The 72,089-nt window shown below is 35.5% G+C and overlaps 4 protein-coding genes and 1 long non-coding RNA gene across 8 annotated transcripts; all 5 read right to left on the minus strand.

Annotated features, from left to right (window-relative positions):
• Positions 1–12,138: 12,138 nt before the first annotated feature.
• LOC133881216 (ethylene-responsive transcription factor SHINE 2-like) lies at positions 12,139–14,712 on the minus strand. The gene is made up of 3 exons (XM_062320154.1): positions 14,642–14,712; positions 12,925–13,052; positions 12,139–12,818 (listed from the first exon to the last, which is right to left on the minus strand). The coding sequence occupies exons 1-3, from the start codon at positions 14,710–14,712 to the stop codon at positions 12,139–12,141; spliced, it is 879 nt and encodes a 292-aa protein (XP_062176138.1).
• Positions 14,713–26,449: 11,737 nt separating this feature from the next.
• On the minus strand, positions 26,450–27,064 carry LOC133881217 (dehydration-responsive element-binding protein 2A-like). The gene is made up of 2 exons (XM_062320156.1): positions 27,039–27,064; positions 26,450–26,867 (listed from the first exon to the last, which is right to left on the minus strand). The coding sequence occupies exons 1-2, from the start codon at positions 27,062–27,064 to the stop codon at positions 26,450–26,452; spliced, it is 444 nt and encodes a 147-aa protein (XP_062176140.1).
• Positions 27,065–27,416: 352 nt separating this feature from the next.
• Positions 27,417–30,554, minus strand: LOC133881713 (uncharacterized). The gene is made up of 3 exons (XR_009902582.1): positions 30,542–30,554; positions 27,664–27,796; positions 27,417–27,456 (listed from the first exon to the last, which is right to left on the minus strand). It is a non-coding gene; the product is annotated as an uncharacterized LOC133881713 (long non-coding RNA).
• A 2-nt stretch (positions 30,555–30,556) lies between these two features.
• LOC133881218 (putative dehydration-responsive element-binding protein 2H) lies at positions 30,557–31,247 on the minus strand. Its single transcript, XM_062320157.1, has 2 exons — positions 30,623–31,247; positions 30,557–30,564 (listed from the first exon to the last, which is right to left on the minus strand). Exons 1-2 carry the CDS (start codon positions 31,245–31,247, stop codon positions 30,557–30,559), a joined length of 633 nt encoding a protein of 210 aa, XP_062176141.1.
• Positions 31,248–37,023: 5,776 nt separating this feature from the next.
• LOC133882444 (probable sphingolipid transporter spinster homolog 2) lies at positions 37,024–56,795 on the minus strand. 4 transcript variants are annotated; one of them, XM_062321631.1, is made up of 17 exons: positions 56,544–56,656; positions 55,560–55,621; positions 55,189–55,320; positions 54,622–54,723; positions 50,059–50,163; positions 49,784–49,859; positions 47,000–47,074; positions 46,664–46,766; positions 46,531–46,590; positions 45,677–45,758; positions 45,440–45,537; positions 45,154–45,230; positions 44,856–44,969; positions 43,637–43,756; positions 40,486–40,614; positions 39,238–39,316; positions 37,024–37,414 (listed from the first exon to the last, which is right to left on the minus strand). In XM_062321631.1, the coding sequence occupies exons 4-17, from the start codon at positions 54,669–54,671 to the stop codon at positions 37,281–37,283; spliced, it is 1,302 nt and encodes a 433-aa protein (XP_062177615.1). In that variant the 5' UTR covers positions 54,672–54,723; positions 55,189–55,320; positions 55,560–55,621; positions 56,544–56,656; the 3' UTR covers positions 37,024–37,280. The 4 variants fall into 4 exon arrangements, with proteins under 4 accessions (XP_062177615.1, XP_062177613.1, XP_062177612.1 ...); XM_062321629.1 differs by lacking the exon at positions 55,560–55,621 and having other exon boundaries at positions 39,238–39,329; positions 56,544–56,795; XM_062321628.1 differs by lacking the exon at positions 55,560–55,621 and having other exon boundaries at positions 45,677–45,752; positions 56,544–56,791.
• Between the last annotated feature and the right edge of the window lie 15,294 nt (positions 56,796–72,089).

Consider the following 72,089-nt stretch of genomic DNA (forward strand, 5'->3'; position numbering starts at 1 on the left):
TGTGTCACATATAGAAATCACTCTAAACCAATATAGCAAAGAAACAGTGGACTATTAATATAGGAATGTCTCACATTGAACAAACAAAAATACCAGAAAACTTTTTTCCTTTTTCCCACTCCAAATGACAAGAACAGCTACAATTTTAAGCATATAGAAACTAAATCAAGAGAGTGCAAGTTGTAATAAATTAGCCCACACAAATCTAATGCTAAAACTTCCTCACATGGATCTAATGCCTAAGTTCATTGAGATTGTTAAACTTCAACACTGAAAACATGAACAATGTAGGAAGAGAAGAGAGAAATAGATCATTCTTGAACAAAGTATGTAGTATACAGGACCAACAATTAGTAAAATATGCAACTAAAACTTTATTTATTATCCATACCCGTAACCTATAAAGTATCACTTACAAAGAAAGAAAGAAAAAGTCAAATTCTTCCTTCTAAAACCTATAAAGAATCACTTACAAAAGAATAAAGAAAAATCCTACAAAGAATGCAAATATGCATATCCAACAAATTTTTTATACCCTCAAATAAAAAATAAGATAATCCCAAATCAATTATCCACCCATCAGTCTCTTATTCTCCATTATTAATTATGTCCGGAAGCTTCCAGCATTGGTCGACATCAAGAAACCCCAATTGACCAACATCAAAATTCCAATCAAATTGTGATTCGATGTTGCTAAAGAAATCATCGTTGAAAAGCTCTGGAAATTCATCCGAATGCAATATTTCATCCATAAAATTACCTGTCAAATGCTCCTCTACCATCCTATTAGGCATGTTAGTTTCAGCAACCGCAACATGCTGAGCATCGGTTCTCAATTCGCCTTCTCCATCCTCATTCTCCAAATTGGGAGAAACAAATGTGATGTCCTCAGCAGCAAATAACTCATATTGGTTTGATGTAGTTGTGGATTCAAACCTCATTGGAGTTGCAGCAAGCACAGAATGCTGAGTATCAGTTCTCAATTCACTTCTCCCATCCTCATTCATCACATTGGGAGAAAAATGTGTGGTGTCCTTAGTTGCAAAGACCTCAGAGTTGTTTGATGTAGTCGTTGAATCAAACCCTGGTGGAGTTTCTATTGGAGAAATGCAGGATGAAGTTGTAGGTGTAGAAGAATCTGGAAAGTTGAGGCGAGCACGAGAAGCGTACATAGTCCTTGCAGCTTTATCGTAAGCAAGGGCAGCTTCTAGTGCGTTTGGAAAAGTACCAAGCCACATCCTCTTTCCCCCATTTGGCTGCCGAATTTCTGCAACCCACTTACCCCAGGTCCTCTGTCTAGCTCCTCTGTATTTGCATTTTGAGTTCTCAGGCCCTCCCTTTCCTTTCATGCATCCTTTCTTGGACCCAATACCTTGAACTTTACGAATGGGTTTAGTGTCAACATTAGAAGAGTCAAGCTGTGTCTGATTCTCTTTCCACTTGGCAAGAGTCTCAACCACGGACATAGATCCCTCAGCTCTACCACGTGACTTCCTCTTCCTGAAAAAAAACAAAAGTTAGCCATCTTTGAAAAATTCTATACGTAGATACTGTTCAATAGTAGTAAAATCATTATCAACAAAAATTATTTATTTCTTCAACATAATTAGTCAGTTTGCCGGAAAATCAACATCAAATTAAAATTTGAAAAGACTATTCATTTACGGAAAACAAACAAGTAAGAATTGATTCAGAAGATCAAAATTTTAAATTTTTATTTGATACACTTAGAACTGATCCTAGGGATAAAACAATTATAAAAAAAAAATATTGGAATAAAAGAAATAAATAAAAAAGGCAAGAATCAATCAATAAGGTGTTATTCCTAATATTGGGAAAATGAAGAACGAAACCCATTAAAACTTGGTGAGAAAAAGTTACACACACACACACACACACATACACATATATTGGTTGACTATTTCAAATGTACCCATCCTACTTGATAATAAATGATGTGGTAACCAAAGGTAACAATGTTCCTGTCACTCATGTTCATTTGATGCCACTCTTTAAAGTGGCAGTAATGGCATCTGATGATATCTCCCTATTGTTTTAAAGAAAGTTTAATCTGCTTGGAGGTTATGGATTATTCTTTTGTTATTTACGTGGAACAATCACTAATGTTGAAGGTAATAAAGAGTATATAATGCTGTATTGAACATTTCCTTATTACATAATTGTAGTCTCATCTCTGTGGGCTTTCTTACAGAGCTGATCACTAATTTAACTATTTGGTTAACATCCAGAAACTCCAAGTCTGAAGGTTCTTTCCTATGTACCCTTTTTCTTCTGGTTGCTAATTAACAAAATAGAAATATGTGAAACATGAGATAGGGATTCAGTGATTCAAACGCAATAATGTCTTATTTGGTTGGATCTCATGAGTTGCCCAATGGGCCTAACCTAAAGTGAACGCAGATAAGATTCCACCGGCCCAAGGAATCTTGATGGTCATTCATCAAAAAAAAAAAGAAGATCATGACCATTAATATGCCTACTTTTGAGTCATGCTATATCTTCAGGTATGGGAAGAACGAAACCCATTAAAGCTTGGTGAGAAAAAGTTACACAGATATATATATATATATAACTTGAAAGAGCCGTATTTATATAATATATGTCATTTCCCAGACACCCATTAAAAAGAACACAATAAAAAACCCAGACAAACAAGAAAATAATTCAAAGAAAAGATACCTCGTAGTCGTAGTGGTGGTCTGTGAAGACATGGCAGTGAAAGACAAGGTTTGTTGGGCGAGAGCAGAGAATGAGATTGTGAAATTCAGAGAGCGGTGATTTGGGACAACGTTTGTTTCTTAGGGACCAAGAAACAGAGTAGCGGTGATCAGAAAAGGAAACAGAGAGAGGGAGAGGAGAGAGGGGGAGAGAGCGAGTTGCTTTATAACAGTGTTTAATGAGGTGGCGAGTGTTTATTGGCCATGTGCCCTTTGATGTGGAACCCTACTTACGACAAAGTGCCTAGGGCAAAATGGGCGCGGTAGTATTTCAATTGTAAATGACTATTTTGTCCTGAGTTTTGCTGATATCTTCGTTTATGCCACTGAACACAAAATTGGTTGTTTTGGCCTGTGTCCCTCGACAGTAAATAAATAGCGTTTTGAGGAACAATTTAGTAGTACTGAAGAGTGAAGAGATACGGAATGGGATCGAAACCAATAGCAGTTGGAGTTGGATAATAATAAGACCAACCAAGAAAGCCCTTTTTCTTTTTTTCTTTTTTTCTTTTTTTCTTTTTTAATTTTTTTTTAAAAAAATAAATTAATTAAATTTCATGTAGGAAAGGAAACATAACAATATTTGTCTCTAAAAATAAAATGCCTCCTTATCAAAAAAATAAAATAAAATAAAATAAAATAAAATGGCTCCAGCAAACAAATGATACAAGTAAAAAAAAATGCAAAATGTGATGACTGACCTTCATTTCACCATTCGAGCTTGCAGTTTCCTTGATAGCTCTTCCTCTCTCTTTTTGAACATTCATGGCTTCCATTCCATGCCAGCTAGGGACAGTCTAGACTCAACAACTTAGTTTTTTTCTTCTGCAACTCCTCCGGCGGCCAACCTCCGTGCTTGACGCACGTCTCCATGGCCACTTGGATCAGTTTTCTCTTCTCTAACTCAAATACTCAATCATGGATACTGAGGAAGAAGAAGTTCAAAGAAAGAGCTAGCATTTGTCAAACATCTGGAAGGCACCTACCTAATAAGCTTGCGTTTTGTTTTTGTTTTTGTTTTTTCTTTCTTTCTTTTTCTCTGTGAAGAGAAGAGTCTCCCCTTTCTTTTTTGATATTTCAATGGGAAATGCTAGGAATTACAACAAATGTGTTCCTGCTGATGTACGTGTGGGCTTTGGGAATACAAAAAAAATGCACGTCTCCTTCACGTCAGATCAGGTCAGGTCAGGTCAGGTCAGGTCAAAGATGGGTGAAAAGGAACGAGCTGATAGAGCTCTATTTTGCTCTCTGGCAATGAACCAGCTTAAAGATAATTATAGACATAAGTTTGTTTTTAATAATAATTAAATATCTGAGTTTGTATAATATAATATATTCTTAACACTTATCAATTTCTATAATTTGGAATGTCAACAAGCGATCTATAAAATACTATTTATTTGACAATATTGTTTTAAACTATTAAAAATTTGTTTTATGTCTCGCCTAAAGATAAAAATACTCTTAATAACAATTATTTTAAAATATTAAAAATATTTAGAAAAGAAAAATTTGTTGTCGGCCACCCCCTTTGGTCAAATGGGGGTGAGCTGAGTGGCCGAACCACTCCCGAATGATAAAAAAATAAAATCAAACTAATAGGTGCTTAAACCATTCTTAATGGTTATGGGATAGTTCAGCCACTCTCAGAAATAGCTAAAAGTACTGGCGGGTAGCCGAACTCTCGCAGAGACATTTTGCTCCGTTTAAAAATAATTTCTTTTAAATATTTTAAATAAATTCTTACTAAATGTGTGGCTGCCATATATATATATATATATATATATTTTCGCTCTTATTGTCATGATCAACACGCAGGCCAATATTGATTCACGCCTTGACTGGTTGTTTAACTTCATCTACTTAAATATTGCCATTTTTTTTTGTTTTTTTTGAGCAATGTTGTCAATTCGTTAGCACTCGTTTAAGTGTGCAAATTTTTTAAAAAATATTCAATATTTTGGATAGCGAGAGAATTTAATTTTTTAAAAGTATGTTTAGATGGTTTAAAAAATGTTGAATAAAATCTTACTATAATTTGAATTTTAAAAAATAGTACGTATTTAAAAAATAAAAATCACCTAAACATGCTCTTAACTTTTTTTCATTCCCCATGTTGTATTTCCAACTGTTAATGGTTTTGAGAGAAAAACCTTGCCTTTAAGTTCTTGAAATTTAGCGCTTTAAAGGAGTTTGAAGACACTATAATTACCACAAATCCGTTTAGTATCCGCTTAAATTAAGGAAAAATTTTACTTACTCCCAAATTATTAAAATTGACAATATTTGATACGACTCAAGAACGCGATATGAACTCAACACGGAATTAAAGGATCGGTGTTAAAAAGTCTGACTCATTTAATAAAATTGATCGGATTATGGTTGATCTGTATAGTTTTATATCTATACTTCGACACGACCCGAATTCGACATTTGACATAATAACAAGTAATTTTTGACATTACCCTAAAACTCGATATAGACTCAATGCAAAACTAGAAGGTTATGGTTGATGGATTTGATCCGTTTAATTAAATTGGTCGGGTTATAGTTGACTTATATAGTCTTATATCCGTACTTCAACACGACCCAAACTCCATCCGTGAATACAAATTGCAACTTCTACAAACTACCAATCTAACTGCAATGTCTCTTCTCAAACTTTTAATTTTTACAATGTGTTCTACAAAACTATCAAAGGGGTTGCAAATATTCTAATCTTAATTAATAAAAATGACAAAAATACTACGTGCATAAGATTAAAAGATATTAGGGGTAAAGTTCATACATCCTTCAAAATATTATGTAATTGACAATGTCCCCTCAAAACTTTCAATTTAGACAATGTCCCACCATCCTACAAAATATTGTCAATGTTCCCACAATGACGAAAAAGTCCTTATTAAAAATACTAATATTTTTTTTTAATAAAAACAAAAAAAAAAAAAGAAAAAGAAATACATAAAAACCAAAGATGGCCAAATTGAAAAACTAAAAAAAAAAGTTCTTTTTTAAATTTAATATTTTTTTATAAAAATTTATTGAGGTAGTTTTGTTTTACTGAAAAATTTGTAAGGTCACTTTTATTCTTTTTCTAGCCTTGTGGGACATTAACAGTATTTTGGTAGTTTGAAAAAAATATTGTCCTAATTAAAAGTTTATGAAAGACATTTTCAATTGAGTGATAAGTTAAGAAGGTTACGTAGACTTTTCCCAAAAAAATTAATGGCTTATAGAGTAAATTGAATTACAATTATAATTTTACAATTTTATTTGTTGATTTGTTTCACGTAAAAAAAAAAAAAAAAAAGACAAAAAAAGAAGAAGGAAAGTACCACATATAAGAAGAAAACCAAAAAAAAAAAAAAAGTGCAAAATCAAATATCCTGAATCAACAAATAAGTCTTTAAGTAAAAGTCTTCGTGAATGGATGAACTACGTCGTTTTCTTTAAGTCGATCAGAATAGTTCCAAAATCTCACTCACATTGATTTACCATATTTACCCTTTTCTGGATAATTGATCATTTAACCTAAAAATTGAAGCTGATAATAAAAAATTAAATTCAATCTCTTAATTAATACTTTAACGTTCTCTCTCACTTTTGCGATCAAACTTTATTTTAATGGGTGAGATCCAAATACGTAAAATATTTAATTGAACGATAGGTAAATTAACAGAGACATAGTTTGATCTCAGGACTAATATCAAGTTAAATCATTATTTATCCTAAAAACTTAAATCGATATGAATGAGTAATTTAATCAATACTTTAACATTAGTAACTAGAGAATAGTGTTAAAGTATTGATTAAGTGATTAAATTTACCTATTCCTATTTGTTTAAACTTTTAGTACAAGTGATAATTCAAAATTTCTCACGTTGATTAAAATCATAATTTCAATGAATTCACTAAAATAGCTCTCCGCATATATTAAACAAAACAAAACAATCAATTTAGTTCTATCATGCAAAAATATTTCCAAAACGTGGATTACACAAAAACCGAGTTAACTGGCTCTGATAATACTTTTACAACGAGCCCAAATTAATAGAACTAACAAGAAACAAAAAGTACATAACCAAAAGGGTGAAAAAAAAAAAAAAAGAAAAAAAAAAGAAAAACACGAACATCAACAAAGATCCAGCCAATGAAGACCAACACCATGAAAGGATTTTTTAATTTTTATTTTTTTTATTCGAAATGGGGAGAAGGAAAATGGGAAAATATAACATTAAAGGAACACAGAGTAAGAAAAATATGTATATACATATTAAAAAGAAAAATGTTTTTGAAATGTTGTATTTTTATTGTAAATGACACGTGTCACTATATGAGATTTGCTAACGTGGTACGCTAACGAATTCTGTCAACTTTTCTAACTACATGAACTTGTTTGTTTTTTTGCTTATACCATAGAATGTCTAATATTTTACATTTAATCTGCAAAGCAATTGAATATGATTAGGCTTCTTCCATCCCCCATGAGCTTGCGGGGAGGTGTTAATCAACTTCAGACAACAGCAACAACTTCTATGACCATTCACTAAGAACGTACGTAAGAGAGAAAAGGCATCAAAATTCATATTAAAAAAAGAAGCCCTATTCATAATATAGAGCAACTTCATAATATCTCTGAATCTAGTTTATTTATCACCATTCCACTCTTATTACCATTCACTATAGTAGAACAAATCAAAGTAGAGGTTGAAATTCATAAATTAGTCTTTGGTTATGAGACAAGTAATAGGTCATTCCAGCAGGGGAGGTCAGAAATAAGGTGACATATAAAGCAAATCTTCTATATAATATAATTAACTAGAAGTAAGATAAACATATTTCAGGGTCGTGGAAGAAGAACATATTTCAGTGCCTTCAAAGTTGCTCCAAGGCGACTAACAGAAGAGTCGTCTTTCCAGTGCTTGGAGAAGAACCCAACATAAATTTCAATCTATAAATGTGTAGAAGTGTAACTATTTAAAATATGTATTTTTTTTTTCTTTTTTATTCTCATTAAGAAGTTTCAGGGAAAAAGATGAATACATTCTATTATATAGTTCATCAACCTAATAAACTTGTAATAGACAAAACAAAAACAAAAAAAAAAAAAAAATCCAAATGCCAATAACTACAACTCTTTTATAAGAATTACTATAGTACCTAGTCATGAATAGATTTTAGATTCCAACATCAAAATCCAATTCAAAAGCAATGTTGCTAAAGAAATCATCGTTGAAAAGCTCTAGAAATTCACCCAAATCAAAAATATTTCATCTATGAAATGACCTGTCAAATGCTCCCGTATCATACTATTAGGCATGTTAGTTTCAGCAACTACTATTGAGTATATAAGTGTGAGTGTAAAAGGATAAAATCCCACATTGAAAAGATATAAGAAGTGTGAGTAGCTAATATAGCATTGTTGTGCCCAAAACCCATAGGCTTAAGCTTTTGGATTGTATAGTGTCTCAACATGCTATATTATAAGGTTACTAAAAGACTCACCAAGTATCAATCTCCCTAACAACTACAGCATGCTGAGCATCGATTCTCAATTCACCCTCCCCATCCTCATTCTCCAAATTGGGAGAAACACACGTGATGTCCTCAGCTGCAAAGAACTCAGTGGCTTGAAACATGTGTGGTGTCCTCAGCTGCAAAGACCTCAGAGTTGTTTGATGTAGTCCTCGAATCAAACCTCGCTGGAGTTTGCATTTTGTGTTCTCAGGCCCTCCCTTTCCTTTCATGCATCCTTTCTTCGACCCAATAGCTTGAACTTTACGAATTGGTTTAGTGTCAACATTACAAGAGTCGAGCGTCTCAGCCATAGACATAGATCCCTCAACTCTACTCCGTGATTTCCTCTTCCTGAAAAAACAAAAGAACAGATTTATATTAGCTCACAAGTAGCCATCTTTGAAAAATGAAATCTCCCAGACACCCAGAAAAACAACACAATCACCACTCCTCCGCAAAACCCCAGAAAAACCAACCTAGAACACAACAAAAATTTTAAAAGAAAAGACATAGAAAAGATACCTCGTTGTCATCGTCTCTGAAGACATGGCAGTGAAAGATAAATTTTGTTGGTGAAATTCAGAGCAGTGAGTTTGGAGAACGCTTCTTGGAAAGCGAGAGAATATCTCATGTCTATGAATACATTGGAGTTCCATTTCTGAATATTGTATGTCTATAAAGCGGGAGAACAAATTCCTGTTTTATGAAACATCATAACATTAGCATGCTCGTAAGCATTTAGACACTTGTGCTATATATAATGTAAAGAATCAAATATCTGAAACACACATACAGGCTAAATTCTAAAACAGAAGTTGTGAATTGTTCTGAGCATTAATTGCCTCACCTAAGCCATTGGGCAGCAACATAGTCTGATGCAGGAAATGATTGAAAAAGTTCCAAACTCGTACAAGTATCATATGTCATTCTCAGACCTTTCCTACATAGAAAAAAGACGGGAGAGCATATTCAGTTTAAATATATTTCTATTCTTAGTTTTTTCTTCTTTTGTGAGGCAATGTCATCCTTAGATAAAAATAACAATCATTTTGAACAATTCCTATAACTCTTGAAAAATTCTGTTCTAGTTTGGGTATACAATAAACCTACTCATAAATGTGCCGTCCAAGACAACAAAGAAACATACCCATCCTCACAATCGAGATTTATGGAGGACAACGTTTCAGATCCGATTGAAACAAGATGAGCCTTACGCATCTCATGGAGCTCAGGTAAAATAACCTCCACTATCTTGTTTTTGTTTTTGTTCTTTGACAAGTCGCCATCTTGAAAAATAATAAGTGAAATATGAAGTATCTCATCATAGTATAACTGTAAAAGCATGTTAATTCGTAATTTCAAAAGTAGTATCTCAAAAAAAAATAAGCATGTCAATTTTAAGGCTGAATAACATGGATGTACTTTACAACCATGAGTTTTGCACAACAGAGCTAGAACATCTTCGCACTTATCAGAGATTTCAATCGAAATTAAATTATTATACCATTGCCGTGGAATAAGCATATATTCCTAAAATTATACATGATATCTAGAGCAGATTACAGCTGTATAAATTCCCAGTCGCAATGATCCAAAGGCATTTAAACAATCATTTGATGACAGTAAGTCACAGTATGACCCAACAAGGTACGGACTATAAATCAGAGTAAAAAAGTTAATTAAAATGTAAGATGATAATAATAATAATAAATATTCATATTTATCAATAGTTTAAACTTTAGAGTAATAAGAGTTAGCAAAAAGTATCTCAGGCATGCATATACAGAGCTCATACATAATTAATCTTTTTTTTTTTTTTTTTTTTTTATAAGTAGAACTCATACATAACTAATGCTACTAACCAAAGAAAATATAAATAATTTCAACTAGATGCACATAACAATTGATAGAAATGAAAAAGGACCACATAACTCAACTAAACTTTGAATCCCAACTACATTGGGGAAACATAAAAAGGCTGAACGAGAGATTGAAATTTTAGGTACGAATAAATTGACGTAAACAATTAGATGACCAATCTCACAAATAAACATGGTAGAAACACTAAAAAGCAACCTTGGTAATCAACACTAATGCATGACTAGCGACTATGAATTCCGAATAATAATAAAATATCTATATATATATATATATATATATATATATATATATATATTTCTTATTTTTTATAAGTAATAACAATAATAAAAAGATTCATTGAAACTAACTAGGCATGTACATTTGTTTGTATGCTATGATTCCCTTCATCCCATATTAATAGTCCTCTATTTCATTTTGGATGTCCTAAAGTATTTTCTACTTTGAAAAGTCAATGGACACAATTTCAGTAACTTTCCTAACTTACCATTAGTTTTATTTGAAAACTCAACACCCATTTAATAGCCAAACAATTGACATTGTAATTTGGAAGAAGACTTAAATTATTCATGAGCTATGCAATGGATAGAAAGTGACAACTTAACAACAATAGTAAGTGGTAATGAAATAATTGATCTGCAGATTAATGTGCTTTTTTTTCATCCAAAAAAAAAAAAAAAATTGGAGAGTTTCTTGTTTTATTTATATTTTTTTTTAAATCACAAACCATTCCGTTAGAAGATAGAACTAAACATAACCCAAACAAACATAACCATAGATGAAAGCAGAGTCAGCTACTAGGTGAAACCCAATACAATATGATTTTCATTTGTTTCTAAAAGTGCTAACCCCATGCCAAAAGAACCCAATGAGTGCAACTTATATATTCCATCATTATTTAAACATAAATTTTCATCTACAAAGGGTCCAAACACAATTTTTCTGATTAATATCGCTCAAATGGCCGCAAGTTCGCTTACCTTCTATGAACATGAGAATTTTACATTTTGTGGTCAGCCACATGAAAGTTACAATTGAAATGCTTCATATACTGCCCAAAGGTAGTATAACATTCAGTTATGTTTGAAATTCGGGAGTTTTGAGGTAAATTATGTCTAGCATGATGTATGACAGATGTGCATTATCATGTATTACAGACATGCAGTAATTCTAAACATACTTGTTCAAACCGAAACAAATCAGCATAAAATCACAAATCAATGAACTTGCATCACAATTTGCACTAAAGTCACTAACATAAAGTACAAACTATGTGTACATGTAGTAGGTTATGTGACACTTAGGTTCTTTCTTGTGGAATGATTGCTGTGGCTGCAAATCAGTGATTTTGGTGAAGGGACATTAAAGAATCTATACAGGTAGAAAAGAAACAGAAGTACATTTAAGCATGTGTCATATAGAAATCACTCTAAACCAAGAGATAGCAAAGAAATAGTGGACTATTAATATAGGTATGTCTCACATTGAACAAACAAAAATACCAGAAAACTTTTTCCTTTTTCCCATGTCAGATAACAAGATCGAACATCTACAATTTTAAGCATATAGAAACTAAATCAAGAGAGTGCAAGTTGTAATAAATTAGCCCACACAAATCTAATGCTTAAACTTCCTCACATGGATCTAATGCCTAAGTTCATAGAGATTGTTAAACTTCAAAACCGTAAACATGAACAATGTAGGAAGAGAATAGAGAAATGCATCATTCTTGAATAAAGTATGTAGTATACAAGACCAACAATAAGTAAAATATGCAACTAAAACTTTGTTTATTATCCCTACCCGTAACCTATAAAGTATCACTTACAAAGAAAGAAAAAAAAAGTTAAATTCCTCATTCTAAAACCTATAAAGAATCACTTACAAAAGAAAGGAAAAAAAAAAAAACCTACAAAGAATGCAAACCTGTACATCCAACAAATTTTTATACCCTCAAATAAAAAAAAAATGATAATCCCAAATCAATTATCCACCCATCCTTCTCTTATTCTCCATTATTAACTATGTCTGGAAGCTTCCCGCATTGGTCGACATCAAGAAACCCCAATTGACCAACATCAAAATTCCAATCAAATTGCAATTCGATGTTGCTAAAGAAATCATCGTTGAAAAGCTCTGAAAATTCATCTGAATGAAATATTTCATCCATAAAATTACCTGTCAAATGCTTCTCTACCATCCTATTAGGCATGTTGGTTTCAGCAATCGCAACATGCTGAGCATCGGTTCTCAATTCGCCTTCTCCATCCTCATTCTCCAAATTGGGAGAAACAAATGTGATGTCCTCAGCAGCAAATAACTCATATTGGTTTGATGTAGTTGTGGATTCAAACCTCATTGGAGTTGCAGCAAGCACAGAATGCTGAGTATCAGTTCTCAATTCACTTCTCCCATCCTCATTCATCACATTAGGAGAAAAATGTGTGGTGTCCTTAGTTGCAAAGACCTCATAGTTGTTTGATGTAGTCGTTGAATCAAACCCTGGTGGAGTTTCTATTGGAGAAATGCAGGATGAAGTTGTAGGTGTAGAAGAATCTGGAAAGTTAAGGCGAGCATGAGAAGCGTACATGGTCCTTGCAGCTTTATCATAAGCAAGGGCAGCTTCTAGTGCGTTTGCAAAAGTACCAAGCCACATCCTCTTTCCCCCATTTGGCTGCCGAATTTCTGCAACCCACTTACCCCAGGTCCTCTGTCTAGCTCCTCTGTATTTGCATTTTGAGTTCTCAGGCCCTTCCTTTTTCTTTCATGCATCCTTTCTTGGACCCAATACCTTGAACTTTACGAATGGGTTTAGTGTCAACATTACAAGAGTCAAGCTGTGTCTGATTCTCTTTCCACTTGGCAAGAGTCTCAACCACGGACATAGATCCCTCAGCTCTACCACATGACTTCCTCTTCCTGAAAAAAAACAAAAGTTAGCCATCTTTGAAAAATTCTATACGTAGATACTGTTCAATAGTAGTAAAATCATTATCAACCAAAATTATTTATTTCTTCAACATAATTAGTCAATTTGCCGGAAAATCAACATCAAATTAAAATTTGAAAAGACTTTATTCATTTATGGAAAACAAACAAGTAAGAATTGATTCAGAAGATCAAAATTTTAAATTTTTATTTGATACACTTAGAACTGATCCTAGGGATAAAACAATTATAAAAAAAAAAAATGGAATAAAAGAAATAAATAAAAAATGAACAGAAAAAGGCAAGAATCAATCAATAAGGTGTTACTCCTAATATTGGGAAAATGAAGAACGAAACCCATTAAAACTTGGTGAGAAAAAGTTACACACACACACACATATATATTGGTTGACTATTTCAAATGTACCCATTTTACTTGATAATAAATGATGTTGTAACCAAAGGTAACGATGTTCCTGTCAGTCATGTTCATTTGATGCCACTCTTTAAAGTGGCAGTAATGGCATCTGATGATATCTCCCTATTGTTTTAAAGAAAGTATAATCTGCTTGGAGGTTATGGATTATTCTTTTGTTATTTACGTGGAACAATGACTAATGTTGAAGGTGATAAAGAGTATATAATGCTGTCTTTAACATTTCATTATTGCATAATTGTAGTCTAATCTCTATGGGGTTTCTTACAGAGCTGATCACTAATGAACGCAGAGAAGATTCCACCGGCCCAAGGAATCTTGATGGTCATTCATCAGAAAAAAAAAAAAAAAAAGAAAAAAAAAAAAAAAAAAACATGACCATTAATATGCCTACTTTTGAGTCATGCTATATCTTCAGGTATGGGAAGAACGAAACCCATTAAAACTATATATATATATATAACTTGAAAGAGCCGTATATATTAAATCTATGTCATTTTCCAGGCACCCATTAAAAGAACACAATAAAAAACCCAGAAAAACAAGAAAAGAATTCAAAGAAAAGATACCTCGTAGTGGTAGTGGTGGTCTGTGAAGACATGGCAGTGAAAGACAAGGTTTGTTGGGCGAGAGCAGAGAATGAGATTGTGAAACTCAGAGAGCGGTGATTTGGGACAACGTTTGTTTCTTAGAGACCAAGAAACAGAGTAGCGGTGATCAGAAAAGGAAACAGAGAGAGTAAGTGGAGAGAGGGAGAGAGAGAGAAAGAGTTGCTTTATAACAGTGTTTAATGACGTGGCCAGTGTTTATTGGCCATGTGCCCTTTGATGTGGAACCCTAATTACGACAAAGTGCCTAGGGCAAATGTGCGCGGTAGTATTTCAATTGTAAATGACTATTTTGTCCTGAGTTCTGCTGATATCTTCGTTTATGCCACTATTTGTCTCTAAAAATAAAAAAAAAATAAAAATTGTAAATAAAAAAAAAAAATTATGCTGATATATCACAATTGTAAATAAAAAGATAAATTAAATTTGATGTAGAAAAGGAAACATAACAATATTAATTTGTCTCTAAAAATAAAATGCCTCCAGCAAACAAATGATACGAGTAAAAAATATACAAAATGTGATGATTGACCTACAATTCACCATTCGAGCTTGCAGTTTCCTTGATGGCTCTTCCTCTCTCTTTCTGAACATTCATGGCTTCCATGCTAGCTAGAGAGAGTCTTGTTAGGGATAAAATTAACCCTAAAGACACGTGGATTCAGAAACATCTCGGAGTTATGCCTCGGACATTTATTTCGGCCAGCAAAGAAAAGATTGCCTAGGTATAAATATATCTCGGAGGTATAACGACGTCTCGGTGCAAATACATCTCGGAGGCATAACGACGTCTCGGTCTTAACACTCCAGGTTACGGTATGTAGAACATCCCGAGATCTCCTAGTCTGAATGGAGCGAACATATCTCGGGTATTTGGGTCTCGGAGTAACATCGCCTCGGAGGTGACATCAAGTCAGTATAATAACGTCTCGGCCTTTCACAACCCTGTTATGGTGCGGCGATATCCCGAGATCTCAAAGGCGGAGCGAACATATCTCGGATATCATCACCTCGGAGTTTGGTTGAAAGTTTGCCGCGGATGTCTCAGAATACGATAAGGATAGAATTCCATAAGATCAGGGAAAAAAAACCGCAATTCCATGATTAATGGGATAAAGTAGTTATTTATCTGAAATCAAATTTAAAGAGATACAAGCGCAGAGATACAAGCGCAATCAAATTGCGGATTCTACAATCTCATTCAAATTCTCTAAAGATAAGATTCAACTAAGCTAGGATTCAAACTCCTAATCCAACTAAGCGTCAAGAATTCTAGTAAGGTAGCAAGTCTGGTGAGACCACGAGCCCAGCCTATAAATAAAGACCATTGCACCAGGTATGAGATCACGCATTCTCTGAGTTCTTGAGATTGAGATATTCATCAGAAAATTGATTTGAACTGACTTAGGCATCGGAGTGGGCGTAGTCGGCACCCCCGACGAGTTGTTTGTTATTTTTGCAGGATTGGAGTAGTTGATCAGGATCCAGTAGCGAATCACCAGGCGACATGTCACCATACCGGAAACTGTATCAACAAGTCTAGACCCAACAACTTTGTGTAACGGTAAGAAATGAAGAAAGAGGAAAGGAAGGGTAGCAGAAGGGTGGAGGAGTTCTTAGTTGAAAAGTAACATTGTGATGTGTGAGCTGGAGGAGACAGAAGTGACGTAAAGTGATAAGAGTGGTTGGCTGATAGAAGGATCTGGACTATTGCGAGACAACTCAAAGTGCAGCGTTTTGGTGTAGGTTAATGAATTCAAAGTGCACCGTTTTATCTTGTAACTGCATGTGGTATAATTGTAGAAATCGCATAGTCCAGTTGTTGGGCTTGTGGTTACGCGTTTTATGGGCTTCTGTTAGTACGTTTTATGGGTTTCTGTTAGTAGATTGGTTAGTTGGTTAATACTTTTAAGGCTTATAAAAGCCCAGGGAGGAAGCTAGTTGATTTTCATCGAATGTATGAAGAATGTGGATTGTTTCTTGGAGCTAAGGATGAGCTCGAATCACCCTAAAATGGAGTCTTGCTGAACTCGAATCAGCCTTTCAATATTACAGTACAAATTCATTTCTTTCTCTATCCATTTCTAATCTTCCATCACAAATATTTCTACAAAAAATTCTCAAAAAGAAACATTCCCATTACAAGTGGTATCAGAGCTAACGATTTTGCTGCTATGGCGGAAGGGACTCGCATGGCCCATTTTGTGGATTCATTGAAGCAGATTGAAGATAGTCAGCGTCAGCAACAAAATAAGTTGGAGGAGTTTTCTGCAGCAGTAGGGATGTTGACAGCTACAATTGACAAAATACATAGCAAGTTAGATCAACAGGCAAATTCCATAGACCATTTACAGAAAAGTGTTAAAGGGAAATATGTGGTTGAGGACCAATGTAAAGCAAGATTAAATGGAGCAGAGTTCAAAAATCTCCACGAGCAGGAGAATTGTGAGAGGCCAAGAATTCACCACAGATATGGTGATGAAAGAAGAAGACATGATGAAGAGGAGATATCTTGGCGGGAACATCAAGATTATATGGATGATAGGAGGTCTGAGGATCGACGGTCCAACAGAAGGTTTGATGATGATTTTCAGTTTCATGAAGGAAGACGGGGGGGCCGAAGATATGAAGAGGATGCATGGGACAGAGGATATCAGCCTAAACCAGCGAAGCTGGATTTTCCTAAGTTTTTTGGTGATAATCCAACTGGCTGGATTTATAAAGTGGAACAATATTTTAGTCAGTATCAAACGGTGGAGAGGCAGAAATTGAAGATGGCTGCTTATCATATGGAGGGGGATGCTTTAATATGGTTTCAAGATTCGGAGGAGTGCAACTACTTCACTGATTGGAAAAGCTTCACAGATGCTTTGCAACTACGGTTTGGGCCAGCATATGATGACCCAATGGAAGCAATGACTAAGCTGAGGCAGACTTCCACCGTAACCATTTACAAACAGCAGTTTGAGGTACTTTCTAATAGGCTTAAAGGCTTATCTGAAAAATATAAACTGAGTTGTTTTTTGGGGGGATTAAAGGATGAAATTAGATATCCCTTAAGATTACTGAATCCTACAAATTTGAATGTGGCTTTTTCTATGGCAAAAATCCAAGAAGAGTGTGTGCTAAGTGCTAGGAAATCCACAAGGTTCAGTAATTTCTCTAACTCTAATTGGCAAAGTTCTAGGAGTTTTGTGTCTGTTCCTGCCAAATTAGAAGGAGTTGTTAAGAATGATAATTCTGTCACTTTGGTTCAGAAACCTAGCATTCCGGTTCAAAAATTAACATCTGCCCAGATGGAGGAGAGGAGGAAAAAGGGCCTTTGTTACACTTGTGATGAAAAGTGGAACAGGAATCATGTGTGTGTAAAGGGAAAAATTTATGTTTTGGAAACTTGTGATTTGTTTTCAGAACTATGTGAAGAAGAAAAATTTTATGATCCGGATTATGAATCAGAGGAGCTAGATAAAGGATGTAAGGAGGAACCTGAAATATCACTCCATGCCATTACTGGATCTCCTAGCCCTAGAACAATGAGGTTGTGGGGTAGGATAAATTTTCAAGGGGTCATTATATTGATTGATTCTGGGAGTTCTCATAATTTCTTGGATGTAGCTATTATCTCCAGATTAGCACTTAAGGTTCAGCAGATGGATAATATTGCTGTAAAGGTAGCAAATGGGCAGGTTATTCATACAGAAGGGTTTTGTAAAGGAGTTAAGCTCCAGATGCAGGGTAATACCTTTAATGTTGATTTTTACATCCTTCCTTTGGGGGGCTGTGATATGGTGTTAGGTATTCAGTGGTTGCAAAAGTTGAGTCCTATTATTTGGGATTTCTCAACTTTAACTATGGAGTTCACATTATTCAAAAAGATGATTGTGCTAAAAGGATTAGATCCTACAGAATCTGCTATTGAGGACAGTAATGTGTTTTCTAAGCTACCTAATGCCAGGAGGAAGGGATTGGTGTTACAATTGGTCTCTTCAGAGATCCAGCATAACGGAGACAATAGTAATCCTTATTTTTCTGATTTGTTGAGGCAGTTTCAAGATGTGTTTGCAGAGCCAAAGGGGTTACCTCCAGTCAGATCTCATGACCATAAGATTGTCTTGAAGGAAGAATCACAGCCTATTTCAGTTCGACCCTATAGATATCCACACTACCAAAAGGGAGAAATAGAGAAAATAGTGCACGATTTGTTGGAATCTGGGGCTATTAGACCTAGCCAGTCACCTTTTTCTTCCCCTGTTTTATTGGTACGAAAGGCTGACGGTAGTTGGCGAATGTGCATGGATTATAGGGCATTGAACAAGGCTACGGTGAAGGATAAATTTCCAATTCCGGTAGTGGATGAATTACTGGATGAACTTCATGGTTCTCAGATTTTTTCTAAGCTTGATTTGCGATCGGGCTATCACCAAATTAGGGTTAAACCTGAGGATGTGCCAAAAACAGCATTCAGGACGCATGAGGGGCATTATGAATTCTTGGTCATGCCTTTTGGTTTGACCAATGCCCCTTCAACTTTTCAAGGGTTGATGAATCATGTGTTTAAACCCTATTTGAGGAAATTTGTTCTGGTTTTTTTTGATGATATTCTAGTGTACAGCAGAACTAGAGAAGACCATCTCGGTCACTTGAAATTGGTTTTGGAGGTACTACAGCATCATAAATTGTTTGCTAAGGAGGTGAAGTGCAAGTTTGGATGCCCTGAAATTGAGTACTTGGGTCACATTATTTCAGCAGAAGGAGTAAAGGCAGATCCTGTCAAAACTGAAAGTATGCTCAAGTGGCCTATTCCTAAATCTATTAAGTCTTTACGAGGCTTTTTAGGTTTAACGGGCTATTACAGGAAATTTATTCGGAGTTATGGAATTATTGCTGCTCCTCTCACAGCTTTGCTTAAGAAAGACTCATTTCATTGGACTCCAGCCGCTACAGAAGCATTTGAGTTGCTTAAACAGGCAGTGACTAGCCCTCCAGTTTTAGTCCTACCTGATTTTGAGAAAGTCTTTATTATTGAGTGTGATGCCTCAGGCGTGGGGGTGGGAGCAGTTTTGATGCAAGAGCAGAGGCCAGTGGCGTTTTTTAGCAAAGCCTTGAAGGGTAAGGCTCTACATCTCTCTACTTATGAGAAGGAATTATTTGCGCTTGTGTGTGCAGTGAAAAAGTGGCGTCCCTATTTGATTGGTCAGACTTTTAAGGTTAAAACTGACCATCAAAGTTTGAAATTTCTACTTGAGCAGAAGGTTGGTAGCCCAACTCAACAAAAGTGGATAACCAAGTTACTCGGTTATGACTTTTTGATTGAGTATAAAAAAGGGGTGGATAACAAGGTTGCCGATGCCTTGTCCAGGAAGTTTGAAGAAACTCCAGAAGGGGATTTTGAGGATCAAACTCTATTCAGCATTACTTTTCCTAGTCCTACTTGGGTTGAGGAAATTAAGGCTACTTATGAGTTAGATCCTGTTTTACAAGGTAAAATTTCTGAGTTATTGGCTAATGAGGGTAATGTCTCCCAATACAGTTTCAGAAGTGGGTTATTACTGTACAAAGGCAGAATTGTGGTGGGGAATGTTGATTCTATTAAGAGCAAAATTCTGCACTTCATTCATGTAGCCCTACAGCTGGACATTCTGGTTATCAGAAAACTTTACACCGAGCTAAGCATGACTTCTACTGGCCAGGCATGAGATTGGATGTGAAGCAATACATTCGGGGGTGTGACATGTGTCAAAGAAAAAAAAATGACAACCTTCTTCCATCCGGATTTTTACAACCCTTGCCAATTCCTACACGGGTATGAGCTGAAATTTCCATGGACTTTATCGAAGGGTTGCCACTGTCTCAGGGTGCCAGTGTGATTATGGTGGTGGTGGACAGACTCAGTAAATATGCACATTTCTTACCTGTTGCACACCCTTTTACAGCATCTAAGATAGCAACTTTATTCATGAATCATGTGTTCAAATTGCATGGGATGCCTACTGCTATAGTCAGTGATAGAGATGCTATCTTTACAAGTACTTTCTGGCAGGAACTATTTCGTATCCAGGGCATTACTCTAGCTATGAGTTCTGCTTACCATCCTCAGTCTGATGGCCAAACAGAGATTGTAAATAAATGCTTAGAGCATTATTTACGATGCTATGCTGGAGAACAACCTAAGTCATGGTCTGTGTGGCTAGCTATGGCCGAATATTGGTACAACACTAATTACCATGCATCATCTCAATTTACCCCTTTTGAGATACTCTATGGCAGGAAACCTACAAGGTTGGTAGAATTTGTACCTGGGACTACAAGGAATCAGGCTGTAGAAGAGAACCTCAAGTCCAGAGAACAGATCCTCTCCTTGCTCAAGCACAATTTGTTGGCTGCTCAGGAAAGGCAAAAGTATCAGTACGACAAGAAGCACACGGAGAGAAGTTTTAATGTGGGGGATTGGGTATACCTGAGGTTACAACCTTATCGGCAGAAGACTTTAGCTCTTCGGAGATGTTTGAAGTTGTCTCCTCGCTTCTATGGGCCTTTTATGGTGAATAAAAAGATTGGGCAGGTCGCTTACAGGTTGGATCTTCCTGCCGATTCACGATACACCCTGTCTTCCATGTTTCTTGCTTGAAACGGAAGCTGGGTCAGTGCGCGGTTCCTCTTCCAACTCTGCCACCGGTGGACAATCAGGGTGAGATACAGCCTGAGCCGGAGAGGATTCTGGAACGCCGGGTTCGGAAGGTTCGCAATCAGGCGGTTCCGGAGGTTTTGGTTCATTGGAAAGGGACTACATCTGAAGATGCCACTTGGGAAGATTATTGGCCGTTGAGAGCAAAATATCCTCACCTTGAGGGCAAGGTTCTTTGAAGGGGGAGGGATTGTAACGGTAAGAAATGAAGAAAGAGGAAAGGAAGGGTAGCAGAAGGGTGGAGGAGTTCTTAGTTGAAAAGTAACATTGTGATGTGTGAGCTGGAGGAGACAGAAGTGACGTAAAGTGATAAGAGTGGTTGGCTGATAGAAGGATCTGGAGTATTGCGAGACAGCTCAAAGTGCAGCGTTTTGGTGTAGGTTAATGAATTCAAAGTGCACCGTTTTATCTTGTAACTGCATGTGGTATAATTGTAGAAATCGCACAGTCCAGTTGTTGGGCTTGTGGTTACGCGTTTTATGGGCTTCTGTTAGTACGTTTTATGGGTTTCTGTTAGTAGATTGGTTAGTTGGTTAATACTTGTAAGGCTTATAAAAGCCCAGGGAGGAAGCTAGTTGATTTTCATCGAATGTATGAAGAATGTGGATTGTTTCTTGGAGCTAAGGATGAGCTCGAATCACCCTAAAATGGAGTCTTGCTGAACTCGAATCAGCCTTTCAATATTACAGTATAAATTCATTTCTTTCTCTATCCATTTCTAATCTTCCATCACAAATATTTCTACAAAAAATTCTCAAAAAGAAACATTCCCATTACACTTTGTTTTTTCTCTTCTGCAACTCCTCCGGCCAACTTCCGTTCTGGACGATAGAGTACGTCTCCATGGAAACTGAGGAAGAAGAAGTTCAAAGAAAGAGCTAGCATTTGTCCGTCAAACAGCTGGAAGGCACCTACCTAATTAATAAGCTTGCGTTTTGTTTTGTTTTTCTTTTTTCTTTCTTTCTTTTGCTCTGTGAAGGGAAGAGTCTCTGAGACAAATTGCCATTCTTTTTTGATATTTCAAATGTGTTCCTCCTGATGTACGTGTGGGCTTTGGGAATACAAAAAAATATGCGTCTCCTTCACGTCAGCTCAGGTCAGGTCAGGTCAGAGATGGGTACTGAAAAGGAACGAGCTCATTGAGTTCTATTTGCTCTCTGCAAAGGCAATGAACTAGCGTAAAGATAATAAAAGACATAAGGTTTTTTTTTTTTTTTTTTTAATAATTAAATATCTGAGTTTGTAATAATTAGCAGTTATCAATTTCTATAATTTCGAATGTCAACAAGCCGCATATAAACTATTATGTGATAATTTAAAGGCAAAATAATATTTAATTGACAATATTCTTTTAAATCATTAAAAACTTGTTAATGTCTCGTCTAAAAACAAAAATACTCTTAATAACAATTATTTTAAAATAGCAAAAAATATGTAGAAAAGAAAATTTTGGGATGGGCCATCCCTTTGGTCAAATGGGACTGGCCACGTGGCCGAATCACCTTCAAATGAAAATGAAATAAAATAAAATTAAGAGGTGCCCAGTCTACGTTTCATGACCATCGGGTGGTTTGGCCACTCCCACATAAAATTGGAAGTGGTGGGTGGCGGAGCTCCTGCCAGGGCATTTTGCTCTATTTAAAATAATTTTTTGAAATAAATATTTAAAAAATTCTTACTAAATGTGTGGCTGTCATCACACTTTTTTTTTTTTTTTTTTGCTCTTTGGATTGTCATGATGAACACGCAGGACAATATTGATCGGCGCCTTGACGGGTTGTTTAACTTCATCTACTTCAATATTGTCATTTTGTTAGTGCTTGTTTGGGTGTGTAATTGTTTAAAAAAATATTCAAAATTTCGAATATGATAAAGAATTTGTTTTTTGAAAGTATGTTTGAATGATTTAGAAAACTTGAAACAAAATTAAAAAATAAATAAATAAATTATAAAATATGAGTAGAATTTAAATTGTAAAAAACAGTATTTAAAAAATAGGAATCACCTAAACATGCTCTTAACTTTTTTTAATTCCCCATGCTCTATTTCCAACCGGTGATGGTTTTGAGAGAAAAGCCTCGCCTTAAGTTCTTGAAATTTAGCGCTTTAAAGGAGTTGAAGACACTATAATTACCACAAATCCGTTTAGTATCAACTAAAACTAAGGAAAAATTTTAATTACTCCCAAACTATTAACTATTAAGATTGACAATATTTGACAATATTCAAGAATTCGATATGAACTCAACACAAAATTAAATGGTCAGTGTTGAAAAGTTTGAGCCGTTTAATAAAATTGACTGGATTACGGTTGACCTGTACGATTTTATATCTATGCTTCGACACGACCCAAACTCGACACTCAACATAATAACAAACAATTTTTGACATGACCCTAGAACTCGATACAAACTCAGTACAAAACTAGAGGGTTATGGTTGATGAGTTTGATGAGTTTATCTGTTTTTAATTAAATTTGTCGGGTTATGATTTACCTATATAGTCTTATACCCGTATTTCAACACGACCCGAACTCGGTACGCGAATATAAATTGTCACTTCTACAAACTACCACTCTAACTTCAATGTCTCCTCTCAAACTTTTAATTTTTACGATGTATTCTGCTATACTATCGAAGGGGTTGCAAATATTCTCATCTTAATAAAAATGACAAAAATATTATGAGCATAAGATTAAAAGAAATTAGGGGTAAAATTCACATACATCCCTTAAACTACTATCTAATTGACAATATCTCTAAAAAACTTTCAATTTGGACAATGTCCTACCATACTACTAAATATTGTCAATGTTTCCACAATGATGAAAATACCATTATTAAAAAATACTAATTTTTTTTTTTTTAAAAAAAAAAGAAACTAAAACTAAAAAAAAAAAAAAACAGAAAAACCAAGGATGGCCAAATTTTAAACTCTTTTTCCATTTTTTTTTTAATTTATTGGGGTATTTTTGTTTTATTGAAAAAATTGTAAGGTCATTTTTATATTTTTTTAGTCGAGATTGACAATATTTTGGTAGTTTGCTGGAAAAATTGTCCTAATTGAAAGTTTAGGAAATATATTGTCAATTGAGTGATAGTTTGAGGAGGGTAGGTAGATTTTTTCCAAAAAATTAATCACTGCTATAGTAAATTGAATTACAATTATAATTTTACAATTTTATTTGTTGATTCGTTTCGCGATAAAAAAAAAAAAATGAAAATTTTATATGTTGATTCGTTCTGTGTTAAAAAAAGTAAAAAAATAAGAAAAGGAAAGAAATTACTACATATAAGAAGAAGAAAAAAAAGGTGCAAAATCAAATATCCTAGATCAACAATTGTCCAAGTGGAAGAAAAGTCTTTATTAATGGATGAACTACGTCATTTTCTTTAAGTGGATCAGAATAGTTCCAAAATCTCACTCACATTGATTTACCATGTTTTCCCATTTCTTAATAATTGATCATTTAACCTAGAGCTTTAGTCGGAAAAAATTAAATTCAATCTCTTAATTAATACTTTAACGTTCTCTCTCACTTTTGAGTTCAAACTTCATTTTAATAGGTGAAATCTAAAGACGTAAAATATTTAATTGAACGATGGGTGAATTGACAGAGACATGGTTCGATCTCAAGACTAATACTAAAAATTTAAACCGATAGGAATGAGTAAATTTAATCGCTTAATCAATACTTTAACATTAGTCACTAAGGGTAGTATTAAAGTTAAAGTATTGATTAAGTAATTAAATTTACATATTCCTATTTGTTTATACTTTTAAGACAAGCGGAAAATTAACATTTCTCACATCAATTAAAATCACAATTTCAATGAATTCATAAAAATATGGACAAACCATGTGGAAAGACATCAATGAGAAATTCTTATACGCAAAATAGCTCTCCGCATATATTAAGCAAAACAATCAATTTAGTTCTATAATGCAAAAATATTTCCAAAACGTGGATTATACAAAAAAATCGAGTTAACTGGCTCTGATAATACATTTACAAAGAGCCCAAATTAATAGAACTAACAAGAAACAAAAAGAACATAACTAAAAGGATGAAAAGGGAGAAAAATAAAAAATACAAAAAAAAAAAGAAAAACACAAACATCAACAAATATCCGGCCAATGAAGACCAACACCATGGAGAGGTGGAACTTTTTATTTTTATTTTTTATTATTCAATATGGGGAGAAGGAAAATGGGAAAATATAACATTAAAGGAACACGAGTAAGAAAAATATGTATATATATATAATTTAAAAAGAAAAATGTTTTTAAAATATTTTATTTTTATTGTGAATGACACGTGTCACTATATGAGATTTGCTAATGTGGTACGCTAACAAATTCTGTCAACTTTTCTATTTACATGAACTTGTTTCCTTTTTTGCTTATACCATGGAATGTCTGGTCACTTGTTAAAACACAAAAAACTATTTGTCCCAACTCCAAATCACAAATGCCAAATTAACATTTTCTGCCTTAATAGCAAATATTTTACATTTAATCTGCAAAGCAATTGAATATGATTAGGCTTCTTCAATCCCCCATGAGCTTGTGGGGAGGTATTAATCAACTTCAGACAACAGCAACAACTTCTATGACAGTAGCAACTAAAACCAATTCAAATTCACTAAGAAGCTAAGAGAGAAAAGGCATCGAATTCATATTAAAAGGAAAAAAAGAAAAAAAAGAAAAAAGCCCTATTCATAATATAGGGCAACTTCATAATATCTCTTAATCTAGTTATTCATCACCATTCCACTATTATTACCATTCACAATAGTAGAACAAATCAAAGTAGAGGTTGAAATTCATAAATTAGTCTTTGGTTATGAGACAAGAAATAGGTCATTCCAGCAGGAGAGGTCAGAAATAAGGTGACATATAAAGCAAATCTTCTATACAATATGATTAACAAGTAAGATAAACATATTTGAAGAGTCGTCTTTCCAGTGCTTGGAGAAGAACCCAACATAAATTTGAATCTATAAATGTGTAGAAGTGTAACTATTTAAAATATGTATTTTTTTTTTCTTTTTTATTAGACCAAAAAAAAAAAAAATCCAAATGGCAATAACTACAACTCTTTTATAAGAATTACTATAGTACCTAGTCATGGATAGATATTAGATTCCAGTACTTCTGGTGCATATTGTTTGAATAGATTTTAGATTCCAACATCAAAATCCAATTCAAAAGCAATATTGCTAAAGAAATCATCGTTGAAACTTGAAAAGCTCTAGAAATTCACCCAAATCAAATATTTCATCTATGAAATGACTTGTCAAATGCTCCCCTATCATACTATTAGGCATGCATGTTAGTTTCAGCAACTACTATTGAGTATATAAGTGTGAAAAAGGATAAAATCCCAAATTGAAAAGATACAAGAAATGTGAGTGGCTAATATAGCATTGTTGTGCCCAAACCCATAAGCTTAAGCTTTTGGGTTGTATAGTGTCTCAACATGCTATATTACAGGCTCACACAAAAGACTCACCAAGTATCAATCTCCCTAACAACTACAGCATGCTGAGAATCGGTTCTCAATTCACCTTCCCCATCCTCATTCTCCAAATTGTCCTCAACTACAAAGAACTCGGTGGTTTGAAACATGTGCGGTGTCCTCAGCTGCAAAGACTTCTTAGTTGTTTGATGTAGTCCTTGAATCAACCCTAGCTGGAGTTTCTATTGGAGAAATGCTTGATGAAGTTGAAGCTGAACAAGAATTTGGAAAGTTTAGGCGAGCATAGGAACCGTACATTGTCCTAGCAGCTTTATCATAAGCAAGGGCAGCTTCTAGTGAGTTTGCAAAAGTACCAAGCCACATTCTCTTTCCCCCATTTGGCTGCCGAATTTCTACAACCCACTTACCCCACGTCCTCTGTCTAACTCCTCTGTATTTGCATTTTGAGTTCTCAGGCCCTCCCTTTCCTTTCATGCATCCTTTCTTCGACCCAATAGCTTGAACTTTACGAATTGGTTTAGTGTCAACATTACAAGAGTCGAGTGTCTCAGCCATAGACATAGATCCCTCAACTCTACTCCGTGATTTCCTCTTCCTGAAAAAACAAAAGAACATATTTATATTAGCTCACAAGTAGCCATCTTTGAAAAATGAAATCTCCCAGACACCCAGAAAAACAACACAATCACCACTCCTCTGCAAAACCCCAGAAAAACCAACCCAGAACACAACAAAAATTTTAAAAGAAAAGACAAAGAAAAGATACCTCGTAGTCATCATCTCTGAAGACATGGCAGTGAAAGATAAATTTTGTTGGTGAAATTTAGAGCAGTGAGTTTGGAGAACGCTTCTTGGAAAGCGAGAGAATATCTCATGTCTATGAATACATTGGAGTTCCATTTCTGAATATTGTATGTCTATAAAGCGGGAGAACAAATTCCTGTTTTATGAAACATCATAACATTAGCATGCTCGCAAGCATTTAGACACTTGCGCTATATATAATGTAAAGAATCAAATATCTGAAACACACATATAGGCTAAATTCTAAAACAGAAGTTGTGAATTGTTCTGAGCATTAATTGCCTCACCTAAGCCACTTGGCAGCAACATAGTCTGATGCAGGAAATGATTGAAAAAGTTCCAAACTCGTACAACTATCATATGTCATTCTCAGACCTTTCCTACATAGACAAAAGACGGGAGACCATATTCAGTTTAAATATATTTCTATTCTTAGTTTTTTCTTCTTTTGTGAGACAATGTCATCCTTAGATAAAAATAACAATCATTTTGAACAATTCCTATAACTCTTGAAAAATTCTGTTCTAGTTTGGGTATACAATATACCTACTCATAAATGTGCCGTCCAAGACAGCAAAGAAACATACCCATCCTCACAATCGAGATTTATGGAGCACAACGTTTCAGATCCGATTGAAACAAGATGAGCCTTACGCATCTCATGGAGCTCAGGTACAATAACCTCCACTATCTTGTTTTTGTTTTTTGACAAGTCACCATCTTGAAAAATAATAAGTGAAATATGAAGTATCTCATCATAGTATAACTATAAAAGCATGATAATTCATAATTTCAAAAATAGTATCTCAAAAAAGAATAAGCATGTCAATTTTAAGGCTGAATAACATAGATGTACTTTACAACCATGAGTTTTGCTCAACAGAGCTAGAACATCTTCGCACTTATCAGAGATTTCAGTCGAAATTAAATCATTTTACCATTGCAGTGGAATAAGCATATATTCTTAAAATTATACATGATATCTAGAGCAGATTACAGCTGTATAAATTCCTAGTCGCAATGATCCAAAGGCATTTAAACAATCATTTGATGATAGTATGGCCCAACAAGGTACGGACTATAAATCAGAGTAAAAAAGTTAATTAAAATGTAAGATGATAATAATAATAATAATAATAATAATAATAACAAATATTCATATTTATCAATAGTTTAAACTTTAGAGTAATAAGAGTTAGCAAAAAGTATCTCAAGCATGCATATACAGAACTCATACATAATTAATCTTTTTTTTTTTTTTTTTTTTTTTTTTTTTTTATAAGTAGAACTCATACATAACTAATGCTACTAACCAAAGAAAATATAAATAATTTCAACTAGATGCACATAACAATTGATAGAAATGAAAAAGGACCACATAACTCAACTAAACTTTGATCCCAACTAAATTGGGGAAACAAAAAAAGGCCAAATGAGTGATTGAAAATTTAAGTAAGCAATTAGAAGACCAATCTCACAAATAAACATGGTAGAAACACTGAAAAGCAACCTTGGTAATCAACATTAATGCATGACTAGCGACTATGAATTCTGAATAATAATAAAATATATATATATATTTCTTTTTTTATAAGTAATAACAATAATAAAAAGATTCATTGAAACTAACTAGGCATGTACATTTGTTTGTATGCTATGATTCCCTTCATCCCATATTAATAGTCCTCGATTTCATTTTGGATGTCCTAAAGTATTTTCTACTTTGAAAAGTCAATGGACACAATTTCAGTAACTTTCCTAACTTACCATTAGCTTTATTTGAAAACTCAACACCCATTTTAATAGCCGAACAATTGACATTGTAATTTGGAAGAAGACTTAAATTATTCATGAGCTATGCAATGGATAGAAAGTGACAACTTAACAACAATAGTAAGTGGTAATGAAATAATTGATCTGCAGATTAATGTGCTTTTTTTTTTTCATCCAAAAAAAATAAGAAAATTGGAAAGTTTCTTTTTATTTATATTTTTTTAAAATCGCAAACCATTCCATTAGAAGATAGAACTAAACATAACCCAAACAAACATAACCATAGATGAAAGCAGAGTCAGGTGATAGGTGAAACCCAATACACTATGATTTCATTTGTTTCTAAAAGTGCTAACCCCATGCCAAAAGAACCCAAGGAGTGCAACATATATATTCCATCATTATTTAAGCGTAAATTTTCATCTACAAAGGGTCCAAACACAATTTTTCTGTTTAATCTCGCTAAAATGGCCGCAAGTTCGCATACCTTCTATGAACATGAGAGTTTTACATTTTGTGGTCAGCCACATGAAAGTTACAATTGAAATGATTCATATGCTGCCCAAAGGTAGTATAACATTCAGTTATGTTTGAAATTCGGGAGTTTTGAGGTAAATTATGTCTAGCATGATGTATGACAGATGTGCATTATCATGTATTACATACGTATTGCAGACATACAGTAATCCTAAACATACTTGTTCAAACCGAAACAAATCAGCATAAAATCACAAATCAATGAACTTGCATCACAATTTGCACTTAAGTCACTAACATAAAGTACAAACTATGTGTACATGTAGTAGGTTATGTGACACTTCAGTTTTTTCTTGTGGAATGATTGCTATGGCTGCAAATCAGTGATTTCGGTGAAAAGACATTAAAGAATCTATACAGGTAAAGGAGAAACAGAAGTACATTTAAGCATGTGTCATATAGAAATCACTCTAAACCAAGAGATAGCAAAGAAATAGTGGTTTATTAATATAGGTATGTCTCACATTGAACAAACAAAAATACCAGAAAACTTTTTCCTTTTTCCCATGTCAGATAACAAGATCGAACATCTACAATTTTAAGCATATAGAAACTAAATCAAGAGAGTGCAAGTTGTAATAAATTAGCCCACACAAATCTAATGCTTAAACTTCCTCACATGGATCTAATGCCTAAGTTCATAGAGAATATTAAACTTCAAAACCGTAAACATAAACAATGTAGGAAGAGAATAGAGAAATGCATCATTCTTGAACAAAGTATGTAGTATACAAGACCAACAATAAGTAAAATATGCAACTAAAACTTTGTTTATTATCCCTACCCATAACCTATAAAGTACCACTTACAAAGAAAGAAAAAAAAGTTAAATTCCTCATTCTAAAACCTATAAAGAATCACTTACAAAAGAAAGGAAAAAAAAAATCTACAAAGAATGCAAATCTGCATATCCAACAAATTTTTTATACCCTCAAATAAAAAAATATGATAATCCCAAATCAATTATCCACCCATCCTTCTCTTATTCTCCATTATTAACTATGTCCGGAAGCTTCCCGCATTGGTCGACATCAAGAAACCCCATTTGACCAACATCAAAATTCCAATCAAATTGCAATTCGATGTTGCTAAAGAAATCATCGTTGAAAAGCTCTGGAAATTCATCCGAATGAAATATTTCATCCATAAAATTACCTGTCAAATGCTCCTCTACCATCCTATTAGGCATGTTAGTTTCAGCAACCGCAACATGCTGAGCATCGGTTCTCAATTCGCCTTCTCCAACCTCATTCTCCAAATTGGGAGAAACAAATGTGATGTCCTCAGCTGCAAATAACTCATATTGGTTTGATGTAGTTGTGGATTCAAACCCCATTAGAGTTGCAGCAAGTACAGAATGCTGAGTATCAGTTCTCAATTCACTTCTCCCATTCTCATTCATCACATTGGGAGAAAAATGTGTGGTGTCCTTAGTTGCAAAGACCTCAGAGTTGTTTGATGTAGTCGTTGAATCAAACCCTGGTGGAGTTTCTATTGGAGAAATGCAGGATGAAGTTGTAGGTGTAGAAGAATCTGGAAAGTTGAGGCGAGCGCGAGAAGCGTACATAGTCCTTGCAGCTTTATCATAAGCAAGGGCAGCTTCTAGTGCATTTGGAAAAGTACCAAGCCACATCTTCTTTCCCCCATTTGGCTGCCGAATTTCTGCAACCCACTTACCCCAGGTCCTCTGTCTAACTCCTCTGTATTTGCATTTTGTGTTCTCAGGCCCTCCCTTTCCTTTCATGCATCCTTTCTTGGACCCAATACCTTGAACTTTACGGATGGGTTTAGTGTCAACATTACAAGAGTCAAGCTGTGTCTGATTCTCTTTCCACTTGGCAAGAGTCTCAACCACGGACATAGATCCCTCAGCTTTACCGCTACGTGATTTCCTCTTCCTGAAAAAAATAAAGTAGAAAAGATTTAGCCATCTTTTAAAAATTCTATACGCAGATATTGTTCAATAGTAGTAAAATCATTATCAACAGAAATTATTTATTTCTTCAACATAATTAGTCAGTTTGCCAAAAAATCAACATCAAATTTAAATTTGAAAGGACTTTATTCATTTACGGAAAACAAACAAGTAAGAATTGATTCAGAAGATCAAAATTTTAAATTTTTATTTGATACAATTAGAACTGATCCTAGGGATAAAACAATTATAAAAAAATATATTGGAATAAAAGAAATAAATAAAAAAGGAACAGAAAAAGGAAAGAATCAATCAATAAGGTGTTATTCCTAATACGAGAATGTAAGAATCTGTAAAACTATTGGGAGCGAGATTCCGCTAAAAAAAGGGGAAAATGAAGAATGAAACCCATTAAAACTTGGTGAGAAAAAATTACACACACACACACACACACACATATATATATATATTGGTTGACTATTTCAAATGTACCCATCCTACTTGATAATAAATGATGTTGTAACCAAAGGTAACGATGTTCCTGTCACTCATGTTCATTTGATGCCACTCTTTAAAGTGGCAGTAATGGCATCTGATGATATCTCCCTATTGTTTTAAAGAAAGTATAATCTGCTTGGAGGTTATGGATTATTCTTTTGTTATTTACGTGGAACAATCACTAATGTTGAAGGTGATAAAGAGTATATAATGCTGTCTTTAACATTTCTTTATTACATAATTGTAGTCTAATCTCTGTGGGGTTTCTTACAGAGCTGATCACTAATGAACGCAGATAAGATTCCACCCGCCCAAGGAATCTTGATGGTCATTCATCAGAAAATAAAAAAAAAAAAAAAAAAAGATCATGACCATTAATATGCCTACTTTTGAGTCATGCTATATCTTCCGGTATGGGAAGAACGAAACCCATTTAAAACTTGGTGAGAAAAAGTTATATATATATATAAGAAAGAGCAGTATATATTAAATATATGTCATTTCCCAGACACCCATTAAAATGAACACAATAAAAAACCCAGAAAAACAAGAAAATAATTCAAAGAAAAGATACCTCGTAGTCGTAGTGGTGGTCTGTGAAGACATGGCAGCGAAAGACAAGGTTTGTTGGGGAGAGCAGAGAATGAGAATGTGAAATTCAGAGAGCGGTGATTTGGGACAACGTTTGTTTCTTAGAGGCCAAGAAACAGAGTAGCGGTGATAAGAAAAGGAAACAGAGAGAGTAAGTAGAGAGAGGGAGAGAGAAAGAGTTGCTTTATAACAGTGTTTAATGAGGTGGCGAGTGTTTATTGGCCATGTGCCCTTTGATGTGGAACCCTAATTACGACAAAGTGCCTAGGGCAAATGGGAGCGCGGTAGTATTTCAATTGTAAATGACTATTTTGTCCTGTGTTTTGCTGATATCTTCGTTTATGCCACTGTACCCAAAATTGGCTGTTTTGGCCTGTGTCCCTCGACAGTAAATAAATAGCGTTTTCGAGGAACAATTTAATAGTACTGAAGAGATACGGAATGGGATTGAAATCAATAGCATTATAGCAATTGGAGTTGGATAATAACAGATGGATGATAAAAAAAAGAAAGCCCTTTTTTTATTTTATTTTATTTTATTTTTTTAAAAAAAATATAAATAAATAAAATTTGATGTAGGAAAAAGGAAACATAACAAAATATTTGTTTCTAAAAAAAAAAAAAGGCAAAATGTATTGTACCCACCTGCTTTATCTTCTTCATTTCACCATTGGGGAGCTTGCAGTTTCCTGACTCTTTTCTTTTTGAACATTCAACTTTGGCAGACATGCATGGCTTCTGGCTTCCATGCTAGAGAGAGCGCGCCTAGACCCAACAACTTTGTTTTCTTCTTTTCTTCTGCAACTCTTCCGGCTCCGGCCAACTACTTCCGTTCTGCCTTCAACTTGCTTCCTTTTCTTTTCTTTTTCTTTTGCTTTGTGAAGAAGAGTCTCTGAGACTGAGACGAAGGCCATTCTTCTTTTTTGATGAAAACGTGTGGCGCTGCCGCTTAGATGCAAATGTGTAATGATCTGTGGGCTTTGGGAATAGAAAACACAGTCTCCGTCACGGCGTCACGTCACGTCGTCACCTCAGCTCAGATATGTATTAATGGAGGGAGGGTAACAATGCATCCGATTCTACTCCCTGGAATGAAAATACAAATTCTACTTTAAAAAAAAAAAAATTATTTAAATATAAAAAGCCTCATTTTAAATAAATAAAATACCTTTTCAGCTGCTAGGGCCTGTAAATAAATACGAAATTGTTCTCTCTTTTTTTCTTTTTTTCTTCAAATGTTCAAATCAATCCGTCTTTAAATTAGTTTTTGTTAAAAAAAAATCTTTAAAAGTTGATTAGCATTGCCAAGTTAATACGGTATTGAGATGAAAGTGTAATTTATATAATTTTTTTATATCAATAATTACCAAATATGAATTTATTTATTTATTTTTAAAATAAATTTTAAAACTACATTTTTATCTCAGAATGTTGACATGACAGTCCTAACTAACATTTAGATAAATCATTATTAAAAAAAATTAAAAACTTAATTGAAACTGTCACATTAAGATATTTACATGACAAAAATATAATTTTTAGCATTTCTAATAATACATACATACATGCATATCACTCTTAAGTCTTATCTCACTCTTATCTCTATTGGTCATTGATTTTTTTTATTTTTTTTTATTTTATAAAAGTTTATGGACATTGTCACGGCCTAGCTACTAAGTTGAGAGTTTATTGATTTTTTATTTTTTTAATAAAAGCTGATGGGAACCTCTCTTCTTCTTCTTCTTCTTTTTTTAATTTTTTAATTTTTTTATTATTCTTATTAGTACATGGTCTAAAAAGTAAGAGCTATGTTACTAACTTGCTTCAAAAAAAAAAATTCGAGCATTGTTTGGATAGAAGAAAAAGAAAAGAAAAAGAAAAAAGGAACAAGCTCTATTTGCTCTCTGGCAATATTGAACTAGCTCAAAGATAAAGACATAAGTTTTTTTTTTTGGTTTGTTTTTAATTTTAATAATTAAATATCAGAGTTTGTATAATTTAGAACTCAATGCATCTTCTTACACGCGCGGTAGCGCGCAGTGACGGAGCGAGGATTTGAGGGTCAAGAATTTTTTTATTTTTGTAATGAATGAAAAAAAAATAAGTTGAACAAAATTGACTAAAAATATTAAAGAAAGACAGAATAAATAAACAATTGAACAAAATTTAATTATTGTTTAAAAAATATAAATGTAACTTAATTACAATTTATATTCTCATGCATAGTGAGTTAATTTATAATTTAATTGGAACTCAATAGGATCATTGATGTTCTCCATAATGTCAGGTAAATATAATTATATATTTAATATAATTAAAATATATAACAAAAATTATATATATTCATAAACAATTAATTTAAAATAACAATTTAAATATAAAAGTTTGATTACATACCTCTCACTTCTCAGGTTCTATTTAAAAACAAAATAATAAAAATGTTGAGCAATTAATTTGAATTGTTGAAGGCATTGAAGTAATTAAGAAGAAATTCAAAATCACAAATTGTTGAAAGCATTGAAGTAATTAATATTGCAATTTGTGCTTAAGCCTTACAAATTTTAGGCATCGGTTTCATGGTTTGGTTGGTTATACAAAGGCAAGGGAGCTCTTTGCTGGTGAGGTTCGTCTAAACTTGGTCACTTGTAACAACTTGGCAAGATAAAGCTAATTAGACAATTTAGACCCATCAAAGTAGCACCTCAACTACCATGTCATGACCAACTGCGGATATGGATTGAGACCTCTGGTATTGCACCATGAAATACATTTTATTTGGATTGTTCATTTCAAATGGACGACCCTTATTGTGGCAAGAAATTTAAAAATGAGGGGTGGTTGTTGGGCTGGCCAAACCACTCATTTGGGCAGTTTGGCTACCCTTAAATGGTAATTTGGCCACTGTGGGTGGTCACAACTACTCCTGATTCTCATCAATGATGGTTTGGGTAATTGTGCCACCTCATATTCTCATCAAGGGTGGTGCTACTACCTCTGAATAACCATTTAGGGTGGCCGAACAATTCTTTTTGGATGGTTCGCCAACCCCAATAACCAATCAACCACAATTTTCTTTTTTTCTTGTACTTGTTGCTATCACGATATGGGTTGACTATTCATTTTGAATGAACGACTAGATAAATAAACATTTGAAATTAGTATCACAAGCAAGAGGAGACCCAGAATGACCGTTATGTGAGAAGTAGCGTTGACTAGGTAGTTGACTTGTTGGCCAAGTACATGATAAGAACTAAGAAATTCTTACATGCAGCTTCAATAGACAGGTCAATAAATATTACTGGCTACTTCGAGAGAGTCGGGCTTCATAATAGAGTGAGTTGTAAATTTGGAAAAAAAAAAAAAAAAAATTCATGTTTCCTTGGGCAGTAATTATATACATGCCCATAAAATTATGAAATCACCTAAACACTTTTACAACAAGTGTACAACAGCCTTCTCACAAGGGGTGGACTCCACAGTATGTGGGGCCCATCCCATGTGAGATGGCTGTTGTACACTTGTTGTAAAAGTGATGTATTTCTATCATTTTTCTTCTAATATATTTATTGGCAATGCTCAAAACCGTCCAAGAAGCCAATAACCTCCTACAACCCGACTATTTTGGAGTCCTAACATTTTTTTTAGGAGTAACTTCAAGGCTTTAAAAATATGATGTGTTCGGAGTCATTTTTCTACATATTTTTTATCCATCTATTTTTTTTAAAAAAAAAATAAAATTTACCATTAAACTTATGAAACTTACATGTTGGTCTCACAAATTCAACAATAAATTTGTCTATCTCTTATACGGAGATAGACAAGAGATGGGCATATGAATCCTAAATAATCAGTCACAGTATAACAAACAAGGATATTAGTTATTTGTTCTTAAACACAATAAATCGAAGCTTCCCCCTCAATAAATGAAGAAGAAGAGAACCGATAATGGAGAGGGGAGGGAAACGACCGCACCAGGCGTAGGAAAAGAGGGAAGAAGGGAGAAGAAAGCAAAATCTCTTCCTCCTCCCCTAGTAAAAGCCGCACAAACGTGGAGGAACAACCTCGCGAGGGAGGTGGAAAGGTTCAGAAAAGGAGATAAAAAAAGAAAAAAAAAAAAAGGAAACTGCTCTCAGGAGAGAGAAGAGAGCTTCGAAGCAACGCCCAACAATGTCGTTTTAACACCTGATCTACTTATTTCAAGGTCTCAACTGTTTCCATTCTTGTGTGTTTTCCTAATTCCACTTTTCACACTATGAACTTGTTTTTCTTTTTCTTTTTGACGTAAACGAGAAGAGGAAAAATTTAGTGAAAATTAGCTTGGGCTTTGTCATCTCGTAGGTTTTGCGGTTGGGGTGTTTTCGTAGTTTCTTGAGTTTTGGGCTCGTGAAAATTCTCTGCGTAAATACCCTGTGTACTTAGTGGCGCCTTATACTTTTTTTTTAAAAAAAAAAAAAAATTCATTACTAATAAAAAAAATTATTTAATAATTAAAATCGTTAGATGAATAACTATCACTGAGTTCTAGCCCCTTTGACCTTACTATATAAATAAATGTACAATATATAATACAAGATGCCAGTTCTGTTAAGTAGATGATTCTACAGATTCAATCTACTCCAATTTCTTCGTGAAAAAAAGAAAAGAAAAAGAAAACTCCCATTTCTTCAGTAACAATTTGGTGTGCTTAAATTGAAATATGAAAAATTTCAAAAAAAACTGCTGAGATGGGAAGCTTTGATGCCAGTGAGCCTGTGGTCATACTTCTGCACTAGTTTTTCCTTTCAAAATTGAGAGAATTACAGCGCATACTAATCATTAATCAAAGTAGGAACCTTACTTACACAAAGAAAAAGCATCGACTAAAGAACTAGCCTAAAAAAAAAAAAAAACTTAAGGTTCAGCTGAAGATCCCGTTGTTTCTGCTGTATTCCCTTCTAGCAAGGGTGTTCTGTTTGACCTGTCTGTCACAGTGACTTGATGCTCGCTTTCTTCATCAAATCTATCCACGCTGTGCATAAATACTCCTGCGGCAGTACATAATGGTTACATAATTTCTTAGCAATTTTTTTTAAACAGAAAATCAAACAAATATATTAAAAAAGCGCAAGGCGCCCCAAAGTATGCAAGAAGTATACAACGGAAACCAAACTAGAGAAAACCAAAAAAGAAAAAAAGAAACGCGAAAAACACAAACACCTAAGACACCCAAAAACCCACAATTGAAACCCTAAACCCAACAAAACACTCTAGACTACACTACATCACAGCAAGAGTCCTCTTGCCTTTACCCTGACTAGAACGAACATCCTAGCATCAAAATTTATCGAGCACTTTAAATTCTTAACCTCTCTACTCCCTTTAGGCTTAGGAGCAGAAGAAGGATCCTCTTGACGCTAACCCTCATCAATTAACATCAAGAAGTCCATTAAACCCTTATCTTCACCCCCGAAAGAGATCCCCATAGTGTGATAGCACGATTTTGCAACTTGCACTGGCTTAGGGTAACCTATAACCCCCACCTCATCCTTCTCTCCACCACCAGCCCCATCCAGATCACCCATTTGCGAAATTTCATAACAAGTGGATCTGGAAGGATGGTGTTTTGCTCATGCAATTATGATACTTGTTACTATGAAATTTTACATGGATAAGCTGTTTTGGAGTGACTATCATGCTATCAAAAGATTTGATAATTCTTGTGTGCAGGGACAGACCAACGAGGACTAAAGAGGAGCCCTAGCCCCCTAAAAGGTCCGTCTCCAAGTCTATTCACTTTTAGTGCATTTAGTTGTACCTTAATATTTCACAGAATACTGTCATTATACTGCTAGCCTATGCTTTAATAATCTTATCCCTTCTATAAAATGTTTTCTAAGGAAATATTCTGACTGTAGAATCAAATTACTTAGTTCCTTGGCTCTCTAGATCAAGGGCATATCTTTCTATGAAAGAGAGAGAGTAATATCAACTTCTTCAACCTAGCTTTTATTTCATTTTTCACTTGAAAGAACGTGTAAACAAATTTAAAAGTAAGAACTCTTCTGAAAAAAGAAAGAGAAATAAATTATATATACTAAAAATGTCATAAATAGTTTCTATCATATTTCTTTGCCCCGGTACCAATTAAGAAATTTAACTAGTCTCTCACTATGTCACAAGGCAAAAGTATTGAAAAATATGTATTTTTTTATTTTGGATAATTAAAAACATTTTTTAATTGATGCAAAAAATCTTGGTTTAGCACAAGCGCAATGTAAACCTTGGACTATTTACACTTGAGAAATATTTACTTTCATTCTCTTGCATATCTTTTGTCCATCTCCATATAAGAAATGTGCAAATCCACCATTGAATATGTGAGACCCACATGTGGGTTTTACAGTTTCAATTGTGAATTTGAAAAAGAGATGTGCAAGAGAATGACACCAAATACATATCTTTATACTTTGCTAAGTACGTTATGAGTCCTATATATGCTACAAACATTTTGTCTTATTCCAGTTTATTTTTACCGGCAAATGTTTTCCTTTAGAAAAATATGAGGATATTATCATTCACCAAGAATATCCTACTGCTCACATATTCCCATAGACAGACTTAAAGAGGACTCGAGAAGGATTTTATTTTTAAATTATATCCAAAACCCCTAGATAAAAACATACAAGTTTCGTCCCTACTTGTGAGTGTGTTGTTGGATGAGAAGGATGTGGGATTTAGTGACCAGTCACTCTTTTGAGGTCGCCATGCAAGGAACCCTTACTCAAATGCTATCTCCGGATAATCAATTGTTAACTTGGATGCACCTTTGTTGGGGAAAAAAGGGAGGAAATAACTAACAAGAACTTACCAATAAACCATATTCCAGCTGCTGGAAACAAAATCGCTGTTAGAATAAGAGCAGTCTCCCTCCAGTTGTTGACATAATCCTGCATGATTACTCTAAAGTAAGGTCAGTAAAATGATGGTCGATCTAAAATGTATGAAAGACCAGTATCAGGACTTCAATATCTTAAGATCTTGGTAAACTCTATAAACCCATTGCTTTCCAACAGGAAGAACAAAGTTCCAAATTACATAACAATCACTATTTGAATGACAATGTAACAGACCTAAACATAAAAAGAAATTCCCTATTGTGTTCATAAAGCTTGTGATAATCATTATAAATGCAGCGTTGGAGTTATTTTCGTCATAAGACCACCCCCCCAAAAAAGAAAAAAAAGAACTATATTGGGCATATGACTACCATTCAATTTAGCAGAAGCAATATACTGCCAAAACTAAAGTTTTTAAACAGTATCACAGATTCTTTCCTCATCGTTGCTGCATCTGATTTACATGTCAAAACTGTTGAAAAGGGCACGATTGTTCTGTATACAAAGCATCTTTCTGTTGTTATCATTATTCTTCTTCCTATACTGCCTCAATATATGAACTTCTTCACCTAAGTTACTACTACCCTAGTGGGTTCTACAGTGATTGCGCATATGAGCAATACATTTTATATAAAAGGAAACACTCACTCCAGTTTATTAAGTGTTGAGAGGAACAAAAATGTCCTTTTGTATCATTTACAAGGGTAGCATTCTTTTATAATTCTTCTCTTATTAACTTAGTATATATCTCATCAGTCGAGAAAATTGAATGCCTTGTTTGCAGATAAGCTTTAAGAGTGACTATAATTGTTATAAATGAAATTTACATTAAAGGGGGTAAGATGCCATTCTCTCTCTCTTTTCTTTTTCTCTTTAATTTTCTTTTTGCCGCTCCTGTAATCTATCAAAACACATGTTTGGCCATTATCCAGAAGGGACTGAACTGCCCAAATTCAATTGATTACCCTTTTGCTTGTATTACGCTAGTTTATAACTGAAAATAGCACTTATAGAATGACCGGAAGACTATAACTAGGAAAGTGCTTTCCATTTTTTCTTTAGGGTGAGAGGGAAAATAAAAAAGCTAAGGTAGATTAGTTACTTCAAAGATATGATTAAACATTAGTATCATCCACACTTGATACCACTAAAGGAAAAAAGTGATTCCCTAGGGTCTCAACAGTTCAGCATTTCCAAAGACATGATGAAAGAAGGCAAACCTCGAGAACTCCAACAAGAGGTGAGGAAGGAACATCTCCAAAGATGTGAATTGAAACGGTAGAGATAGCCATAGATAGTGGCCTCATACTTGGTTTAACACAATGGAGAGAGATATAATTTACAGGTCCCTGCAAATGAAAACATAGAAAGTCTCTGTAGAGTAAGGTACTCCAAATTCCGAGTTGTTAATTGCTTAGCAATACAAAGAGAGAATGAAAATAATCTAATAACCAGACATACTTTTTTATTTTAACACTTTCATATTGGATACACAATGAATTCTTCCAGAGAAAACATCATTAAGTTACCGATATAAGTTATTTTCTCAAAAGGAAAAAAAAAAAAAAAAAATTGAAGTAAAAAAAACATCCTTGTCATATTCATGATGGAAAACATTAAAATTTTAACACAGAAAAAATCTATAAATCCCTCAAAGTGCATTTATGTTAAAGCAAATTATATGTAAAATCTCACTGTCATAGCATATGCTCACATCTCAAGGTCAATTTTTAAGCAGCCTATCCTGGGTCTATGATCAATTTTTTTTTTTGTTTTGTTTTTGTTTTTATTTTTTATTTTTGTAAATTCATCAATGGATTAGAAAGATCAGACAGAAGGTTATACAACAAGAAAATTGATGTCAACACACCATATAATATTGTCAGAAAGTACTCTGATACCAGAATAGGTGAATCAAAAGGGAGACACATTTCAGTTTGCAATTTTAATACCAGATACGGTGTATCAAAATGCGTCACGCGTATTGCTCTGCTGAAATATAGGCCTCCGTATTTAGCTGCTTTGGTTTTGTTGGTTGATTCAATTGGTTGGCATGGGTTGAGGTCTGAAGTAGTGTTTGCGTGGGCTCTACTTTGTTGGGTATGGGAGTGTGTCAAAGATTCCATGGGGAGGTTCTTCTTCGTAGAAGCAAAACCCTTTGAATTCATCATCGAGCATGGGGTAACTTCAGGATGAGGGAAAGGGCACATTCGTTTAATTTTTCTGGGGAGAGGGTGCATTTTGGCTACTCTTGCCCATTGATGATGCGGCTAAGGTGGAAATCAGTGGGGGGTTTTATTTGAAAGTTCAGAGATGCTCATCATGCCCTCTTGGCCTTGGGCCAGCAGTGCAGTAACAGTCATGGAAGCTATATGGCCGTAGAGGAGTTCAACAATGGAGGTCGGAGGGGATCCATTCTGATTCCCGAAGAGCTAGCCCATATTCTCAATTGTAGTATATCTTCTCTATCATTGAAATATTTGGGACTCCCTCTAGGCGCCTCTTTCAAGTCAAAGGCTATTTGGGATGGGGTGAGAAAATGGAAAGAAGATTAACCAGTTGGAAGAAATACTTGTCTCGTTATGGTCGCCTAACACTAATCAAGGGTATGTTATCTAGTTTACCTACGTATTTCTTCTCCCTGTTCCCCCTACCAAGAGTAGCTAGAAGATTGGAGCGTCTTCAAAGGGACTTCCTTTTGGATGGAATAGGTGATGAGCCCAAGTTTCATATGGTGAATTGGAGGACTGTTTGCTCCTCAGTTCCAAGAGGTGGAGAAATGGCTCTCAAGTCGTCATTCCCTAAACTTTAATATATAGCTCATGACAAATATGCCTTAGTGTCAAATTATTTGGACTTCTTCTAGTAGTTATATCCATTGGAATTCAAGCTTCATCAGGGCGGTCTAGGATTGGGATTTGGAGTCCCTACACTTGTTCCTTGACCTATTGTACTTGTCGAAAACCCATCCGGGGGAGCGGAACCGAATGTTGTAGACCCTAACATGCAATCGCGGTTTTGTAGTGAAGAGCTACTATAATTCTTTTTTGCCTGGAGAGCCTCGTCTATTCCCATGGAAAAGCATTTAGAATGTTAAGGAGGGCCTTTCATTGGTTCCTTCACTTGGATAGCAACTCAGGATAAGATACTTACAATTGATAACATGAGAAGACTCACTCTAGTTAATTGGTGCTGCCTTTGCAAAAAGAACGAGGAGACTATAAATCACCTCCTCCTCCATTGTGAGTTTGCATCTGGTCTTTGGCACCTGATTTTAAATTTATTCAGAGTCTCATGGGTCATGCCTAGCAATATTCTAGAACTGCTACATTGTTGGAAGACTCAAGGATCAGCACATTCCACCGAAGCCATTTGGAAAGTCATTCTTGCACTATTAATGTGGAGGATATGGAGAGAAAGAAACTGGTGCCAATTTGAGGACTGTGAGTCTAATGTGCTTTGTTTAAAATCCCCCTTCTTGAGTTCTCTCTTAGATTGGGTTGTAGCTTTTGTTTCTAATTTTTCCTCCTCGAATCTTGTAGATCTTGTTCACTTTTTAGACTTTAGACACCATTAGGAAGGTTGTTTTTTCTTGTATACTTTTCCTGTACAGGGGCTTTGCCTTTCTTTTTAATAAATTTTTATTCATAAAAAATGTGTATAATAAGGGAGAGGCATTTGAATCGGCCATTTAAGGAAATTTTGCGTAGAGGTTGGCCAAAGGAGAGGAAACTAGAAAAATGTTATGGCACCATGTGGATATTGTATTTTCCAGTATTGCTTTGCTATGAAAAGATATTAGCTCATCTCGTAATTAATATGAGAAAACGTGATCAATAACAATCATGCATCATAACCATGAAATGATACTTATGAGGAAGTGATGCTTGATTTACTGAGGATAATTCCAACTGAACAGTATGTTGAGCATAAAGGACGATTAAAACAAAGAAATATGTAGTGACAAGAAAAAGCTAGTGGTAACAAGTACAAAAGAGGCATGAATACTCCTAAAAATTTGATATCCAAAGAAGGATATAGAAGCACCTTTTGCAGGCAGCGAGTAACAACATTGAACAATTTTAGGTAGACTAAAGCTCAACAAACTTAACTTCCAATTTACAACAGGCACAGGAGAAGCTTTACTTAACATCACGAACATAAATTTCAGTTTGTTAAGGACTTAGCTTAGGAAGTCCAGGATCAAGAACTTAACTAAAAGACTAATATCAGACATAAATTACAAGCAGATCATCTACTGTGAGTTCATAAGATGCATTTTATTTTACTTTGTAATCAATGCTGCATAGCCCAAATTCAATGGGGCAACCAACAATAGAAAAAAACGATTTGCTTTAAGGAGGAAAATACCTGAGTGGCAAAGACAAGTAGTTCGCCGACCGAAAAAAGAGCTAGGAAAACATACATGCTCTTGAAACAAAAGGCGCTGAAGCAAAATACCGCTCCAAAAAATGTTGCCACTGAAAGAAGCTGCAACAGTTTCCGACTAAAGCTATTTAGTGGCAGAGGCAAGAAGAAATAATTTTGGTATGATGATTGTAAACAAAGACAGAAATATTTGAATTGTATAAGGCTATTCCTGAAGGTTTTCTCAACTCCACAAAGCTTCACCGAACCAAACTTCTATATATAATAAGCATAGAAGAAAAATAAGTGACATAAATGCTATTTTGAGACAAGCCAATTAAATTCACAGCAAGCTCAGCTGTTCAAAGCTTCTGGCCAATGGTTTCCCAAAAAATTAACATATTTGAAGATTCTGACCCAGCTTATGCCATCAGAACTTCATAGCTGCATGATTTGTTTCATTTCCACTTTCCTCAAGAATACTTCCTTACTTTCGCATTCTGCAACTCCAATTTGCCTCCTATCCAAGTTCATTAAATTTCTATGATGTGAATAAAAGATGATTTGCTTAATCAACATTGTAATTAGTTTCTTAATTTAATATTGGTTTCTGTACATTATTCAGTCTCACATCATAAAGGACCATGGAGTTTTGTGATCTTCAAATATATAGAAAGCAAAAATTCATTTAAAGGTTTCTCTGCATCAAAAAGTTTCAATAACTTTGATCTTAGGCAACTATGGAAAAAAAGCATGCAAAAAGGCTAGACATGAGAGTCCCAAGGCACAAACGAATATGTAGAAATTGCATCGGTAGCTATAGGAAGATTTAGTTGTAGGGAAACTGCATCTCAAAAATTAAGGTTCCTAGCTCTGTTTGAGAATTGCACACATACAAATAATATTTTATACAACCAAATGTAATAATGGTAAAATGTCTAACCACTAGGAAAGCCTAGAGGCCTAAATAAGCTGCCATGGTTAATTACTCATATACTGATGCGCAAGGAGAAACCAAGTAGACACCTAGAATAACAGGGATAAACAGCAACTTGCGAGAGCAAAATCAAAGACCACCTAGCAGTTCAAAAAGAAAAATATTTGATTATCTCACTCTTCTATGCACAATAGCCCAACAAGAAGAAAATAATGCATGAATGTCTACCAAAAGAATCAAGGAAAGTAATCCTAGTTCCTTTCCTCTCAAATCAAAAGAACCCACCTTAAAAGCATTGGAGATGGTGTTATTTATAAAATCAAGAACAAAGCCTCCAGCTAACGTGCCCAATATTCCAGAGACAATTGTAATCCCTCCAAAAATCAAATCTGCATCACTCTGCAAAAATACCCAATTGCATATGGTGCAGCAAGATCATCAAGTCGTACCTTGGGGCTACATTGTCATCATTTAATAAGTGATGTTATTTATGCAAATCATGAGAATTTAAATGAAAGGGATATTAGAAAGTTGTATTGAACAATTTAAAATTGCATATATCAGATCAAAGGTAAGAGCTTACCATATTATAAATACTTTTACCAGCCTTAGGTCCCCAATATGAGTAGGCACCAATGACGAAGTTGTATGCTATGTAACCTAAGGGTCATTCAGTGTTTAAGAAATTAGTATGTCATGAGTGAGAAAAGCAACATGTGTACTTAATTATTACTCTCAAAATATCCCAAAATAAAATTCGCAAATCCAAGGATGAAGTTCTTCAGATTAACTTATTAGGATAACACACTGAATTAAATGAAAGTAGCTACAGATGCACAAGATGGTAGTAAAGCAGGAGAGAAAAATACCTAGAACGTTAATGACATACACCTTCTCAAGCAAAAGCACTTTCATATCTTTCAAAAATTTTGCAAATTGATTCCAAATCTTAGTTGCAACTTTCACCCTGCCATAAAATAAGATCTGAGAAAAGAAAATATATATTTGCATACTTTGGCAGGTACTATATACAATTTATAGGTAGTATAAAGACATTAACCACATTCAAAATAACATATTATGAGCTGAAGGATGCTGGTCCTCACATGGCAGGTTTATATGAGCTCTTATCCCTGAACTCTTCACTCGTGGATGCTGCTCCACCATTACTAACTGCAACCTCTGTATCTATGCATTGAGAATCTAAATAAAATAAGTTTTTATTTTATCTTTTCATAAGTATCTAAAATAAAATAATTACAGCCAATAAGGGGAACTACTCTACATAAGGAACTAATCAACAGAGCAGATTCCTGTTATCATTGACCACATAAAATATTAATGAATAACGTTAACTATTAAAGGACTGAAGCAAAGACTATAAGTAATGACATGAAAACATCAAATTTTAAATTTTGCTAAACAACATTTTTTTTATGTCTTTTTGAACCTATAAGTAGGTTATGGGGGGTAAGACTTTGTGATGCCAAAGTGAAGTATAAGAAAGTATCTTGCTACATGATATCCTTCCTTTTCCCTCCTAAGAACCCTAGTTAGAAATCCATAACTCAGATTCCATAATTTATTCAGAATGAACGCTTCAAGCTACTTACTTCAAAAGAAAACTAAATTTCAATAGCTATGATGCAATCCTGTTATGAAAAAGGAGAAATTTAGACAAGTAGAAATTTTGTCTAGGAAAGTTTATTAATTAGAATTTGAGCTTAAAAACTAAGGTGTCATCTTTTATCGATAAAGTTCTAAATTCATGCATTTATGCAACTACACAATCACATCAAAAAGTTGAAGTTATATGCTGATGCATGTTTCATATACATTGGCTTATTGGGAATGTTATTAGCGATACGATGTTCTGCATCTAGTGAACGAAGTATTTGACAGAAAGGTAAAATAAATAGATACTGCATAATCCATTGTGTTATAATCTTATTTGCAGCACCTTGCGAGGCAGCCGTCTCTACCTCTGCCAGTGCTTTGTTTAATTCAGCTGGAGCAAAACCTGTATCCACAAGTTGTTTATAAACATAGATAAATGGTTGCAGCATCACAAGTAAAACATAAGAAACATGCACCTTTCAATTGAAGAGGCTTCATCACAAAGCCTAGAACAGCGAAGGGAAGCATTAAAATTGCCTCCACCCAGAATGCAACACGCCAATTCAAATAACCTCCAACCTATATATTCATAACAAAAAAAAGGTATACAGTCAGCCGAATAAGGTCAGGGCAGGAAACATAAAGGAGATGGGATCAAGTAAGAAACAGCAATCAGAATATCAATTAGAGTAGTAGATAAAAAATGGTCACACATCCATAATTCTTATGATTTTACAATTAAATATTACTTAAGAGATCATCTATGATAACATGGTCCTCAATCATAGAACAGTTAAAGTAAAGAGACTTACCAATCCACCATAAACATAGCCAAGTGCATATCCAGTTGATATACACATATAGAATATTGAAAGCCATGCTGTTTTCTGATACAAATACAGGTATAAGAATGAGGTTCCAAGCGGATAAAAAATAAAATGTAGAGGCAAGTATAACACCAAATAGAAGAATCATACCTAAAAGGGGAAAAGGACACAGACAATGATGTAAACCTGAGATTAAATCACATCCAAAAGCAATTGACAATTTGCCAATTTGGAAAGGGAAGGGAGGTTACAAGGGACATTACAACTATTTACATTCATCTGACAAAAAGTTTTGCCTTGATTTCATAAGGAAAAGAATAATATGGCATCATTGCCTGAGGAACTCAGCAACAGAACATGATAACAGAGAAAGCCTCAAATCTCTAGGTTGAACTGTAACTCCGCTTGGGAAGGGCTGAGCATTGTCATTTTCCTTGGCCTAATTGAAATACAGATAGATCTCAAGGTTCCCAAAGTCCATCCGACCCTGGTTCAAAATGTCACAAGGATATTTGGTATATTTTAGACTACACCATGCTATATTTATAAGAAAACTAATTTGGCAACAGAGATATTTTGCTTGGTCTATGTTCTTTGCTTATTCTCTAATCTGCTGACTGCTACCTTCCCTCTTCCCCATAACTGACGAATGGAAGTGTTCCAAGGTCAACAGTTGGCACCAAGTTTTTGTCACTATAAAATATTTCCTTTGATTTAGAACTTGAAGCTTTAGTAAGTTTTTTGGCCTCATTCTATTTGCATGGCTTTACCCAATTAGAATATAAATTCATCTATTTCTATTAGCTTAAGCTTTTGGAATAAGTGGTGATTTAACATGGTATCCGAGCTAGAGGTTTTGAATTCGAACTCCAACTCCACAGTTTACCTTCCATTACAATTAATTATTCTACATGTTGGGCCCTACTTATTAAGTGAGAGTTTAAGCCCATACGTGAAGGGGAGTGTTAAAATATAAATTAAATGATTGAATTCATCAATTCCTATCAGTTTAAGCTTTTGAAATAAGTGGTGATTTAGTATTCCCTTCTTATGAGATTACAAAAAACCATCGTTTCTCTTCTATGCTTGGGCAACATTGATGGTTATTTTTCTTCTTTCCCATCGTATTAAGTCTTAAGTTTTAGATGAGTTCACTTTCTTATGGTTTATTTGGATGGAGTATTTGAGAAGGATTTGGATTTCAGTATTCTGATTTAAATGGCTAGATAAAGTATGAAAAGATTAAAAAAAAAAAAAAAATCAAATCTATTAAAGAAATTCTTGGATGGGGCCTTACTAATACGTGCATTTGAAATGATTAGGCGAAAGATGTAAATTCAAATTCGTAAGACAACTGATTGTTGGATCAAAATCCTCAAACCTCAAGCCCATCACGTGCTAAACTTCTAATCAAACAATTTATATCAGCAATTGTTCTTGAAATCCCTGGATTTAAAAGATCAAATCTAAATGCAACCTTAGGTTATTTCTCTTGGGTTTCTAGAAGTTAAAAAAAATTCATTTCTGCGCCAGATCATTGAGAGAAGTCTCATGCAAAGTAGAACAGAGGTCAAAGTTGAGAAATTATGGAGTTTGCATCTTTCAGGATGATCTTCATGAACAAAAGCCTTTCTCAGTCTTTCCCCTCCCAAATGTATATGTTGTTGAAGCCATGACAAAGTAGCTCCTTAAAGGAGCAATTCATATGGCCATGTTTCATTAGATGATGCAATTTCCTCTAAAACCAACAGAGCCAATTTGTCTATCCTTATCCACATGCAAGAAATGAAAATGCAAAATCATTAAAACATAAAGGCCATAAAAGCCCAAAAATCTAGGAATCATGTTCTCATTATATTACTTATTTAAGATGACTATATAAATGACAGTTTTTAAGAGGGACTTCTTTTATCGAAGGAAATGAAACTTGCTGATATTGAAGAAGATTTCAGCGGAGAACCGGGCATCATAACAAAGAAGAAGAATGAAAAAAACCCGTATGAGTGATTCCTAAGGACTGTATCTCATTAAAAAGAGGATACCGATACCCTCTAAAATAATTTTAAATGAAAGCTCTTGACAAAAACATCTCCCCACGAGCACCTTATCATCCAAAAGCACTCCAATCTTTAGGAGAAAGGAACATTAGATATCCCCTGAAGTAAATGAGAATAACCAAGGGCTTGACTTGCTATTTCTAGCCCCTCTAATGACAATACACTCGACTTTCTCTGATGACGACATTTTTTTCCTGATAAGTCCTCTGATGAAAACATTAACCATCCTGATGTAAAAATCTTCCCCAAAAACTTCAAGAAGGGAAAGATAAAGATCTTTTGACCAGATATAATTTCTAGAGCACACTGGCTTCCACAAGACCTACCAAAGGAACAATGTTGGTGACTCGAGCACAAAAAGAAGTAAGGGAAGACTTCCTATCCCATCCCAATTCCACCCTCACAATCAAAATTAACAACTCACTCTAAAGGACAAACATTTAAAGTTAGCACATCATAGTCCAAACTGAAAGAGCTGCACAATTTATGATGGTAGATGGACAATATAACCAATGTAACCATAGATATCCAAAGGAATTGGAAGATGTGAAACTGTTAGTGTGCTGGGGCATTAGATGGGACTTGAAATTAACATTCATGTGCCACAGAATCATTGCATATAAACAATTAGAGGGGGGTTGAGATTAGGCAGTACACATAATGGATCATGCAATGGCAAGCATAGTCAAAAGGGAAAGGAGAAAAAAAAAACCTGAGCAGCTGGGGCATTATCATCAATGAATGGAGCTGCAAGACTTATAAATGAAGCCTCACCTACACCAACCAGCCTGCAGAAACCAAAAACAAAAAAAAAAAAAAAGGAAGGAAAAAAGTACTACAGTGATTGAAAAACATATTAATTCATGTGTTAAAGAGCCCTTATTACTTAAGTACACAAAGACCTAAAAGGAGAGTATATAAGATAAGTTGTAATTATCAAATATAAGATGGGTTGAAATGTATATATGTGTATATATAGCCACTTACATGCGACAGATTGTAATGGACCAGAAATTAAATGAAAAACCGCAACCAATTACAGCTAAAGTCCAAACTGAAAGTCCCACTCCAATAAGCCTAAATGGATTCACGCTGCAAAATTTGAGAACAACAATTAAGGACTAACATAGAAATAAAGTCACTGAGACCAACCTAGCATCATACTTTTGGCATAGAATACAGGAGAAGATTAATATGAAAAATAAATATGCAATGCAGTAGAAACCAAATGGAAATGCACAACTGATTGCAGCGAAGTCTGAACTCACAATCCAGGTCCAACAAGCCTAAATGAATCTGTGAAAAATAAAAAATAAACTTCTTCTATTTCTTCAATCATATTTGACTAACATGGCAAAGCAAAATGCACAATGATAAAAAGTTATTCTACATCAAGGTAAATAAATAAATAGAATATTTTTTTAAAAAAAAATCTGCCCCCATTAGATGGTTAGACTAGTCAACCTCAAGAATTCAAATGGACAGAAGGATAAACAGGAACATTGCCATGAAATATAAATTCTCATACTCTTGTTTAAAGCCCCTGTTCATCTTTGACATTTCTTGTTTAAAGCCTATTCCTAGCTTCAATAGGCTTGGAACACTTGTCATCTCAGACTTAAGCTTTTAAGTTGAGTGGTGTCTCAATATGCTATATTATGGGTTTACGAAAGAACTCTACAAGGTATCAATCTCTCTAACAAATGGTATTAGAGCTAATTGTGGCGTGCGATATGGTGAAGTGGCATAGGCACAGACAAGGATCCCTAAAGTAGGGACAAAGGTGCAAGGTGCGGGTATGAACGAGAGCCTTAGATTAAGGAGCAAAGGTTCATGATACATGCACAAATGAGAGTCCCTGGAGTAGGGACAAAGGTGCATAGCGCGGGTAAACCCACATAGCACACAAGTGATCTTGGAGAGAGCCTATAAGATTGATAAAAAGCTTCCGTTTGAGGGGGTGTAGCAATGTGGTGATGAACTCACACGTGAGGGGGAGATTATTGAGTATACACGTGCGAGCGTAGAAAGATTTGATTGAAAAGATTGTTAGGATTTATGCCCTAAAGTCCAAATGCTTTATATGAAATTTTAGTTTTTATTAAATAAAGTTGTTTATTTACTGATTTATTAAATAAACATTGGGCATATAACCATTTACATGTATGCATCAAATTAATATATATATATTTTGATAAGTAATTGCATCAAATTAATATATATATATTTTGATAAGTAATTGCATCAAATTAATATTATTGATCATATACATGTGAAATCTATAGGTTACATTGAATATGACTTAGGTGTGAGTAACGAGATTATCATACAGAAAATCTAAGTCTTAAACCTTGTAGCTTATAAACTATTGTTTGTAGTCGGCAATAGAATTGGGCCTTCCATTTGATAAGAATACAATACATCAATCATGATGATCTATCTTGATCATGTGAAGTGGGGACTTCGGATTGATGTGTTGGTGCTGATAAGAAGCACTAAATGGACCACATGAGTTGTTAGTCTTTTTAGAACACTGTCAAAAAAATAATTTGAATTCACGACTCTTATAGCATTGACTCTCAATCCTAGGAGGGTCGTGAACTCAAATATAAAGTCGAAGTCACTTTGAGACATTTAGGAGTGAGACCTTTTGCGGTTAAAATTATCAGTGTTAGGTGATTAGATGTAGCATTATGGGAACACCACTCCTCAAGAAGAAATCCAAATCCTTTGATTTAATAAAAAAGATAAAAAATATCCCATCGAGATAGATTTAATGGACTTGGTTATTCTTAATCCTGGTCCTAGGTGTTTTGGTAAGAGTTACTAAAACTTTATGTACAAGGTGAAATGAGATTTCACAAGTACGAGACTAATCACGGGATTAAATTGGGTACTCAAGGATAAGAGGTAGTGAATTAAAATGGCAATCATTTTTTTATATTGATTCAACTACGGATTATTTCATGGAGGGGTCAAATGCATTAATATAAGAATACCATTGGGATTATTTGATAAATAACTAAATCACAATTACAATTGTTTAGTAGAATCAATTGTAATTAATAGTAACTTAGGACAAGTCATGAGATGACAAGTGTTCTAAACCTATTGAAGCTAGTTTTTATTCTCTCTCGGTTCCTCTCCAAGCTGATCGCATTAACCAAATTGCACAAGCTTCTAGAACCCTCATTGGCTGTGTTTTATATGAGAGGAGGCTAGGGTTTGAATTCCCTAGTGTGGCCGTGTTTTCACAAGACAGTGGACGCTAGGTTTTTTCCCTCTACTACAAGTAAACACATGCCTATAAATAAGAAGCTTGTATAGGTATAAGACACACAGTGTTGTCAAGAGTTGACAGGCACAATTTGAGAGCCCACACTCTCGGTCTCAAATCAATCATTGGAGAGACGATTTAGAGGTTTCAGAAACCCTAATTCACACGTCCAAAAGAAGGAAAGGAGGGGAAAGCAAATTGAGCCCTTGAATCAAAGTGGTGGCAAAATCTTACATAAGTTCTCTTCATTGCCATTTTTTTTATTGCATAATCCTTTTGCTATGGTTTCATGATCTCTTCCTTGGGTTTTCCGTTGTGCATATGATGCATAATCCCAACAAAGATGTCATAAGTGTAAGTGATTAATATAGCATAGTTGAGCCAAAATCCATAGGCTTATGCTTTTGGGTTGAGTGGTGTCACAACATACTATATTATGATCTCACTGAAAGACTCCTAAAGGTATCTATCTCCCTAACAAGCGGTATCAGAGCTGATGGTAGTGTGTGGTATAGTGGAGTGGCACATGCACAAAAAAAGGTCATTGGAATAGGGGCAAAGGTGCAAGATGCAAGCATGGACAAGGGTCCTCAGAGTATATTAAAGTATTGACTAAATGAATTTAATAGAGTAAAGGGCAAAGGTCCATGGCATGAGCACAAACAATAGTCCTTCGAGTAAGGACAAAGGTGCAAGGTGTGAGCACAGACGAGGACCTCTGGATTAAGGGGGCAAAGGTTCATGGCATGGGCACAAACGAGGGTCCCTAGACTCTAGAGTAGGAACAAAAGATGCATGGCGCAGGCAAACCCACATAGCCCACAAGTGATCCTAAAGACGGTGGATAAGATTGATAAAATAAAAAATAAATAAATAAAACTTTCGTTTGAAGGGGACTAGGGGAGTGTAACTAGGGTTGTACATGTGGTGGCAGTTAGCGGTTATTGCCTCTAATCGCTAATCGCGGGCAGTTAACAGTTTTGAGTAACCGCAATGCCCGTCTAGGTCGGACGGTTACCAACCGTCCTCTCCCCCAGTTAGCGGTTATTTATGCCCAAACTGCACTGCGGTAGCCTCCTGTCAAGTATGAGCCTCTTGGTCTTATTTTGGTGGTTTGGGCCTGTTTAAGACGGTTTTGGGACTATTTTAGTGTTTTGGAATGAAACCCTATAGCAAAACGATGTTGTTTTGGTATTAAACACCAAAATGATGTCGTTTTGCTATATTATTATTATTATTATTATTTTTTTAATGTTTAATATATATTATATATAAAGGTAGGCGATTAGTGGTTGTTAATCGCCTCCGCTTATCCTACCACCGCTAACTGCAATGTTCTAGACGATTAGTTGGGAAAAGCTAACCGCCCGCCCATGTGGTTACACGGTTATAGCGATTATTAATTAATAACCACCCGTTTGTACAATCCTAAGTATAGTAATGTGGTAATGTATTCACTTGTGTGGGAGAGATTGTTGACTTTACACGTGTGAGCGTTAAAAGATTGAGTCTCACATTAAAAAGGTGTCACAAGTTTGAGTGGTTAATATAACATAGTTCGGCCAAACCTTGTAAGCTTAAGCTTTTAAGTTAGTGGTGTCTCAACACGATATATTATGGGCTCACTAAAAGACTCCCCAAGGTATCAATCTCCCTAACAACAAAAAATATAATAATATAAGAGTAGGAGAAATAAAACATATATTGTTATCATCAGCAATGGAGATGAGAATGAAACAATCAATTCTTATATGCGCTTAATAATTTGCAGAATACCTATAGGGGCAAGGGACTTGAAATTCGAGTAACACACCCAAACTTATTAGGTGAGAGGTTATAGGCTAACAGAGTTACTTTTAATCTATCCACTAATTTTTTTCTAGAGTTTACACTTGTTTCACCATAATATTGGGTTTTTCAAACATATACCTAATGTAACTAGTAGATATTTTCCATAGTTAGTTACAATAATCCTTAGATTATTGATACGAAGGTATTGATCTGATTTTGTACGCCCCTTTAAGAACCGTGAATGCACTGCCATAATTGTCCTCATAATCAAAGTTTGCATCCTTGTTTTATCTGTTTTTTTTATCAGTTTTTGATTTATCTGTATGTTGCATCTTGGTTTCTCTTATTAAATAGAGCATACTTCAATGATTATTACATTCTGATTGACATAGTGAGATTTAATCTTAAAATTATGTGCCTTACCTTTCAATTAATTATACTGAGATAGGTTGGCAACCAATGCAACACAAGATGGTTATTACCTCTTTGCTAATGATGCAAATATTGGGGAAGCCACAAGAAGTCCAACCATAAAAGCAGATGATAGAACTCCATCTTCAAAATTGCTCAAGTTAAACTCCCCCCTACATACAATAAGAAACTGAAATTAAGTCAAAGCAATTTAAGCTTCTTAAAAAGTTAATGTCCCCATAATTTTATTGCACAATCAAATGCATAAATGTGCACAAATGGATACAACACACATGCACAGTCACGCACACCTACCCACACATTGGCATCCACACACACACAAAACCTCAATCACTTAGTAGCTGCAGCAAGCAGATGTAATTTTGAAACCACATAAATGTGCACAAGTATGACAGAAAAAGTGAAGTAACAAACTGTTTTTCTCAAATTTTTCATTTTTCTTATGCTTCTTGGAAACAGATGAATATATTTGATGTTAATGTATACTAGTGAGAAAATATGCAAGTTTGTTTCTATCTGGGGCACATAAAACATGATGGTAAGAAAAAAAAAATACAAATAAGGTATGTAAAGATTATTTTCACAGGTTCAAATGAAAGCCCCCAAGTTAATCTTACTGTATTCCGGTACCAGCTGTGCATGTACCACTTTTGGTGCAAGTTCCTTGACTCCCATTCACACCATTGCTGGCTATTGTTCCTCGGTCCACATAATTTATCAAGTTAATAATGCAAAAGATAATGAGTAGCCTGCAAAAACAACGTAAATAAGTTTATTATATGACTAGACCAACAACAGGAAATGTATGAACCTTTAAAGTGAATCATAAAGTCAGAACTTCAAGAGACTTTCAACCCAATTTCAGAGTTAATATAGATAGTACATTTAGACTCAGACACAAACTACAAGTTTTTTTTTTTTTTTTTCCGCGTCAAAAGCCAAAGGGTGCATATACATACCGAGCTTTAAATTTGATCTTCTAACTAACCTGGAAAATCACCTTTTCCTTTTAATTTCGAGAACAAGAAGCCATCATTCTGCCACTAATACCTAAAAGCACCCCCAGCCAAGCCAGCTAGTCAGTCAATTAAGTAAATAAGAAATGTCATTTTCCTTTAATCTCCCATTCCACCTTCTTTATCAAATTCAAGGACTAACTAGCTGAACACTCAAAGTAACCAATCTAATTCCTTTATCAGTCCTGACAATAGGACTTCAAAAACCTAAAACAAAATCATCTTCAACAAAGAAACAATTCAATATGTACTCCAACCCATCAACTTCAACTGATAAATGATATAAAAAAAATGCATAGGCACAAATGCACAGTGAAGCTCGGGATATTAACTTGTAGCCAAAATCCCCATTTTTAACCAATACATTGTGACCAGTTTGATCACAAAGGATACTGAAAAAGAAAGAAATTCTAAAATTTAATCTCAACTCTACAGCATTTTGGATTCTAAATGGAAATACATGATAAAACTCTATGCGTCCCTAATAATTGCATAGGCCACTGTTGAGTGAAGCATCTTTTTCTTCGAACTCATGAAACATCATATATATATAAACTCACCTTCTTTTCCTTTCTCACATTTTCTCAGCAACCAAACACAGTTTCAGCAACATAATAATCAAAGTTACAATTTTAACGTTTCGGCACATTGACGTTGGCTTCCAGAAACAAGAAACTCAACGAAACTAAGCCAAAAGAGTTTTCTCTGTTGACATTTTCCCTGTTATTCCAGCACCCTAATAATCCTCGAATTGTTCAAATCCTACATTTTCTCAGGAACCAATACACGAAAATAAAAATAAAAATTGAAGCTTGAATACCAACTACGCTCATTACAAAACCCCAAAAAGAAATTCAAAAAACAAAAATAGAGACACTCAAAAAGTTTCTTTCTTTTTTCCTCAGCAACCAAAAATTCCACAAAAAAACAAAAACCCACCAAGCACAAGAAAGTACCTCTTGGGCGTGAACCATGACGGGGCTGGAGCAGTGCCAGGAGCTTTCCGACCCATGTCTGCCTCAGCCGAAGGCTTGGATTCTTCTGAAGGCTTTGCTTGCTCTTTCTCCACTGCCATGAAAAAAACAAAATATTGTACAAATATATACAGTTGGAGCGACTTTTGATATTTGAATGGTAGTTGGGAAGAAGAGTGGGGTTGTCGTTTGCTCCTCAAACTTTGAGGTTGGCCTGAGGCTTTTTCTTGCTGTCAATTTTTTCTTTTTTTTTTGAAACAAACGAAAACAAAAAAAAGTGTTTTTTTTTGTGACATAAAAATAGGAGAAGAATTTGGTTGTGATTACAGTTTGTTTAGGTGCTAATCATGCGTCTGTGTTTACACTGTGGACTTGTGCGCCCCCACGTTTGATTGTGCCACGTTGACAGTGGTTTGGGGATCACCCATTGATCTAAATACATCATAATATGATATGAGAGTTGTACGTGGAAGTAGAAGTCTAGGAATGAGTGGAAGAATATACCCCGACATTCCTGCGAGTGATGAAATGGTAGTTTAGCCAACAGCAGATTGGTATCTAGAACAAGCACAAGATGCTTTTTCTTTTGTCCTTTTTTTGTTTGGGGGGCTTTACTTTAACAGGAAAAAGATACCAATAAAAAAAAAAAAAACTTCAATTTGATATCTAAGATATTGTTATTCATGATATTCCATCGTTTCGAGATAGTCGAGATGTAATTCATCCCATTAAATATTGAATTTATATGTGAAAGATTTATCAGCTTTATGAAATGAAATTCCGAGTTATTGCAAATTAATTAAAAATGAAACGATGAGATTATGAAAGTAAATATTCTCGCATTTAATTATTGTTATTGCACTGTTTATTCTAGTTCCTACTGCTTTTCTACTTATAATATAATCTCAAGATTTGGTGGTCATTTGGTAAACATTTTTGTTGTGAATATTTTGTTTTAATAGTAATAAAAAGTAATTAATGTGTGATATAAATGTGAAAAAAAAAATTAAATTTTTTGTAAGAGAAAAATAAAAAAAAGTTATTTGGCAATTAAAAAAACAAAAAAGGTTGATTTTTTGGGGAGGAGTGTATTAAACACACCACGAATAATAGGCTATGACTTATGGCTTGATGTTTTTTAAGTGGAGTAACGTTATCTATCATATTTTTATCTTATAAATATTTAATAATACTTTTTTTTTTTTTAAGAAATATTAATCCAAAAGTTAGTTATGACTAACGAATCTACAATCGTAAGATAGTTATAAAATAAAATTGTAGTTTATAGCATTATATTTTTAAGTGCTATCGACCTTGAATGTATTGCATATCCACCGCTAGTTTACTACACTTTTATTATATTTTATTGATGTGATACTGTTAATCAGTTTTTTAATTGATTGACAAACTTTAGCATGTAAAGATGTACGTGAATTAACTGCATATATTTTTCAACCATACCTAAGACTACGTGCCTAGGACACTTTGCCAAAGCATGCAGTGGCTTTGTATTCAAATGATGTTTGTATAGAAGGTCCAGCTTGGAAAGAGGTCGGAAAGATGTTTGAGATATTCTTGATATATAGAGCCTGAAAACTGCTTTTGGTGATTAAACCTTGCCACCACCCCCTCAAACCCTATGCCAACTAGATTGAGATCCTGCTTCTTATTTGGGCTGTTCATTTTAAATGAATGATTGAGAATGTAGCAACTCATTAAAATGAGAAAAAAAGAATGGCTTCTTCTTAGCCATGTTTATTAATGTTACAAACTTGAATATCAAATGCGTAATAAGATAAATTAAGTTAGGTTCTTAGAGAGAACCTAAATTTTCTTCAAAAATGTGTTTTGAAATAAATGTCTCTACATGTCTTTATTAATATGGTTAACTATTTTTATTACCTCTAATGTTCTCACAATGTTTCAATTTTTGCAATTTTTTTCCGATATATTGTTGGAGTTGTAATGGTCCCTTTCACGACCTAAAAAAAATAAAATAAATAAAAACTTTTATCTTCAGAAAATCTCTATTTCAACTGTTACAAGAGGGCTTGTCTAGAGAGAGAGAACAATCGGGCAATGCACTGCTCACATATCAACAGAAATCGTAAAGATTGGCGAAGAACTATCGCCTAAAGGCTGGGGCGGAGCTAGAATTTTAGTTTTGGGGGGGACTAAGTTTTAAAAAAAATTGGGGGAAAACTAAAAAATTTAAAAAAAAATTAGGGGTAAAATTTTAATTTTTTTTTAGGAAATTTTATATATATATATATATATATGGGAAAAGTACACATAACCCCCTCAAACTATCACCTCATTTTCAATGTATCCCTCAAACTACCAATTGTGTCAATGTCCCCCCTTAAATTACCAAAAAATGTCAATGTGCCCCAAATGACAAAAATGTCTTTTATAAAATTATTAAAATAAAAGAAAAACTAAAAAAAAAAATTATTAAAAAAATAGAAAATAACAAAAATGTATTCCAAAAAAATAATAAAAAATTAAAACTGTTTTTTTTAAAAAAAAAATAATAATAATAGTTTTCAGTTTTTTTTTTCGTTTTTTTTCTTTTAAAAAAAATTGTTCCTTTTCGTTTTTTTAATTTAATAAAAACTGGTTTTTTTTCATTTGTTTTATTTTTTTTAAAATAAAATAAATTTCAGTTATTTTTTGTTTTTTCGTTTTTTTTCTTTAAAAGAAAATTGTTCTTCTTCGTTTTTAAATTTAATAAAAACTAGTTTTTCTTTTCTTTCTTTTTTCATTTGTTTTATTTTTATTTTAAAAATAAATTTCTGTTATTTTTTTTTTTGCTTTTTTTTTTAAAAGAATAAAAAATTTGTTCTTTTTTTAATTTTTTTTTTCGTTTTTTATTTATTTATTTTTTTTAGTTTTTTATTTTTTATTATTTTTTTTAAAGGTTTTTGAGTTTTAGTTTTAATTTTTTGAATTTATGAAGACATTTTTGTCTTATTGAAAAAAAAAAATTATAGTCATTTTTGTCTTTTTGTTGGTTTTAGGAGGACATTGATATTTTTTTGTAAGAGTAATGATTCACTACCACCTAAATATACAATTTTTCACCACCTTGTCTATGTGGCAAGGTGGTCCCCCACTTTAATTTATTTTTAAAAAATAAAAAAAAAACTCAAAAAGTAGTGGGGGACCACCTTGCCACATAGGCAAGGTGGTGAAAAATTATATATTTAGGTGGCATTGAATCATTATTCTTTTTTGTAATTTAGGGAGACATCGACACAATTAGTAATTTAGGAGATACATTCATAATTGAGTGGTAATTTGAGGGGATTATGTGTAATTTTTTTCATATATATATATATATATATATATATATATATATATATATATATATATATATATAATTTTGACTTATTTTTTTTTTAAAAATTTCCTTTCTAAAAGAAAGATCATTTATCTCTCAGCATTCAGCATTTACTCTCTCTCTCTCTCTCTCTCTCTCTTGTTATGTCTGGAAACAAGATTTCAATATTTTTTTCCTTTAGATCTATCTCTCTCGTCTCTCTCTTGCTATCTCACTAATATTTGTTCTTTGTGTTTTTTTTTTTTTCCCAGAAGACCGACTCACCCCACCGGCCGCACGACTCGGTCGCCGGTGACGGAGATCAAGGCGTCGAGGTCTCGCCGGGGCGCTGGTTTGGACGTCGTCGGTGACGGAGATCATGGCGTCGGGCTCCGATCCGCTCCTGGCCCCATTTTTTGGGTCACCGGAGATCGGGTCCGATCTTCAACTTTTTTCGGTCTCTGAATCACCCATGGAAGATTTCACCGGCGTAGGAGAGGTTTACGGCGAGAAATGATTTACCGGCGATAAGTTAATTACCGGAAAGGGAAAAAAAAGAAAAAAAGAACAGAAACTAATTTGTGTCAAATATTGGATTTTTAGCGACGTGGGTTATTCCACGTGGCTAAAGCCCCTCCTCCCCCCTTTTTTTTATTTTTTTATTTTTATTTATTTATTTTAAAATTGCATGTAACCACAGCACGTGGGTAAATAACAACATATATAAAAAAAAGGCCATGTCTCTAAATGCCATTTGGTGAAAAGCTAATTAGCCACGTGGGACTCACGAGACTAACTATGAGTGGTTAATATATATATATATATATTTTAAAAAAAAACAAATAGCATATGCTATCATTAATGATGAAAAGGCCCGAATGCATACATCTTGAAAATAGATGGATAAAACCTCCCTACACTTTAAGTCAAAAGGATTTGACTTAAAAAACAACTATTTAAACAGAAACACAAATCCCACAAGAATTAACATTTGAGCCTTTTTTTACAATATCACACACTTTAAAATGAAAAAATGGTTGATTTAGCTAGGGGTGTGCAAATTAACCGATTATCAACAAGAAATTACCATATTATCCATCTTCGGTTGGCACGGACCGTCCACCTAACCACTAAGATGCGGTACGACCCGTCTTCCCTAGGCATGGATTAGCTACATCTTTAATAGGATACATACAATCAATGAAAAAGTATAACCCATTTTCGGTTGGCACGAATCGTCTACCTAAATTACACTAAACTAGGGTGTAGTACGATTCGTCTTCCCTAGGCATGGCCTATCTAATCCTCTTGATCATATGTCAATTAAACCCGTTGTATAATCATCATTCTCATAATCACAGAAAATAAGAATGATTTGAGTTCAATAAAGGTAAAAAGCTTTCTAAGACAAGAGAAGAATTCTACCAATATTGATTATGAATTGAAGAACAATTGCATTAAAAGATGAAGAACAATATCAAATTGTAGCAATTCTCATAATTATACAACCAACATGCATAAACTAAAATTCTCTAAATTAAAATACAATCAAACCATTGTGCTTGGATAGGGCTACATCAATACCCTACAAAGGTTTTTAGCCGCTCATGAAGTTGCTACAATGGCCTCTTGCCATAATTACTTCTCTTCAACTCTTCAAGCCTTCAAGAAGTTTTTCTCTGAATTTTCTCTAGGTAGCAGTGTCTTTTTTCAATGTTTAGAGGCCTAGAAGCTCTTGCAATTCCAGAAAAATCGTCTCTTGAGTCTTCTTGTCCAAGTAGGAGATTGAAACTTCAATCCAAGTAGGAAAAGGATTCTAAATTCGGCCAGAATTGTGGTCCTTTATTGCGATGCGATTTTGATATAGTAAACGTCCGAATTTAGGAAAAGCTATTTCTGACATATTTGTTGTAATTTTTATTAGCTTTCCAACGCCACCAATTTTATTACAATCCGATATCTGACGCAAAAGTTATGATTCAAACACTGAGACATATGCAGAATCCAAATTTGAATCTAATCCGATTTTTGACTCTTAGTAGAGAAATTCCGATTTAATCCTTCACTTGATTTGATTAAACTTAACCACATCATATAGGTATTCTATTATGATTGGTTAAGCTTAAACATATCTTCTAGGTCTTCTCAAAGTGTACTTTAAGCCCAAAAAGCATGGAATTAATTGCATCTTTATTTAAAACCTGAAAACAATAAAACAACACAAAATCAAACAAGAGTAATGATTCACTACCACCTAAATATACAACTTTCCACCACCTTGTCTATGTGACAAGGTGGTCCCCCACTTTAATTTATTTTTAAAAAATAAAAAAACTCAAAAAGTAGTGGGGGACCACCTTGCCACGTAGGCAAGGTGGTGAAAAGTTGTATATTTAGGTGGCATTGAATTATTATTCATCAAACAAATAACAATGCTAAGGAATTAACATATATAAGTTAAGGGGCTTGAATGTGTAACATTCAACGCTTATCAATCGCCTATCGAACCGCGACCGAACCAAAATTAATCGCCTACCAACTTAACCAACAAAATTCGGTTCGGTAGTCGGAAGAGAATCTTTTAACCGAAAATTGGTCGGTTAAGCGGTTAAACGAGTTTCCGAACTAGCCCGAACTGAAAATTAACCGACTGATTAACCGGTCGGTTAACCAACTGCCTATATTGAAACGATGTCGTTTTAGTAATAAAGAAACAACGCTGTTTCAATTCATTTTTTTATTTCCTTTTTTTTTAAAAAAAAAAAAAAAGCATCGTTTTGTTATACATGAAACGACGCCGTTTGTATGGAATATATATTCATCGCATTCTTAAAGTTTCATCAGACCTCATCATCAGTTTCGACTGTTTCGTGAACCTCCTTGCCCTTGATCTAACCTTGATGGCATTGACGCCTTGATGGACGGCTTTCGAGCTTTGGCTTGACCTATCCCGATTCCCGGTCTTGACTCTCGGATCCCATCTCCAGTGAATCAGTGATTCAACCATTCCATAATTTCCATTTCCATTTGGATTTGGCATTTTGGCTGTTTTGGAATTTTCTTTGTTACCGGCTGCCACGGCACCTCCCCGGGACCCTGAGTCCCCACGACCCCACGATCCCCACCTAGCCACCTGTGAGTCGATGACCTAGTCAGCTGCCCAGTGCCGAGTCGCCGACTGCTCAGTGTCGAGTCTGCCGAGTGTCGACTGTCCTCTTCGGCTCTTCTCCCCAGCCATTGCAGAGCAAGACTTGCTCTCAATGAACTGTCTGATAGCTCTCTCTCTCTCTCTCTCTCTCTCTCTCTCTTCTCTTAGTCTTAATATATATTTCAGTTGAAATTTTGAATGGGCTAGTTGGGCCATTGGCATTGGCTTGTGAAGTTGACTAGTGGACTGTAGACGTGGACTAGTGTCATGTGTGGTGGTGCTACCGTGCTGGGCCTGCTAGCCCAGACTGCCCAGTGGCCCTGCTAGCTGGGCTTGCTGGCAAATACTAAAAGTCTAAAAAATAAAGCATATTGAATTATTGATATGGGCCTTAAAATTATTTTGAGTCTTTTCGACCCATTAAAAAATGAGGCCCAAATTAAGAATGGCCAAAAGGTCTATTTTAAGGCTTAATCCTTAACCAAAACCGATTAACTGACCGCCTTAACCGATCGTTAACCAACTCCTTAAACCAACTGCCTACCGACCGCCTTAACCGAAAACTTCGAAAAATTTTCTTGTCGGTTAAATGTTGGTGAATTAACCGACTTAACTGACATGTCGATTAACCGAACCGACTTCGCCGATTTAATCGACTTCCGAACCGCTGCACACCCCTAGATTTAGCTACAAGCCAACAGACATTCTAGTAAAATTTAAGCAATACAAAAGCAGACTGTGGTCGGAGAAACAAAGGGAAAAACACAAATAAACAGAAAAACCCAACTCCAGGCGGCGGCAAGGACTGTCTTCGTCGGAAATTGACGCGTGTCTCCTAGAATTCGATGGACATGTGTAGATTTGGAATCAAAAATATAAATGAAGGTAAAAGTTCGGCCATGCACTTAGCTGATGACACAGATTAGATCAGCATCTCTCCTACCGACCATCTTGAAGCTTCTTGCCTGAATAAAATATAAGAAAAGGAATTCGATATATAAGGCAAAACTTATATCTTACACAAGAAAAATAGATACAGCCAATTGATTTTTTTTTAGGCTAACCTTAAAATGGTCAGAATAATTAAACCAAGGCCTAAGATTATTTTTGAAGTGGTTATATTTTAAAAAAGTGGATAAGATAATGTTCAACTATGAACTAGTATATATATATATATATATATATATATATATATATATATATATATATAAGAATCCATATATTTAACCCTGAGGGGGTTCGCTAAGTGGTCTAGGCAAGCAGCTTCTAGGGTATAAAACTCATGAGGTCTTTTGTTCGAAACTCTTCATGCAAACTTCCTCTAGAGGCTAACCACCTGGATGAAAAGCTCGCGACTCAACACTTTGTACCTTGAGTGGCCAAGGGTATTGGGTCAGGGATTAATATGGGGTAGTTCATGAATCTCTGCACACGGAACGCTACCACTGTATGTGAAATAGTTGACCCGTGATATAATCCACAAAATGGGCTCCCTAGGATACCTTGATTAAAAAAAAAAAAAAAAATTCCATGTATTGATCTTATTTTTTTTTTAAAAAAAAAGAATCCATGTATTACGCATTATACGCTACTCCCTCAAAAGAACAAGAAAGGTTAAACATTCAAACATTTTTTTTTTTCAAAATTTGGTTCCAATTTGATGTCTCATAATCCCATGAGATCTATCATTTTGGAAAGTGTGTCACAATCTCATAGGATTGTGACATATCAGGTTGGAATTAAATTCTGGAAAAAAGTATTGGGATGTCTAGCATTTATCTTTTATTTTTTGGGACACATTGTGGCTTGTGGGAGCGGGGTTTTATGGCTATGACAGAATCAGATTTTGTGTTTTTATTTATTTAATTTTGGATAATTTGGTGAAAATACACAAAAATATATTCTAGCAACCTCATTATTTATGTAACTAAATTTTTTTGATGAATGAACAATACTCACCAATAATAGTAAGTATTGTTCACTCACTAAATGATTAAAATATCATTAAATTTTTTTCCTTTTGTCCCTTTTAATTAATTTATTTATTCGTTTCTCTCCCACGTATACTACCCATTCTCTTCTGTCATCTCCCTTGTAATGCTAATTGATGAGTAATAGTTTAACAAGAAAATTGATAAGATGAAAAATTTGAATCTTACTTTTGAGGTCTTGGGTCGTTTTAGTAATTAGCTAGGTGGCCTTTTTCTTATGTTTTCTTACCATCCAAAAAGAAATGTTCTGAAATTCTAATGTGAGAGTACATTTTCGTATTCATAAATATATATGACCATTAGGAATTTTTTTTTTTAAAAAAATATGACCATTAAAAAAAAACAAATATTCAAAAAAGATTATAAAAAAAAGAATAAAGAAATAAAAAAAATTATTTAAATGAATTAATGATAGAAGATAACTAAAATGGTGAGGCTATTGCGAATAATTTAAAAAAGTTGATGGCTAAAATAGAAAAAAATAATTTTTAATTATTTTGGTTAGTAAAATTTAATGAGATTATTAGGAATACTCTTACATCGGGAGTTTTTGGAGGAATTGTTAATTAGCTATTTTTGTTTAAAAGTTTTTTTTTTTAAAAAAAAAAATGGACAGATTGTGGGTGTTTTACATATGATGTTGTAATCAGATTTTTGTGTTACATATGATGTCGTAAGGTGCTTATCAGACATCAAGTCAAATATGGATAATAAAATTTATTCTCTATTCTAATTGTTTATATTTTTATATTTACCTTTACACACTTTTGCTTTTCCACACATGAAGTGGGTTCTTCTAAAATTAATAAAAAAAAGATATATATTTAGTTAAAATAAAGAAATACTTAAAGTTGTTGTGTGGTGTATGGAAAATGACTAACTAAAATATTAAAAGTATATTTTTTTCAGTTAAAATTTAGAAAAATTTAAAGAGCTTATTTGTTAGGGATAAAATCAACCCTAGAGACACGTGGATCCAATGACATCTCGGAGTTATGTCTCGGCTACTTGTTCCGCATGGTTCTATCCAGTAAAGGGAAGGACGTTTAGGTCCGAAGACATCTCGGAGATATGACGATGTCTCGGTCTTAAAATTCCAGGTTATGGTGTGTAAAATATCCCGAGATCTCCCAGCCAAGATGGAGTGAACATATCTCGGATATTTGTGCCTCGGAGTAATAACACCTCGGTATGATATCGAGTCGGTGCGGTATCTTCTCGGGGTGATATCCATTGGATGAGTCAACATCTCAGAGTATAAACATCTCGGACTTACACAACCCTGTTATGGTGCGGATATATCCCGAGATCTCCAGGTAAAAGCAGAAACGTCTCGGATATCATCACCTCGGAGGTCAGCTGAAATGTGCTACAGTTTCCTAAGAAGGTGCCATGCGCCACACCCGTCTCAGAGTTCGATAAGGATAGAATCCCAGGAGATCAGGGATAAATTACAGATCCATGATTTATGGGATAAGATGGTTATTGACATGGAATCGAATTTAAAGAAGTACAAACGCGATCAACTGCGGATTCAACACTCCTATTCAAATTCCCAGAAGATATGATGAAAACTCAAACCAGGCTAGGACTCAAACTCCTAATCCAACTCAATGTCAAGAGGGTCCGGCCTATAAATAAAGACCGTCATACCAGGTATGAAAGAGACCTCTAAGCTCCTGAGATTAAGATTAAGAATTCTCTACAGAAAACTTTTTAGACTGACTTAGGCATCGGAGTGGGCGTGGTCGGCACCCCCGACGAGTTGTTTGTTCCTCTTTGCAGGGTTGAAGTGTTCAGTAGAAAATCAGGCAGCGAATCCTTAGGCGACACGTCACCATACCGGAAACTGTACCAACAGTTTGGCGCCGTCTGTGGGAACGATCAATTGTTCTTACAAAAAAAAAAAACAAATCCGCAATGGTGACGACGAGACGTTCCAAATCGATCTTAAACGAAGTGCCGCCAACCAGCCGAGACGATGCTCGTGGAGAAGCAGAATCTGCGGATCCAGAGGCTCGAATAACCCAACTGAGTCAACAGTTAGCCCAGGCGCAGAAGAATGTGGAGGATTTGTTGGCTCAGAACGCTGTGCTCCTAGCCGCACGAACTCCGCCGCCCAATCATGATGTAGCCGATGGGACAAACCACGAAGGTTCAGGAAAGAGAAACGGGCGGAACGAGAATCATGACGGGCAGAACGAGAACCATGAAGAGAGAGCCGGGCGGAACGAGAATCGTGGAGAGCCCATCAATCCGGTTCCACCCACGGAGGCAGAAAGGAGGTTGCAGAAGATGGTCCAGGATCTGGGCGCGAAATATGATATGCTGTCAAAGACGATTGACCAGAGGCGTGATGGGAAGGAGTCCCTTGTTGACAACCTCTTCCAGCACAAGGAATCCATATTCACCGAAGAAGTGTCCAACTGCGACTTACCCGGAAGATTCAAGGTACCTGACATTCCTGTCTTCTCTGGCAGCGAAGATCCAGTGGAGCATCTGGACAATTTCAGGTCCCATGTCTCCCTGCACAAGACACCAGATGCTGTGGCATGCCGAGCTTTTCCTCTCACCCTGTCAGGAAAAGCCCGAGACTGGCTCAGGAATCTCGCACCAAGGTCGATTGATTGCTTCGACACCCTTGGACGAAAATTCCTGGCCCAGTTCGTATCCGGGAGAGCTAGAAGGAAACCCCGAGGGTACTTACTCTCTGTGCAGCAGGGACCAAATGAGTCTCTAAAAGACTATCTGTGGAGGTTCAACCAGGAGAAGCTGAACACAGAGAGTGCACCAGACGACTTCATTTACGGTGCAATTTTTCAAGGCTTGAAAAAAGATGGACCTCTGATGGCGGAATTGGCGTTGAAACCGCCGAAAGATCTTCAAACCTTTATGGTGAAGATGGACAGGTACATCAACCAGGAAGAAACGCTCCGAGCTCTCCTCAGTAATTCCCAGCAACAACAGCAGCCGTCCACTGAGAAGCCTAAGAAAAAGAAGAATCCTGAGCCAGTACAGGATGCTGGTCCCGCAGAATATAAGAAGGTGAAGAAAAATTTCGGAGATTATAAGTGGACACCGTTGAACACCTCCATCACCGAGGTGCTCATGGAACTCAAGAAAGATCCGAATTACCAGAAACCGAGACCCATTCAAGGAAATCCCCCTCCATACTTGGCTCACAAGTACTGCGCCTTCCACGATTCACACGGTCATCTGACCGAGCAATGTGTTTCATTGAGGCAGTTGATCGAGAAATTCATTGAGAATGGGAAGCTAGTCCGATTCCTCGCCAATGAGAGGAATCAACAGGAGCGAGATCACTATCCGAGGCCTAGGAGGGAAGAAGATCGGGATAATAGAAGAAACTATCAACCGAGACAAGATGAAAGAAGAGAAAGAAGCCGAGAGCCAGCACCTCGGCCTCGGAGGGATGAAAGAAGGGAGAGAAGTAGAAGCAGGCCTCGGGGGGCACAGCAAGGCAATATCCCTATCATCCACACCATCTCGGGAGGATTCGGAGGAGGAGGCGAGTCCAACTCAGCTCGGAAAGCATACGCCAGGCAGCTCGATGATTTCGAAGTTTACTCGGTCCAGAGGCCCCCAAAATCTCGGAAGTATAACCCTCTGGTTATAGGGTTTTCTGATGATGATTATGCTGGAGTCTCGCTTCCGCACACAGACGCCCTCGTGGTCACCTTGACCATAGCAAACTATCAGACCCGGCGGATCCTCATTGACACTGGGAGCTCGGCTGATATTCTGTTTAAATCAGCTTTCGATCACATGGGTGTTCCATTAGAAAAGTTGGTTCCGGTCTCGTGCCAGCTACAGGGTTTTGCCGGAGAGAAGGTGTTGCCTCTCGGTTCTATCGATTTACCTGTGACAGCCGGGACTTATCCAAGGCAAAAAGTCATTATGGTGAAATTCCTAATAGTTGATAAGGTCTCGGCCTACAATGCAATTATAGGACGTACGGCTCTCAACGATTTCAAAGCGGTGACTTCAACACCACATCTCAGCATGAAGTTTCCAACAGAAGAAGGAGTTGGAGAGGTAAAAGGAGACCAGAAGGAGGCTAGGAGATGCTACAATCTGTCCTTGAAAGATACCCCGAGGCAGCACGGTCGGGGGGAGAGAACTAAGGAGGATGGAAAATAGCAATCACCGTTGGGGGAGCCTGTGGAAGCCTTGGAGGAGTTCGAGATAGGCGACTCGGGAAACAAAATTCATATAGGCTCACAACTCCCTCAACCCCTGAAGGAAGATCTGGTGGCGTTCTTGAGGCGCAACAAAGATGTATTTTCCTGGAGCCATGAAGACATGCCGGGGATTGATCCCTCGGTTATAGTCCATAAGCTGAATGTGGACCCAAATTATCGCCCTATGAAGCAGAGAAGAAGAGCTTTTGCCGCCGAACGAAACACGGCAGTTGCTGAAGAAGTAGAGAAGTTGCTGAAAGCTGGATTCATCCGAGAGGTAGATTATCCCGAATGGCTGGCCAATGTAGTGCTGGTAAAGAAGTCCAACGGGAAGTGGAGGATGTGTGTAGACTTCACCGACCTGAATAAAGCATGTCCGAAGGATAGCTTTCCCCTGCCTCGGATTGATTTATTGGTGGATTCGACGGCCGGGCATGAGCTCTTGAGCTTCATGGATGCCTTCTCGGGGTACAATCAGATCTGCATGGAAGAAACAGACCAGGAGAAAACTGCTTTCATCACAGACCGAGGACTTTACTGCTATAAGATGATGCCCTTCGGATTGAAGAATGCTGGAGCCACATATCAACGACTGGTGAACCGGATGTTTCAAAGTCAAATTGGCCGAAACGTTGAGGCATACGTAGATGACATACTGGTTAAGAGTGTTCGGGCAAACAAACACATAGAAGACCTCCGAGAAACTTTTCGGACTCTAAGAAAATACAACATGAAGCTCAACCCTGCAAAGTGCGCTTTCGGAGTTTCTTCAGGCAAGTTCCTGGGGTTTATGGTATCACAAAGGGGCATTGAAGCTAATCCAGAGAAGGTCAGAGCTGTCCTCGAGATGGAGGCCCCGAGAACAACAAAACAACTTCAACGACTGACAGGGAGAATTGCGGCCTTGAACCGTTTCATATCACGGTCGACAGATAAGTGCCTTCCCTTCTTTAAAATTTTACGAAAAGCATTTATATGGAGTGAGGATTGTGAAGAAGCTTTCGAAAAATTGAAGGAATATCTGGCCAACCCACCACTGTTGAGCTGCCCAACCGAAGGGGAGATTCTTTATCTCTATCTGGCAGTCTCTCCCTCAGCAGTAAGCTCGGTGTTAGTCCGAGAAGATTCAGGGGTTCAGAAACCGGTCTACTTTACAAGCAAAGCACTTCATGGTGCGGAGGGGAGATACCCTCGGATCGAGAAGTTGGCGTTCGCTTTAATCATTTCAGCCAGAAGATTGAGACCATATTTTCAAGCTCACGCTATCCGAGTTTTAACCGAGTATCCAATGAAGAAGGTGTTGCAAAAGCCTGACCTCTCGGGAAGATTAGTCAACTGGGCGGTGGAACTCGGACAATTTGATATCGAGTTTCATCCTCGGACGGCTATTAAAGGACAGGCTCTAGCAGATTTCCTGGTAGAATTCTGTAACATTCCTGAAGCAGAAGAACTTCCTAGGGAGTCAACCTGGGTTGTGTTTGTAGATGGCTCCTCTACACAGAGCAGAAGCGGAGTAGGAGTCCTCCTCAGGAATCCCGAAGGGCAAGAGTTCGGTTTTGCTGTGAAATTGGACTTCGTTACAACAAACAATGAAGCTGAGTACGAAGCGGTGATAGCAGGTTTGGCATTATCCCGAGAGATGGGGGCAACCAATGTCGAAATCCGGAGTGACTCTCAGGTGGTCGTGGGCCAAGTCCAAGGGCAATTCGAAGCACAAGAAGATAGAATGGCCAGGTATTTGGAAGAAGTACGGAGATTCCATTCCTATTTTGAAAGGTTTGTCATCACAAAAATACCTCGGGAGGAAAACATTCGAGCTGATGAATTCTCAAAAATCGCGTCGGGAACAGAGGAAGAGATGGAAGCATCAAGAAGGCAAATTATTGTTCTGACCGAGCCTTCAATAGGTCCGAGGACCAAGGTTATGGAAGTAGACTCAGCACCGGAGGAGCCAGAGTGGGCTAGGGACATTATCCAGTTCCTTAGACATGGGTTGTTGCCCGAAGATAAGGTTGCAGCTCGGAGGGTGAAGATACAAGCAGCACGGTTTTGCCTTCTCGGGGAGACACTGTACAAAAGGGGATATTCCGAACCCCTTCTCAAATGCCTCTCAAAGGCCGAGTCGAATTATGTCCTCAGGGAAATTCATGAAGGAGTGTGCGGAGACCACTCAGGAGGAAGGATGCTGGCGCAAAAAACCATCCGAGCAGGTTACTATTGGCCCACGATCAAAAAAGACTCCGCTCTTCTTGTCAAAGCCTGTGATAAATGCCAGAGATTCGCAAGAATCATGAAAGCAAGTCCCGAGAAGCTCATTCCCCTCACTTCTCCATGGCCATTTGCAAAATGGGGGGTGGATATAGTTGGTCCGATGCCGGTAGGAAAAGGCGGACGGAAGTTCTTGATTGTAGCTGTAGACTACTTTACTAAATGGGCGGAAGCAGAGGCATTAGCAGCTATAACCACTGCGAATGCCATAACCTTCCTCTGGAAGTCAGTGGTGTGCCGGTTCGGGATTCCACATGCTTTCGTCACAGATAATGGGAAGCAGTTTGACTGTGAACCGTTTCGGAAGTGGTGTTCGGAGCTCCGTATCCGAAACCATTATGCTTCGGTACAATACCCAAAGGCGAATGGTCAAGTAGAGGCGACAAACAAGACCTTGGTAAAGATCCTGAAGAAAAAGCTTGATAAGAAGAAAGGAGCATGGGTTGATTATGTTCCAGAGGTGCTGTGGTCGTACCGAACCACCAGAAGAACTCCAACGGGCGAGACACCATTCTCACTTACATATGGAACCGAGGCGGTGATTCCTGTGGAAGTAGGATCTCCAAGCTTCCGGGTGGCTCACTACAATCCAGGACT

This window comes from Alnus glutinosa, chromosome 11, assembly GCF_958979055.1.
Source record: "Alnus glutinosa chromosome 11, dhAlnGlut1.1, whole genome shotgun sequence".
NCBI lineage: Eukaryota > Viridiplantae > Streptophyta > Magnoliopsida > Fagales > Betulaceae > Alnus > Alnus glutinosa.

Bases quoted from the DNA above. Each gene is read 5' to 3' on its own strand.
- LOC133881217 (XM_062320156.1), bottom strand. From the start codon at position 27,064: ATGTCTTCAGAGATGATGACTACGAG. The intron at 26,868-27,038 runs GTATCTTTTCTT...TTGTTTTTTCAG, and splicing joins TCAGAGATGATGACTACGAG to GAAGAGGAAATCACGGAGTA.
- LOC133881216 (XM_062320154.1), bottom strand. From the start codon at position 14,712: ATGGAAGCCATGAATGTTCAGAAAGAGAGAGGAAGAGCCATCAAGGAA. The intron at 13,053-14,641 runs GTAGGTCAATCA...GTTTTTTTTCAG, and splicing joins GCAAGCTCGAATGGTGAATT to GAAGAGGAAGTCATGTGGTA. The intron at 12,819-12,924 runs GTATTGGGTCCA...AGTGGGTTGCAG, and splicing joins ACCCATTCGTAAAGTTCAAG to AAATTCGGCAGCCAAATGGG.
- LOC133881218 (XM_062320157.1), bottom strand. From the start codon at position 31,247: ATGTCCGTGGTTGAGACTCTTGCCAAGTGGAAAGAGAATCAGACACAG.
- LOC133882444 (XM_062321627.1), bottom strand. From the start codon at position 56,662: ATGGCAGTGGAGAAAGAGCAAGCAAAGCCTTCAGAAGAATCCAAGCCT. The intron at 49,860-50,058 runs GTAAGTGGCTAT...TGGTTTCTGCAG, and splicing joins TCCATTACAATCTGTCGCAT to GCTGGTTGGTGTAGGTGAGG. The intron at 40,615-43,636 runs GTATTTTCCTCC...TTTCATTTGCAG, and splicing joins TACTTGTCTTTGCCACTCAG to GGACCTGTAAATTATATCTC.